Genomic DNA, 72089 nt, shown 5'->3' with positions numbered 1-72089 from the left:
CATAAATAGTGAATTGTCCTGACACAGTATTGTGTTTTCGCTTCTGTTATTACCATGGTACATTGACAAAAACATACTTTTATTCACAGGATAAAAACAGTTTTTGTTGTATCACTAATTGCCCAGTACGATTACAGCATACAATATTATTGTCAACTGCTACATTTCTGTGATGCGAACCAGAAATTATTTCCACTACTAATTAATTACCATTGAGCTCAAAGGTCCTATTAATAAACTGTTAACGAATGTGTATTTATGACGACGATTTGTGAGACTGTAAACTTATGATACGTACGATGGTCTTTTGTCCTACACGGTGCATTTCAAGGTCCTGTACCCATCCGTCGGTAAACTGTACCTGGGCTTGTTGCAGTGACCTGAAGTTACTAAACTTCATCAGTGTATGCACTCACTCCGAAGAACCGTATAATTAGCATGGTGAAAGTTGGGCAGCACGCTAACATATTTTGTCCCTCTGTGGTGCTTGTAAGGGTCTGACCCTTCACTCCTTTGTTTTTTTTCCACGTAGCATTTCTTTGACTTTTCATCAGTCTGTCTTTGTACGGACCGGCATTGTTCTCTTTCGTTTTGTACATACCTTTTTGGGAAACAAAGAAAAAGCAAGAAGGTAGTGGAAACGGAGAAATGAACGTTTTGCGGTGCTGCAAATGCTTGCGTTTGATGCGGTACTTGGATTGTGTTTGCCACGAGTTGCCGGCATGCAATGCGCGAGAAGTCGCATGGTCTGTCAATCTCTATCCGATTGTTCAGTCTGACATCACTAGCCGTGTCTGGGCCTAAACTCCCAGCTGCAGGTCCATATATCAAACGATCACTATGGCATTACTGAGAGTTGAAAAACTGTCAAAGTCTTCATCTTTAATAAAATGATCAGCGTTCTGCTCTACCAGGTGTAACAATTGAGTTTAACATCCAGGCATCCATGAAACGGAATTTATGACATTTAACGGAGTTAGAAGTTAGCAGGGAGTTAGCTCGCTAGCTTCTATCTAAATACAATATAGCATGTCCTGACTGCTGGGTTTTGGAAACAAATTAAAACGTACAGCTCTGTTATCACTTCCAGCATAAATGAAGACAGAAAACTAAACAGCAGTGACGTTTGTAGGGTTACTGAAGTTTGGCTAGCTGGTATATATGATGTGCTATGTGACTGCTAGCAACACAGCTATGTTAGCATAATATAAACAAGCTAACTTTTTTTTCCACTCGATAAAAGTTAACGTGAGTGTTTCTCGGTGGTCAGGAACAAATGTAATCGCATGGCAGGATGCTGTAAAAGGACCAAACTTCAGCCAGGAGAACAACTGAGATATCCATCCACAATATGGAGGTTAGTCATTCATATACTGCTGCATGGGCTGGGCTGTAGTTACACTCCTAAGGTTTTAAAAACTGAGCTTAAATAAATGATTAGCGGTAATAAAAGCCGAGGGAGGTCAACAGTGATCACTGACTGTTTTAGGAGCTTTTTGAGATCAAATAGAAGAAAATACACAACATTAACATGTTAACAACACAAAAGCCATATTAAACGCAGACTACTTTAGGCCCGGAAGTAGGATTCGTCGCGTCATCACTGAACAACCGGATTAAATGCTGCTCCAGCCAGCCAGAGGCTGTATCCCAATTCAGGGTCTGCAGCCTTAAAGTACGCATTTCAAGGCTGTCCCAATTCAAAAGGCTGCTCGAAAATGCGGCCCTGAAATGCGTCCTTCATTTCCCTGAAGTTTAAGGCTGTGGCAGTGTACAACTTCATGGCCCAACATATCCCAGAAATGCATAGCGCGGCGATGGGTGTGGATAAATTTGCAGAAAAAAAAAACGGCAAATGAGGGGCGGCCGAAGAGTGCATTTTAAGTACTGAATATTATGTCACTTATTTATGTGCAAATGTTTAATAAACGAAGAACATTAAATAGAGCTGGGCGATATAAGATTTTTTCATATCACGATATGTTTTTTGTCATTTCAGGCGATAACGATATCTATCACGATATAAGCCAATAACTATATTTGTAAGATTTAAATGTGCCGTTGCTCACAAGTAAAATGTGAAATAATCAGCAGCTTGTTTTATTTAAATATTTATTTCCCATAATAAGTTCACAGGGTAGATGTACTTAAGGAACATGAGACTTTTTCAGATAAATAAAGGCAAATATTGCAAACTACACAAAAGGCAGCCGCTAAAGCGTTTAAGTTTCAAAATAGAACAACAAACAGACTACTAAATTGTCAATTCCACTTAGAACAAATATTATTCTAAAAAATAAATCTTAGTTTGGTTTTACAGAAGAACAGACAAAACTGACTAACTTTTGTCATATCAAAATAAACTGAGAACTAAAAGGAATTCTCAATCTCTCCTTGTTGTATAGCTTAGCTTTTCAAACAGTTTTAAACAGTTACTTTAGTCTGACAAAAGCCGAATGACGAATTAGCGCTTCCAGTCAGAGACTGAGGCTACGTCCACACGTACACGGGTATTTTTGAAAACGGAGATTTTCTGTTTCCGTTTTAAAAAATTATCCCGTCCACACATAAAGGCAGAAATGAAGGAAAACGCTGCTATGAACATGCCAAAGCAGCAGGTGGAGCTAGATTCCTAACCGTGCAAGAAATGTTGGCCAATCAGAAGTCTAGAAGCCTCGGTGGGAAAAAGTAAACAAAGCTGGGGCATAGAAGCAGAACCGAGTCGTATGTGTGGAGGGACCGTAACTGTGTGTATATGTAAGCATTTAAAACACTGCAGAGAGTAGAATTAACAGTAACAGTATTGTAGAAATTCATTTCACCGAAACAATAACGTGGCGCAGTGTGACGCATGCACCAGTTTATTGTATTTCCAGACTTGCTTTCGGCACAATCTACAGTGCACGCTACTCTGTTTTTTTGTCAGACTTGAAATAGCCGAAATACCTTCACACTACGGAACTTCTATGGCTCTTCCGTTCGACAATCTCTCCGGCATTGGAACCGTCATCTGTTTTCTCTTCGGTAACCTTCGGTCAACGCTCGGTTGATTTTTCTAGTCGGCACACTCATTTCCCTCCATTACCCGCTGGCTCCATTACCCGCTGGCTGCTTCCCAAAACAAAACACACGTGCGGCTTGGCACTTTGTGCTGTACGTAACAAGTCACGCCGACGTGACGCTGCGGCCTGTGATTGGTTGGCCCTGCGCTACTTAATTTGGATTGGCTGACCTTTTTTTTTTTTTTTTTTTTTTTAAAGAGGACAAGAGCGGCGAGGTCTATCGCGATAGTTTTAATTTCTCTATCGAGTAAAAGTTATATCGCGATAAATATCGTTATCGTTCTATCGCCCAGCTCTAACGTTAAACATTACTGTTGGCCACATGTCGGCAAAGTTATGTGACATTAGTGACGTTTGTACTAACTTGGGTTTTAAAGCCTTTACTTTAAAATATACACCGTTCAAAGCTGAGCTTAATCTTACAGAGAATTGATCAAAGCCTCATGTAGAAACAAGAAATGAACAGAAGATTTGTCTCCTTCATTTCTGTCAAACAAAGCTATGACACGTTTCCAGTGGTTAGTATCATGGTTGCTAGGCAACCTGGGCAGAGCAACGGAGGCTCTTTTTTTTTTTTTTACTTTATTGACAACAACAGTAACAGCGCAAAGGAGGCTAGACCGTCCATTACACAAGCCTCGCACTTCCGGCCTTAGCGTGCTTGAGTAGCGGCCCTTGAGGATCGTTGAGGCTGCGTACTTTAAGGCTGCAGACCCTGAATTGGGATACAGCCAGAGACTCCCCCGCCCTCTCTCCCTGTGCCGCAAGCAGCAGGCCGCACCTCGCAAACGGAGGGCGCCCTTACTCCCAGCAGATGGGGTGATAGAAACCGATCGGAGCCTACGACATTCCACAGTGCGCTGGGCATGATTCGGGGCAGAATGAGGAGCATCTTTTTTTTTTTTTTCCCCGATGCTGTTGATGCCGTCCAAGGGAAACCCGCCCGTGTCGCCCAGTTTTCAAAACAACCGATACTGTGTGTCACAAGTTAATCTAGTAGTAGGCTATAGTACTTGGCCAGAGGTGGCGCTGGTTGACTTCGACTCCATTTGAGTAGTAAAACTGCACTTGTTGTGAAAGCAAAAACCGCTGAAATCGGAAGGTACATAACACGTACGAGGGGAAACGATGACAAAGACAAGATTCTCCCGCTCGTTTACTCATTGCTTCCTGTGAACAACAATCTGCATGAGGAATATTTTTAAACATTTTGTTGTTCTAGAGGAACAAGACTGACGGAGTGTGTTTGAGGTAACCTCACACATGTCACAAGATGACATATTTGGTGTTTATTTGTAGTTTTGTCGGTAGCGGCTCCTGAAAAGCAAGCCTGCCACACATCTGTTCAACCAACTCCAGTTCACAGAGAGAGAGAGAGAGAGAGAGAGAGAGGGAGAGAGCGAGAGAGAGAGAGAGAGAGAGAGAGAGGGGGGAGAGAGAGAGAGAGGGAGAGAGAGAGCCCTTTTGAATGTTGGCAAGTATGTGTATGTAGTGTTAAATACGCCTATACTACTGTGCTTTGATGTCGCTCGTAAGGGTGAAACTCATTGTGAAACCCCTGCTACAGAACAATGGAGATTTCCGTTATATGGTAACGCCTGCAACTCACGTGACGCCCAGAATTACAATACTGATGCTCGAGAGCGCGCGTGTGATGCAAGTACGTGTAGAGTGTTGAGCGCGTGATCAGTGGTGAGAAAAACAACTCACGAAACTTGACCTTTCTATACTCGTGGCTCACTTGCACTTCTAATCTATTCGTTTGCACACTTACACACACCCAGCTGCTGTTTCCTGTTTTGCTACACTCTGGAGAGCCTCGCCTTTAACGGTCTCCTCTCACAGAGAGCAACAGAAACTTAAAAAAAACTCGAGATTGACTGAACTCAGTTCAAAGTTACCTTGACTTACCTTTAGATGTGAGAGGTAGCGATGGTCCGCTTGAAGCTGACGCTTCCGGTGCGTGTGTGAAAAAGATCAACATACTGCTTCAGAAGCACCGTGTCGAGGCTTGATTCGTTTGGCCAGAGTCACGTGATTAGTGACGTCTGAAGCTTCATTTAGAATGTACTTTTTTTTAACTGAACTTTATTGAAACTCAATAAATATACAACATACAAACAGATGAAGTTTACGAAAGAACAGAACATGAACATACAGAACCAGGGGTAAAAAAAATCATGATATGAGTACATGAAAAAAATCAACATATATATAAATATTGTTCTGAGAGCCTTTTTGTTGGTTGAGTCTGATATTGATTGTATGTACAATTCCATATCCTTATAAAAAGGCAGAAATATGGTGTTTTATTAATAAACTTACATTTATGGATAGAACATTTAGCTAAAAGTATTAACATATTTATTATAAAAAAAACATTTATCATTCTTCCTGGGGAACTTAAAGAAACAGAATAAAACATTTCCCATCATTAAGAAAACTCCCTTAAAATATGGACAATAACAAAACTGCTAAATTCTTCCAGAATCTCTGTGTAGAGGAACAGTACCAACAAAGATGTGCCACAGTTTCTGGATGATCCCCACAGAAAGTTCAATTAGTATTTATGTGTCTTTTCAATTTTACATATAGTGACTGGCTGGGTAACATTTATGAAGAATTTTATATGAGATTTCCTTCACCTTGTTTGCAATTAGATATTTATGGGATCATCCAGACTGTCTTCCAGGTGATATCTGGAACATGTTGGTTCCAGTAAGATATTATATATATGGGAGAGACACGATATCTTCTTGGAATAAACTACGTATTCTCTTATTGCTGTTACTAAGTTCCTGTGAAAAGCAGATTTTTCCCACTGCTGACTCAGCTGGATCAGGGAGAGTGACTGAGGTAGATATTGACCTGTTAGTGTTTTTATATAATATTAAAGTACCTGAGGGTATGGCACCAAGCACCATTGAGAAGGAAATTATATAGTGTAAGGAATTCATTGTAAGTAAGTAGTGCTCCCTCTTTATTAACCAGCTGAGCCACCAATAGGATCCCATTTTGGACCCAAGTTTCCAGGAAAAGTGATAATAAAAGAAATAAAATATCTCTGTTGTTCCAGATGAGGTATTTGTGTAGTGAGAAGTTGTGTTTATAAATGGTAAATGGCCTGCATTTGTATAGCGCTTTTCTAGTCCCTAAGGACCCCAAAGCGCTTCACACTACATCCAGTCATTCACCCATTCACACACACATTCACACACTGGCGATGGCAAGCTACATTGTAGCCACAGCTGCCCTGGGGCGCACTGACAGAGGCGAGGCTGCCGGACACTGGCGCCACCGGGCCCTCTGACCACCACCAGTAGGCAAACATGGGGTTAGTAGAATTGTGCTATACAAATAAACTTGCCTTGCCTAGTATCTTGCCCAAGGATATTTGGCATGCAGCCAGGGGGCAGCCTGGGATCGAACCACCGACCTTCTGATTAGTGGCTGACCTGCTCTGCCACCTGAGCTACAGCCAAATGAGGGTCCACGCTAAGAGGACCTGCTTATGGAAGGATGAAAGCTTTACAGGGACTTTTTCAACACTGTAATTACAATTTAAAATAAAATTAAAGCCACCAAAATAGGAGAAAATATGATATGGTATAAAATTCTAGATAGAGGTAGGGTTTTAAGAAAATGTTTAGCCCAAATCATTTTGAAAGTGTTATTTAAAGTAGAAAAGTCTAAAATGTTAAGCCCACCTGATTTGTAGTTATTCATCACAACAGATTTTCTAATATAATGTGTACGGTTTTTCCATGTAAAATTAAAGAGCATGAGGTCAATGTCTTTACTAATTTTCTTATCCAGATGTAAGGAGAGAGCAGCATATGCCAGTCGTGATATCCCTTAGGCTTTAGTAATTAACACTCTACCTGTCAGAGATAAATGCCTTTGCAGCCACTGGTTGAACTTTTTTCACATTTTTTTGTATAATCGGAGTGAAGTTTGACGAGCATCTTGACTTTTGGTCTTGGGATATTAACAGTCCTGTGTATGTGACTTTTTGTTTAATAGAAATGTTACAGATAGCATTTGCAGTGCAGCCTTTAATAGCTAGTGTTATTCTCTATACTTTCTATGAAAACCTGCAGTAAGAACGGAGCCAGGAGATTAGAAAATGATTTATAAAACTCTGCAGTTAAACCATCTGTGCCAGGAGATTTGTTGGCCTTAAGTGCAGAAATAGAATTACAAACTTCCTCCACAGTCAGAAGCAGGGCTGGACTGGGACAAAAAATCGGCCCGGGCATTTTGACTAGAGACCAGCCCACCAGGTATTAGCCTTTGAATGAAAACAAACGCTTTTGTGACAGTGATGTACACTGTCTTGTGGTACATATGTATCAGTCTAATAAACTTAAACCTACACCATCCTCCCTATTCTGGTATTCTAAACAGTACCCGAGTTAACCTCCTAAACTATCTACAACACATGGTGAGAACCTGAAATTAAGACAGAGAAGACTAGAGGTGAGACATGATCATTACTTATTACTGATGACAGATTTAGATATATTTTCATAAACCATTCATTTGCCACATCAATAAACAGCATGGCAGGGCAAAATATTTTTTCTAACATAGCAAACTTTAAAAGGTGAAAGGAGATAGAAATAATAAAACTTGATTGACTTTTTGATGGCATTTTACACACAGTACTGGTGCAGTATCTAGAAAATGTGGAAAAATACTGGCATCATATACAGTACTTAGCTACTTCTGAAGAAAATTATAATGGGACCCTAAAAACATTACTATGTACAATAATGGATTTCTATACATTTTACATCAGATGAAAACGTTTGTTGTAAGATTCAGATAATTATTTGTTAAAAGCGAGACATTTTAAATGAGAATAAGAAAGAAAAGTATATCTTTGTGCCCCCCCCCCATCAAGCTTAAACGTGCTGCTGTTGTTTAGCGCGACATCCGCTGGTTTCCTCTTTCTGGCGCAAAGTGGGCGATAAACAAACAAGAGAGAAAAGCCGATCAGCTGATCATTGATCAGTTTCATGATTGAAGTAGAAACAGGAGAGGGAGGGTGAGAGAAGAAGAGGCAGCTGTGCAGCAAAGACACAGAATAACTCCAGCTTTGTCTTTTTCATTCTAGCTGAAGTACAGGACAAACTGTGTTCCTTTTCACCTCAATACGAAACGCGTAATATTTTCTCTGAATACAAGACGATTCCGTTTTTTACGGGACGGTTGGCAACTCTAATAACTAACCTTAACTAACCTTATAAATAAAATAAGATAAAACAAGTTCAACATCAATCATATCATAGCACCCGCCCAGCCGTTTATAAACTCCGTCATACTAGCTAGTACGCAGAACGAGTTATTGCAACTGACTGTAAAAAGTCAGCATAACGAAAATAAACTCCACCTAAACTTGGTTTATATCTGACCCAGACAGACTGCAGGTCATAACTTCTTACCTGAAGTTCAGTTCACCGCCTCGGGTCTCTGCTCCTCCTGCCTTTCCGTCATCCACCAGAGGGCTGTCACAGTGACTTCTATCTTCTACAACAATAGTTTTTAGGTTTTTAATATTATTGAGAAACAATGTTGAGACATCCTATTTATATTTTGAGTTGTATAGTTTAGTATAGAATTTGACTCAGAAATTTGAAATTTCTCTATTATTGTCAGAGACAGTGCCATTAATATTTAGTTGATTTTGGATCTGTATTTTTCAAGCCTGAAAAAGCAGAATTTTGTTCTCCCTCATCCAGCCACCTCTTCCTGGATCTTACAAAAGCACCCTCAGCCTTGCATCGATATAAACCGTCCAATTTATTTTGAAGGTCTAGTAAAGTTAATTTATCTTCCTCTGAGATTTCTTCTGGGGAATTCTGGTAATAACAGGCAATTTTGCTGATCACTTCTTCCTCTTCAGCTTTCCTTGATTTAATAATTTGACTCCCACATCTTCTCAAGAATTTGCATGCTTCAAATTTAAAAAGTTCCCAATTGGTACAAAAGGACTTCTCTGTGTTAGCTTTATTCCAATAATGAGCCATTAATTGATTAATCTGCGTTCTAACCATTTTATCTTTTAGTAAGGAGTTATTTAACTTCCAATAAGAGAATTTATAAGGTATATTATCAGACTCAACCAACAAAAAGTCTCTCAAAACAATATATATATGTTGATTTTTGCGCGTACTGATGAGATAATTTTTTACCCCTGATTTTGTATGTTCATGTTCTGTTCTTTTGTAAACTTCATCTGTTTGTATGTTGTATACTCACTGTGTTTCAATAAAGTTCAATTTAAAAAAAGGTACATTCAAATGAAGCTTCAGACGTCACTAATCACGTGACTCTGGCCAAACGAATCAAGCCTCGACACAGTGCTTCTGAAGCAGCGTGTTGAGTTTTCTGACACACGCACCGGAGCGTCAGCTTCAAGCGGACCATCGCTACCTCTCACATCTAAAGGTAAGTGCCAAGGTAACTTTGAACTGAGTTCAGTCAATCTCGAGTTTTTTTTAAGTTTTCTGAATGAAGTTTTCTGTTGCTCTCTGTGAGAGGAGACCGTTAAAGGCGAGGCTCTCCAGAGTGTAGCAAAACAGGAAACCGCAGCTGGGTGTGTGTAAGTGTGCAAACGAATAGATTAGAAGTGCAAGTGAGCCACGAGTAAAGAAAGATCAAGTTTCGTGAGTTGTTTTTCTCAACACTGATCACGCGCTCAACACTCTACACATACTTGCATCACACGCGCGCTCTCAAGCATCGGTATTGTACAATTCTGGGCGTCACGTGAGTTGAGGGCGTTACCATATAACGGAAATCTCCATTGTTCTGTAGCAGTGGTTCTCAAACGTTCCACAATGAGTTTCACCCTTACGGCGACATCAAGCGATGTAGTATAGGCGTATTTAACACTACATACACATACTTGCCAACATTCAAAAGGTCTCTCTCTCTCTCTCTCTCTCTCTCTCTCTCTCTCTCTCTCTCTCTCTCTCTCTCTCTCTCTGTGTGTGTGTGTATACATGTGGACTGGTGTTCCAGATTAACTGGAGTTGGTTGAACAGATGTGCACCAAATGTGTCATTTGTGAGGTTACCTAAAACACACTCCGTTAGTCTTGTTCCTCTTGAACAACAAAATGTTCAAAAACGTCCAGTATATAGAGAGACGAGATGACGAGGCTCCAGTTACGCAGTGCAAGTAAACAAACCATAAATATAAGAAGAGTAAGAAAATAAATATTCATTTTAGGACCAGGGGTAAAGGGATCAATAGCAATTAAAAATTAATAATTTACAGTTTGATGATTTAAAGTCTCACACACAACCCCTGGAAAGGGGAGGGGGACATGCTGCTTCCAAATAGAGCACATTTCATTCATAATGTTGTAAATCCAAGCCCATTATGTATTCACGATCTGAATACTGGGTTGTGTGAAATCCCAGAAATAAACCTTAGACAAAGTGAATCTGTGAACTAAGCTGTAGGTCTATTAGGTTATTTGTGGTGATCATCGAGTTGGGGGATTTGTGTTCCTACTGGAGTGCAAAATTAAAACCAATGGAAGACATAAGAAAAAGTTCAAAGCCATCAGGTGCTAAGTTTAGAAAAAATAGAAATGAAGAGGAGTAACGAGCAAAAGATGCAGGTAAGCAGATGTGCCATTGGATAATTAAAGCTTTGTAAGATCACAAAAGACGCAGGAATAAGTAGCAGGATTTAAGAGTGTAATAACGGACTGAAACAGAAGACGGCAGCACTGCATGTACAAGGATGCCAGCTGCCGTTAAATCCCGAAGAAGAAGAAGAAGCTGTGTCCCAGAATTCATAGCGCAGCCCAGCTCAGTTTCCAACAATGGCGGCAGCTAGTTAGTTTTAATATTACTCTTATTATTCTTTCTGGGTCACAAAATAAACGTTTAACATATTTTCAGGCGAGAATGTAGCTGTGCCAACCTCAAATATCTGCTCAGTTTATCAAGACACCACATATTTTCAAAATCGCTCCGACGTTTTCGGAGACGTCTGTTACCCACTAGCTTGATAGTTAGCCGGGGGCTAGGCTCACTAGAGCGCGTGAGAACACCGGACTCCCGGCAAATTGCTTTCAAACCCACCCCCGTCTTTCGCTACTCAGGTTAAACATGATATATAAGTCACTTAGATAACTTAAAAATGTTATTGTTTGGCTTTTTTTTTTTCAGTATTTTATTTGTTCCTGAGTAAATCGGTTTGGCTGAGATTAAAGTTATAGTTTTTTACACAGCTGAATAAACATCAAGCAGACAGCTGATTATCAGAAGTGTGAGATGCTCGAGAATTTACTCCGGTGTCCTGTTATATTTTAGATAGAAGGAGTTTATTAAACTTCACCGAAACAATCTGCAAATTTCATTAAAATTTAATAAAATATCATCTTGTCTTTATTTTTAGTTAGCACATACCTTAAACACTTAAAGCTGTAAGCTAATGATAGTTATATAAGAGCAGATGCTGCTGGTGCAATAAGCTGTTCGTTTTACGTCCAGTGGATGATGATCTGATTAGTCGACTAATCGCAAAAATAATCGGTGACTAGTCGACTATCAAAATAATCGTTTGTGGCAGCCCTAGTGTGTGTGTGTAAAGTTTCACAATACATGTGGAATTTTCTATTTTGTCTGTTTTTGTGTCTTGCAAATAAACCTTTAAAATAAATTACATTTTATTATGTATTTACTTTTGGCCTACATCAGTGAGAAATGCCAAATTATATACACAAAGTTATAGAAATCATCACTCCCGTTATTCATGATGATTTCAATAACATCACATAATAACATGTAACATCACATCCTGTAAGCATAGTCTGCCTCTGTCTTTTCTCTAGAAATGAACATTTTCAGCCAATATAGGTAATATATCAACATGGCTGCCATGGCTAAGTTAGGAATATTTATAATGTAATGTAATTTACTTGTGACACACATGTGCAGCTGGCTTTATCACCTATTTTGAATTTGTTTCAAGCACAATACACTTGTAACTTTCAGTGTTTTCCGGTCTTCCAAAAGAAGAAGAAGAAAAAAAAAAAAAAAAACCTTCAACTACATGACATGCAATTGTGTATTTGTTTTCACCTTATCATACACTTGAAGTTTTACAAATCACCACTCCTTTTGTTAATATCATTTCAGTCTCAGACAATCTAGTTTTTCTTACAGAGATTGAATGCACCTTCTGCGGATGGCGGTACCACACAGTGTGCGTGGACTTCCCCTGTACAGAAGGCAACTACAAATGTTGTGAATGCTAAATAAACAGGAACAAATGATCCCTGTTGTCTTTGCTTAATGATTGGTTTTAGTCTTGACAATCCTCATTGCTGGCATTGCATCTTTCAATGCCAGCAATGCCAGGTATCGGTGCTCAAACCTTTTGTGTTTGTTTCCAATAAGCTGCCCACATCGGGAAACAAATGTGTTCTTTTACTTGTCAGATGAACATATGAGACACTTTGACTCTTCAGTGCAGTGTGGAGCCTAACAAAGATCTGTTTTGTGTCCCAGCTGATCAGCAGGAGGAGAAGAGTCTGACGGAGCAGCAGAGGAACATTTTCAGCTACTTGGACTCAGCTCAGCCACTACAGAGGAAACAATGAGCTCAACACAGAAGGTGACAGACAGAGCAGGGCGATATGACCAAAAATATTTATCACGATATACATTTGAAAATGTGCGATAACAATATAACTGACGCTATAATTGACACTAGACAAAATACTTTACAACTCCACAACTTTATTAAAAAAAGCCCATCAATGTATTTTCACTTAAACAAGCAGCTGTTTTTTATGTGCATTAAAGTTATATAAAAATTTAACAGTGCAAATGCAAATTCCTTGCTGACAGTTTAACCAAAAGGCATTTCCAGTGGAAATTGGCCGACATATCCTGAGCATAACTATGTATAATATCCACAAGACTTAAAAAGAGGTTATACAGTCGTGGCCAAAAGTTTTGAGAATTGCATAAATAATGGAACCTGGAAAAGTTGCTGCTTAAGTTTTTATAATATCAATTTGCATACACTCCAGAATGTTATGAAGAGTGATCAGATGAATTGCATCGTCCTTCTTTGCCATGAAAATGAACTTAATCCCCAAAAACCCTTACCACTGCATTTCATTGCTGTCATCAAAGGACCTGCTGAGACCATTTCAGGGGGAATTTTTGTGAAGCGCGTATCGAGGCTTGCTTTGATTACGTATGCAGTGACGTTCGAGGCCTCGCGGGCAGTTCGTACCATGTGGCTGATTCAGGAACTGTCGCGCCAGATTCGAAATAAAAAGGGCAGCAAAACACAGCTGATTTCCCCATCACACTGTGTTGTGGAATTGAATTAAGCGAACAATTGATGAACATAATAGGTTATGGAGGCGTAGCAGGGAAAGGTTTTTTTGTTTTCTATCTTTTACAGGAGATTCCAGAACCGGAGACTAAAAGCTCGTTAGACACAGGTTAAATGTGAGCATAAAAGTAATGAAGAGTAATGAGAAGGACTTTAGTTATAGTTTTTGCAGGATTTCTATGTTATGTAAATTGCCCAAGAATAGTGTTAAGGCCAGATATATGTTACCCGTAGAGGGGGTGAAAAACCAGGAGTAAATTTTAACTCTATAGAGGCTGTTTCCAAAGAGTGATAAAAAGCAATGTAGGACCTGTTATTAGGAAAAGCTAATTATATCTGTTTGGATTTTACGGTGAGCAGTGAGGGAAGTCAGAAGTGGGTTTAAACTGGGATTCTACTTAAAAAGGGGGTAATAATTAATGGAGGACAGTTCACAGCCCAGCGCAAACGTGAGGTGCTGTCTGGAGCTAGATGTTTGTTATATTTTAGCTATTACTGTCACATAAAAGTAAAACTTAATGGGATAAATTGGGGTTTATGTCGTCTTTTAAAAAAGACGAAAAGGGGGTCTGTTGGGATTTAAATATATATTCTTAGCGCTTATTTGCTGATTATATTGTGAGGCCCAACTCTGAGTACAGTCTGTGCCAAAAGTACTGACAGGAAACTACATGCTTTTGCAGAAAATAGGAGCTGCAGCAAGAAAGTGAAACTAAGCAGAGTCTTTGATTGAAACTTAAAGTGTGTGTGACGTCTAGAGGAAGTATATAAATAACTAGGCTTCCTGTTTGTGCTTCAGACCTGAGCTTATGTGTTCGTGTGTTCAGGTCTCCATTCCTGGGAATGAAAAATGGAGATCATCTTTTGAGCTTTGACCACTTTGAGCCGTGTCTTTCTTTGCCGTAGGGAAAACAAAGAACTGGGATTTAATACTTGTAGTTATAAAGAAAGCAATTCTGTTAAACACACCACATTTATTTCTGCTCAGCTGCAGTATCCAGATGAAATACATAATCATATTACACAGTATACAACAAACTGCAATTTAGTAAATCCTCGAGTTAAAAGTAACTTTTTGTAAAACTGTTACATTTAGAGCAACTTTTAAGTGGAATAAATTACCTTATAGAATTAGAGAATTAGCAACTATTCAAAACTTCAATGAACACTTAAAAGCCGATTTACAGAGCTTTTAGTTGTTGTAATATTGTAAGAGATGATTTGTTTTTGAAATTTGTGTAATGTGCCTCAATGTTCTTGGTATTATTATTATTATTATTATTATTGTTGTTATTGTTGATTGCTTATAGTTTAATTGTGAAACCCCACTGTGGATGTAAAATTATGTGGATATCTTGAATCTATTTTATTGTGTAATATTTTATGTGATTGTATTTGAAGGAAGACGAGCAACATCTGTTGTGGAAGCTAATGGGGTTCTTTTTGAATAAACAAATAAACAAACATAGGATTTATTATCAGTAAATAATTATGTATAAATCTATACAAAATATAGAAATATGTAATAGGAAACAACAATATGATATAAATTCTAAAATAATATGAAAGTGTGTGTGTACAATCAGCAGGGATGGGCATGATTTTAAACACTGTTTAAACAGTCATGAATTATTTTTAACACCAGGTTGGATGTAATGTGTTAGAACTACCAGCAGGTGGGGATAAGAGACCTTTAAGGTGTTTGGTGCCACACTCCACCTTCAGGTTTAAAACTAGTGTTAATGGAGGGAGTTTGAAGGTTGAGTTTGTTCCACGACTGCATTTCACTCACTGCCTCTGTTTGTATCTCTGTCACTGCAGGACCAACATGGAGCGAGAAGTCAGCGCTCTCAGGAGGCCGACAAACCTCAACCAAGAAAGGGAGAGAAAACATACAGCTGTGACGAGTGTGGGAAGGATTTTACTGGGAAGGCTAAACTAAAACGTCATCAGGTCATCCACACTGGAGAGAGACCGTTCAGCTGTGACTTGTGTGGAAAGTCTTTTTCCTGTGATCGTTCCCTAAAACACCACCAACTCATCCACAGTGGAGTTAAAGCGTACAGCTGTGATCAGTGTGGCAGAGCTTTTACTCACAGTAGCAACTTACAGAATCATCTAGTTACCCACTCTGGAATTAAGGCATACAGCTGTGACATCTGTGGAAAAACTTTCAGCCAGAGAGGGAACCGAAATATACACCTACGCATTCACACCAGACATGATGTGTACTGCTGTGAACAGTGTGGCAAATACTTTGCTACAGACGCACAGTTACAACAACACATGTTTATCCACACCGAGGAGAGACCTTATAAATGTGACCTGTGTGAGAAGACTTTTAAATCTCCACATCACCTGAGAAAACACCAACAGATCCACACCAGAAAGAGACTCAACAAGTGCAGTTACTGTGAGGTATGTATTTATATTGTTATCTTGTCATTTTAGCCTGACTGTTTGGAACAACTCTGCTCATTAAACTGTGTTAGCATGTTAGCAATTCTACTGCATGGAAAAGCAGCTCTGAGTGATTATTCAGATTTTCATGTCAGTTATGATTTTAGTATTACTGTAGTATTATGGTGGTAGTATTGTAGTTATTGCAGCCCAGTCAACTGAGTGTGTTTACTGAAACAGTAAAATGTAATTGGACGTCTGCAGAGATGCTCTTTATTTCAGGCGACGTTCAGGATAAAAGTGTTGAAGGACTGACTTACACTGTCTTTGTGTCTTTGTTTAGAAGCAGAGCGACACAGATGGATCCAGTTCTCAACCCTGTCATCACCGTGGTGGTGGGAAAGACTTTCGTTGTGACCTCTGTGGAAAAACTTTCAGTCAGCAAAACACCCTAAAAAGACATCAACGTAGACACACTGGAGACAAACTGAAATACTGCAAAGAATGTGGGAGAAGCTTCACCACACAAAGTGAATTAAAACGACATGAACTGATTCACAGTGGGGTTAAAAAGCACCTCTGTAATCAGTGTGAGTCATCCTTCACCACTGCAAGTAAGCTTAAATCACACAAACGAGTCCACACAGGAGAGAAACCATACAAGTGCAGACACTGTGACAAAAGCTTCTCAGATTCATGTAATCGTAACTATCATGAACGTACACACATGGAAGGAAACTACAGCTGTGACCAGTGTGACAAGAGCTTCAGGAATCTCAGTTCATACTCCACACACAAACGATCCCACGTTACTAATAAACTGTTTCACTGTTACCAATGTGCCCAAACATTCACCTCATTGTCTGCTCTGTGCAAACATCAGCGTGATCACTCAGGGCTGAAATCACTCCCATCACTGGATCACAGTGAATCTGAAGAGACAGAAAGATCCTCTGGTTTCAGTGTCAGACTCAAAAAGCTTGAGATCAGGCTCCACAGAGTTCAGATAGAATCATTTAAACTTGTGTTGAACTGAACTGGTTGCTGGGCTGAACTTCTGCATTACCAATGCAAACTGAATAATACAGAAGATGAAAGAAGAGACTTTGATCACTTAATAAAGCTCATGATCTCGATTCATTGTGGCTGCTACACAGATACTTCTGGGTCACTTCTCTCAGTTAGGAACCTTCCTCACCAAAACTGACTGTTGGACCACACCCCTGGTTTCATGAGAAATTGTTTCAGCCATGATTTCTCTTCCTGTATTTCCGAGTAAAGACTGAAGTGACAAATGGAAACATGTTTAAAAAACACAATGTGAGAGAGACGTTGAGGTCCTTGGAAGTTACCCTGGGTTTTTCTGTCACCCTGCTAGATGTTACACACCTTGTCATTGGACTGATTTCTACTGCTGGACTACTCCTGGGGAGAGTAACAATACTCTTACTAATTAGCTCCCTTTCACACCTTTGGGGATATTTATTTTTGTGCTTGCAGCGCTGTGAGCCAGAACAGCGAGAGAAAAATCTGCAACAGCGACGAACCGAATGCTTAAGTGAATCCCAGCAGCTGCACATGTGCAACGCTGATTTAGAGGATATCTTTGCTCTTCATAATTCATAACTTCATAATTACACAGGGTCTAATTATGAAGTTATTGAGCTGCACATACTTTACGACCTGCTTAAGTTCGAGGTCACAGCGTCTGTAGAGCAGCTGAACATAATGAAGTCTACAAGGTTAAAGTTTTATCTTCACTTGTTGTTCTCTCTGCTGCTTGGTTTGATGGATCTGAGAGCTTTTGTTTTTATTACTGTTATTATAATTATCATTAATATTTTACTCTTTAAAAGTTTTAAAATAGTGTTTGTGTTTTGAAAAGTTGATTTAAGAATTGAACAGAAACATCTGTCATAAAAATCGCCCAAAGGCACAGAGACAAACTCAAAGGATGCAACCTGTAACTTTCTCTTCCTTCATGTCAGCACCATCATCGATTATTTATAGTAAATGCATATAGCAACAGTAACACTTTAATTTGGATTTCATGATTTCTGTAACTGGAAAATATTTTGTTTAAAGACAGAAGTGACTGCATAGTTGCAACATTAAAGTGAAATATTTAATAGTCTAACAACAGCTTAAATGCTGTGTTGAAGCTGTCATTTCAGGAGGAGAGAAGCTGCAGAGAGGCGTGTAAGACTGCAACTCTGCTTCCTGGTCCCAGCTCTGGATAGTCATATTTTAGGGGGTTTAATAAATGTGTCCATATTTCTAGAAATGAGAGCTGCTCCATCCAAAGTGGGATGGATGCCGACTCTCCTAACAAGACCAGGTTTCCTCCAGAAGATTTTTATGCTCCATATATCTGGAACAAACTCCCAGAAACCTCAGATCAGCTGAAACACTCAGTTTATTTAAATCCAGGTTGAAGACTCACCTGTTCTCAGCTGCATTTGAATAAAGCACCAAATCCACACTTTTAAGCTTAAATTCTTTTTAATCAATTTTAAATCGTGCTTTTTATGAGTTGTTTTTTAATGCCTCTGTAAAGCACTTTGAATGACCTTATTGTTGAATTGTGCTATATAAATAAACTTGCCTTACTGAATATTATGTCACTTATTTATGTGCAAATGTTTAATAATGAAGAACATTAAAACATTACTGTTGGCCACATGTCGGCAAAGTTATGTGACATTAGTGATGTTTGTACTAACTTGGTTTTAAAGCCTTTACTTTAAAATATACGCTGTTCAATAGTCGACCTTAATCTTACAGAGAATGTGATGATTTTATGGATAATTAAAGTCAGTCATATATCCACAAACACAACAAGCTGAAAGTCAGTGATGCTGCTCGGTTTGCAGTCCTGAATATCACGGCACAAGCAGGATTCCCTGCACTGTTAATGTTAGCTATGTTATACTGCTGTCTCTGTTCGGTGGTGTCGAGCCAAACGGACTTTAACGTGTGTTTGAACGAGCTGACGGTTCACTCGTTAAGCTGAAAGAAAGATGCCTCCGTGCAAGCTTGAACATGTTGCGTATGCCGTCGGAACTGGATTTCAGTCTAAACTGGTGTCCGTGTTGGTCCTGCAGAGAATCAGAGTTGGAAAAGTTGTTAATGTAGCAAAAAACAAAATGTAATGCATTTTGTTCATAATCTCTTTAAAGCCATGATCTTTTTTTATCGATGTCACTGGAGTGGGTAAATGAGTCTGAAAAGTTAAAAAAAACAGATTTACATTTATTGTTTATTACTTTTATCGAACATCATCCCATCCCATTTATACTATTTAAGAAATAACGTGGAAAATATCCTTTTGTTTGACTTTGGAGACTCGGCGTTTGAACCATCCCAAATATCTGCACCAGGGAACCAACTCCTCAAGCCGGTAAAAAGGTCAAGGACACAATTAGACGATCGCTAAACTAACCTGTTTTTGAATAAAACAAAACCATATAAGCATGATCCCTGGTGTTTTGGTAGATCCCTGGTTTATGATAGCAGCAACATTAACGAGACTGAGACAGCTCTGTCTTAACGTGGCGACTTTGTTTATTGCCAAGCTGCAACAACAAACACACATGACACAAGGGTGCTGCATGAACCATTGAATTAGTCCTTACCATAACATCCCCCCTTCTGAGTACATTATAAACTATGTTTTCTGTAATAATCCACTTTTATGTCAATACTGAAATTACTGCAACTTAACTTATAGCTGGATACTCCAAGGCTGTTACATTAACTCAAATCTATAACAAACTTTTATTGCTTTTATTTATAACTATTATTTATTTAACTGTGTGAACTTATTCTAACTATGAAGGTGGGGTGGACAACCCAGTCCTTCAACTGAGTGAGGGGATTATTCTGCCCCGGGCTGGTCACTCAGGTGCTCGTGAGTACCTTCTACCTAAATCAAAGTCCTTAAGGTACCTCGGTGGGTTTCTGTCTCTTGTAGGATATCTTCTTTCAGTAGTCTGGTTACTTGGTGGTATAAGAGACTGCTGAACCTGGTTCGAAACAGGGCTGCTACTGTTCTCTGGTTGTTCAGTTGGTTCAGTCTTGGTCCCTTTTAGTGTGATGAGATGGCTCCTGTTTCGACGTAGAAGCCCCCTCGGGGTCTCCACAAGGTAAGACCGTGGTGTATCTGCTCTGCTTGATATAGTCCCATTTGTTTTCATGTCCGTGATCCAAACTTGATCTCCTGGGTGTAGTCCAGTGAGGTCTTGTTTTCTGTGTCTGTTGTTGAACCATTTCCACTGTTTTTCTCTCTCCTTTTCTTCTCTCTCTCTCAGTTTAGTGATGTTTGTGCAGCCTGGGTTGAGGCAGGATGGAACTACGGGAACTGTGGTACGAAGTTTCCTCCCCATGAGAAGCTCTGCAGGGCTATGTCCATTGGCAAGTGGTGTGGCGCGATATGCCATGAGAGCGAGATATGGGTCTCCTTCTTTCTGTAGAAGGCTCTTTACTGTTCTCACTGCTCTTTCAGCCTCACCATTGCTCTGAGGGAATCTCGGACTGGAAGTGGTGTGGGCAAAGCCCCACTCTGAAGCAAACTTTTGGAAGTGTTCTGAGGAGAATTGTGGGCCATTATCTGACCTTAACTCTGTTGGTATGCCGTGGCGTGTGAATATGGACTTTAAGTGGTCAATCACTGCTGCTGATGTGGTAGAGGACAGCTTAGCTATTTCTATGTATCGTGAGAAATAGTCCACTGCAACCAAATACTGGCTGTTACTCCACTCAAAATGATCAGCACCAACTAACTCCCACGGCCATGTAGGAAACTCAGTTGGCATGAGTGTTTCCCTGGGTTGCGGTCTCACCTTTGCACATGTCTCACATTCTGCTACCAGCTGTTGTAGTTGAGAGTTCAGTCCTGGCCACCATACCGACTACTTGCCTCGTTCCCTGGACTTTACAATGCCCTGGTGACCTGTATGCAGTCATGTCAAAACATATTTTTCTAATATCTTTGGAATAACTATATGCATACCTTTTAGGAGAAGTTCATTTTCAGCAGTCAGGTCTCCTGCATGCTGGTGGTATGGGAAACATGGACCTGGTATCTTGAGTTTGCCCGGCCAGCCGTTCTTGCAGTAGAGTTTGATTTGTTTTAGTGTTTCGTCTTTGTCTTGCTGCTCTCTTATTTGTTGTAGTCTCTCCTCTGTTGCAGGAAGACCTGAAATCACCTGATGTGCATACAGGTCTACTTCGTCTCTTAATGTCTCGTCACAAACCATCCTTTCTGGTGCTCTGGACAGCACGTCTGCAGTTGCTATGTGTTTGCCCGGGACATGTGAGATGGTGAAAGAGTACCTCATTAATCTCATTCTCAGTCTTTGTATTCGTGGTGGCAGTTCGTCTAAGTTCTTGGAGCCCAAAAGTGGTACTAACGGCTTGTGATCTGTCTCAACATGGAACTCAATGCCTATAAGAAAATCAGAGACTCGCTCGCATGCCCAGGTTATGGCTAGTGCTTCCTTCTCTATTTGAGCATACCTTTGTTCTGTGGGGGTTAATGCTCTTGAAGCGAAGGCCACTGGCTTGGTTGTGTCATCCTCTTGTTCCTAAAGTAGCACCGCTCCTAGTCCATAGGAGGATGCATCAGCTGATACTGTTGTTTGTGCTTTGGGGTTGTAGAGTGCCAAGTTCGGTGGTTTACTCAGTTCTGACTTAATGTTGTCAAACGCAGTTTGTTGAGCCTCACTCCAAAACCACATGTTTTTGGTACTGAGTAGTTCTCTCAATGGCTGTGTTTTCTCTGCTAAGTGGGGAAGGTACTTTTCTAGATGGTTAACCATTCCCAGGAATCGTCTCACTCCACCCACATCGGTGGGTGCGTCCATGTTGCTGACCACTTTCACTTTTTCTGGGTCTGCTTTGACTCCTGTAGTGTCAATGATCTGTCCGAGGAACTTGATTGAGGTCTTTGCAAACTCACATTTCTCACTTTTCAATGTCACCCCAGCTTTTGTGAGCCGTTCAAGGACTGCGACCAGTCTCTTGTCGTGCTGGGCCTGTGTCAGCATAAACCAGAATGTCATCCATTTGGCAGACAACTCCGTCCAGCCCCTCCAAAAGCTGAGACATTTGTTTTTGAAAATGCTCAGGTGCTGAGGATATGCCGAAACAGAGTCTAATGAAACAGTACCTTCCGAATGGTGTGATGAAGGTTGTGAGGAGAGCTGAATGCTTGGACAAAGGTATTTGCCAAAATCCTGAGTTAGCATCGAGTTTTGAGAACAACTTTGCGCCCTCTAGCTGTCCTAGGGTGTACTCAACTGATGGCAACATGTGTCTTTCTCTTTTCACAGAATATTTCAGTTTGGTCAAGTCCACGCACACACGCACTTCATCTTTGTTTGGTTTAGGTACTGGAACTATTCCTGCACACCAGTCAGTAGGCTGCTCTGCTCTGGAGATTACCCCTAAGTCTTCCATACGAGGAAGCTCTCTTTTGACTTTGGGCAACAGGGGAAGCAGGACCCTTCTTGGGGTTGACAGGGCAAATGGCTAAGCATATGCTTTAAGCTCAGTTTTGTATTCCCCCTCCATTCGGCCTAACCCGCTGAATAGTTTTGGAAACTGCTGCTTTACTGCCTCTACCGAAGTGAGTGACACTGCTTCTACTCTGGCCACTAACGCAAGTGCTACACTTGCTTGGAGGCTAAGTAACCCTTGCGTCAGGTCTGCTACTTCATACACAGGCTGTACTGTAGTTTTTCTTGGAGTGCTCAGGTTAACAGTAAATTTCCCTCTAACTGCTAGTGGAGACATTCCCGCCCCATACAGTTTCAGATCTGTGGGTTGCAGCTGTGGTTTTTGTGCTTTTCAGGCAAGACGGTTACGTCCGCTCCTGTGTCAATTTTGAGCCAGCAGTCCACATTGTTAACTTTTATTTTAGTCAACCACGCATCCTCATTTCTCTCTGAAGCTACTGTTCCCAAAAATGCTACCTCCCTTTCTTCACTGTCACCACCTGCTGCACGTATTTCTCCCACTGCCCCAGACCTGCACACTCTTGCATAGTGACCTTTCTTTTTACACTGATTGCAGAGTACCTCTTTGGCTGGGCACAGGTTCTTGCTGTGAAAGGGTGTCTTTCCACATCGGCTGTATTGGCTTTTCACATTCCTCTCTGTGTTTTGTGGCACAGTCTTTCTTGGTTTGTAGTGTTTTACTTTTTCTTTAATGACGTCCACATTACAAGGATTTTCCTGCTTGAAGTTGTTTTTAAGAAGATCCTGCTGCTTCTTAACAAGCTCACTTTGGCGAATCCGTATCACTGCTTTTTCTAACGTGAGCTCCGCGTCCATTTGCAGTTGCTTCGAGAGCCTCTTGTCTCTTATTCCAACAACGAGTCTGTCTGTTATCATTTCACTGTGCAGCGCCCCGTAGCCACAATGCTCAGCCAAGGCATATAGCGATGTAATAAACCCGTCTGCAGTCTCTCCTGCTTCTTGCTGTCTTTGGTTGAACTTTGCACATTCAAAAATAACATTTCTTCTGACTACAAAGTGTGCCTCAAGTTTGTCTTTGAGAGTGTGGTACTCGCCTCCTCTTCGGTCAGGTTCAACGAAGTGATCACGTCTTCAGCTTCATCGCCCATTGTATATATCAGAGTGATAACCTGGTTTTCGTCCGATTGTAGCTCGAGTCCAGATGCTATCCTGAACCTCTCAAAGCGTCGGATCCATTTCGGCCACTCTTCTGGTTTGAAAAGTCGAACTTCGGTGGCGGTGATACTTGGAAGGCTGCCGGCGCAGCTGCCATGCTGCTAGTCGCGAGATGCTATTTAGCGTTTGCTAATTTGTTAGCTTAGCTCTTACTGTGGCTGTTAATGCAAACTTGCAGGGCAGGTTCTCTCCGGTGAGAAAGCTTTCGTTATCGTGACGTTCTTCTTCTCTCCTGATTACTTCTGACACCATCTTTTGGTAGATTACCGGGTGATGATAGCAGCAACATTAACGAGACTGAGACAGCTCTGTCTTAACATGGCGACTTCGTTTATTGCCAAGCTGCAACAACAAACACACACGACACAACCACCAGAGGGTGCTGCATGAACCATTGAATTAGTCCGTACCATAACACCTGGAATCTCGGTTTAAAAAAAGAAGCACTACAAATTACTTTTCTTATGTTTAGTATACAGGAGTTGCTGCTCACACTCTGAGTTGCACTAATGTGTCTGTCAGACGTCCCAAATGGACAGACCACACGTGCAGTCACACCAGACATCTCCTGACCTTATTTCCACGAGCCCTCGACTCAGCTGCAATGTACTTACGGGGTCAGTTTCATCAAAATTATCTGCTGTCATTCACACATAAGTTGAGCAATGGTTTAACCAATTTTCCACCAAACCATAAAGGAATGCCGGAATTAAACAGAACATTGGATGTAATTTACGGAAATATAAGTTTGACTATGGAGCACATCTCCTTCAGCGTTCACAATAATGGATTGCATGTCTCTCAGTCAACTAACTGTTTAGGGGGGGAAAGCGGCTAATAGTTAGTGGGCTCTGTGTTTGTTGTTTTTTTAATCACACTAGGAGTGAACAAAAGCAGAAAAAAAACCCTGTAAAGATGCAGACTGTGAAAGTCTGGTATATATCATAAATTTTACCAGCTGTAACTGAGTTTTTTGTGTTTTAAGTTATAAGCACGTGTCAAGACTTCTGTCTCCCAGCAACATTGCCGATGTGATCCTTCTTTTTTGTTCCCTATTAATGATCTACGGTAAATTGTGATATTGCCCCCATAAAATAATAAGTCTTTAACGAAATCATTGTGATACAGAGATTTGGATTCTTGTGCGTGCAATGTGAATGAAGTTAGATAAACAAGAAATTTAGTCAAGATTGGATGTACTTCTGTGTTTACTGGTGCAGACTGGTTATGTGGATTTGCTATATGAATATGCTCAAGAGTCTGTTTGAGCTAAGAAACTTGAAATATATACATATAATTTTAAATCAGTAACATAGATAAAATGTTTTTGGATAACAAACAAGTCACATTTTAAACACTGTTTGAATAATCAAAGAGACAATTATAAAGCGCAGGCTACAACAGACATGCTTAACGGGAGCAGAGAAACACGCTGTATTGTCTCTTCTCCTTAAGTTGCTGGCTGTCTGAGTGGTGTCCAAGAAACGATGTGGGCTTCATAGATGATTGGCAAACCTTCTGGAGGAAACCTGGTCTTGTTAGGAGAGATGGCATCCATCCCACTTTGGATGGAGCAGATCTCATTTCTAGAAATATGGACACATTTATTAAACCCCCTAAAATATAACTATCCAGAGCTGGGACCAGGAAGCAGAGTTACAGTCTTACACGCCTCTCTGCAGCTTCTCTCCTCCTGAAATGACAGCTTCAACACAGCATTTAAGCTGTTGTTAGACTATTAAATATTTCACTTCAATGTTGCAACTATGCAGTCACTTCTGTCTTTAAACAAAATAGTTTCCAGTTACAGAAATCATGAAATCCAAATTAAAGTGTTACTGTTGCTATATGCATTTAATATAAATAATCGATAATGGTACTGACATGAAGGAAGAGAAAGTTACAGGTTGCATCCTTTGAGTTTGTCTCTGTGCCTTTGGGTGATTTTCAGAAGGACAGAGGTTTCTGTTCAATTCTTACAGACGCTGTGACCTCGAACTTAAGCAGGTTGTAAAGTATGTGCAGCTCAATAACTTCATAATTACACCCTGTGGTATTTAGGCAGCAGAACAACTAAAAACTAGAAAGCGAAAATTTCAGAAGAAATTTTAAGTGTGCCTATGCCGCTGCTAATCAGTGTAGTTTGCCATTCATACGGCTACAGAGAGCAAAACTCAGCAGAGCAGCCATTCTCCACCATGAACTATGGTAAAAACAAACACCGCTCGCGCCTCACAGATAACAGCTTACAGTTTTGTGTAAAGATGAGGTGACTTCGTACAGCCCTGATTTGCAGACGCTGTGCGCAGAGGTTCATGAGCAGAAGTCCCATTGTACCACAGCAGACCCGACAATGTTTGCATGAACACGCTTTGAAGCATTACGTTATGGACCACTTTTCACACATGGTTGGTGTACCCACACAGCCGGCTGTAGCTTTTCAACTAACAGCCCAACACACACCCAAAAAACAGCCGAGAGAGCACAGACTTTACGCCCGTAGGTCCACCTCCCCTGCAGCAGCACTGCAGACCACGCCCCGCCACACACATCAAACATGTAAAATAAATATTTATGCACTTTTGCATTCACTTTTTATTTTTACACAGTGTTCTGAATGATTAACAATGGTCTACAGCCAATCTTGTGTATTATTATAAAAACTTTGGTTGTAAGATTCAGATAACCATTTAATAAAAGCTAAATATTTTATATGAGAGTAAGAAAGAAAAGTATATCTTTGTGCCCCCATTTCCCTGTTAATGCCCCACCTGGCCCCCTGGCAAAAGCTTTGCTAGATCCGCCCCTGCACAGTTACCAGCTGTCAGCTACACAGAAAAGGATATTGGTGTTATTCGTCTCTCAGAAACAGTTCATAACTTCCCTTCAACTCCTTCATGTCACCTAAAAGGTAAACCTGTTTCTCCATCACCAGTTCAGCTCTGATGATTCAGTAAGGACATCTCCTGGTTTGGACCAGCCGTTTTTAAAGCTGTGGATCCAGCAAAAATCAGCTGATACTAGAAATTAAAATCAAATGAATTCTAACAACAGCTGATCTAGCTAAAACGTGCTGCTGTTGTTTAGCGCGATAAATAAACAAGAGAGAAAAGCCGATCATCCACAAATAATGAATAAATTAGGAGCTGAAGCTAAAAGGACAGTTTATTTGTACCATCTTCATGTCAACACATCCAAGAACATCACAGATGAAAGAAACATTAAAAACTTCCACACTACACAAAGCAAGAAAAATAGTTTTTCTTTCAGGTGGTTTCAGAAAAAACAGAAACATCAAACACCTCCAAGACTCTCTTTGAAAGAACTAAAAACCTTTATTCTCATGGTCCAATCATGAGTGAACTCCCCGATGAAGGCTTGTGTGCTAAAACATGTCAGAGTTTTAAAGGTTAAACATGAGTTTCCAAAACATTTTGCTGGAGAACAATGAACTATTTGACTGAGTTTCAAATATTTACAGACGAGCAAAACCAGGACAGAGAAAAAAGGACAAAACTGACTCAGTAAAACGACAGAAAATAAGATCCCATGTAAATCTGTATTATGTAGAAGTTCAGCCCAGCAACCAGTTCAGTTCAACACAAGTTTAAATGATTCTATCTGAACTTTGTGGAGCCTGATCTCAAGCTTTTTGAGTCTGACACTGAAACCAGAGGATCTTTCTGTCTCTTCAGATTCACTGTGATCCAGTGATGGGAGTGATTTCAGTCCTGAGTGATCACGCTGATGTTTGCACAGAGTAGATAATTTAGTGAATGTTTGGGCACATTGGTAACAGTGAAACAGTTTATTAGTAACGTGGGATCGTTTGTGTTCGGAGTATGAACTGAGATTCCTGAAGCTCTTGTCACACTGGTCACAGCTGTAGTTTCCTTCCATGTGTGTACGTTCATGCTTGTTACGACTATTTGAATGTGAGAAGCTTTTGTCACAGTGTCTGCACTTGTATGGTTTCTCTCCTGTGTGGACTCGTTTGTGTGATTTAAGCTCACATGCAGTGGTGAAGGATGACCCACACTGATCACAGACATACTTTTTAACCCCACTGTGAATCAGTTCATGTTGTTTTAAGTGATGCGATGTGGTGAAGCCTCTCCCACATTCTTTGCAGTATTTCAGTTTGTCTCCAGTGTGTCTACGTTGATGTCTTTTTAGGGTCTTTTGCTGACTGAAAGTTTTTCCACAGACGTCACAACGAAAGTCTTTCCCACCACCACGGTGATGACAGGGTTGAGAACTGGATCCATCTGTGTCGCTCTGCTTCTAAACAAAGACACAAAGACAGTGTAAGTCAGTCCTTCAACACTTTTATCCTGAACGTCGCCTGAAATAAAGAGCATCTCTGCAGACGTCCAATTACATTTGACTGTTTCAGTAAACACACTCAGTTTACTGGGCTGCAATAACTACAATACTACCACCATAATACTACAGTAATACTAAAATCATAACTGACATGAAAATCTGAATAATCACTCAGAGCTGCTTTTCCATGCAGTAGAATTGCTAACATGCTAACACAGTTTAATGAGCAGAGTTGTTCCAAACAGTCAGGCTAAAATGACAAGATAACAATATAAATACATACCTCACAGTAACTGCGCTTGTAGAGTCTCTTTCTGGTGTGGATCTGTTGGTGTTCTCTCAGGTGACGTGGAGCTTTAAAAGTCTTCTCACACAGGTCACATTTATAAGGTCTCTCCTCGGTGTGGGTAAACATGTGTTGTTTTAACTGTGTGTCTGTTATAAATTCTTTGCCACACTGTTCACAGCAGTACACAACATGTCTCGTGTGAATGCGTAGGTGTATATTTCGGTGCCCTCTCTGGCTGAAAGTTTTTCCACAGATGTCACAGCTGTATGCCTTAATTCCAGAGTGGGTAACTAGATGCCTCTGTAAGTTGCTACTGTGAGTAAAAGCTCTGCCACACTGATCACAGATGTACGCTTTAACTCCACTGTGGATGAGTTGGTGTTGTTTTAGGGAATCCTTCCAGGAAAAAGACTTTCCACACAAGTCACAGCTGAACGGTCTCTCTCCAGTGTGGATGACCTGATGATGTTTTAGGTCATCCTTCCCAGTAAAATCCTTCCCACACTCGTCACAGCTGTATGCCTTAATTCCAGAGTGGGTAAGTAGATGCCTCTGTAAGCTGCTACTGCGAGTAAAAGCTCTGCCACACTGATCACAGCTGTATGCTTTAACTCCACTGTGGATGACCTGATGACGTTTTAGTTCATTCTTCCTAGCAAAATCCTTCCCACACTCGTCACAGGTGTATGTTTTCTCTCTCTTTCTTGGTTGAGGTTTGTCGGCCTCCTGAGAGCGCTGACTTCTCGCTCCATGTTGGTCCTGCAGTGACAGAGATACAATACAAATACAATCACATAAAATATTATACAATTAAGTGGATTCAAAATATCCACATAATTGCAGGTTTTTAAACATATTACACACAAAGTCAACTACAACCCCTGAAATTGCCTTATTACTCGATGCTGAGAAGGCATTTGACCGGGTGGAGTGGGATTATCTGTTTTGTACTCTACATAAATTTGGATTTAGCCCTAATTTCATTTCATGGATTCAGTTACTTTACTCCTCACCTATGGCACGTGTTAGAACAAATTCGTTATTCTCTTCTTATTTCCCACTTCTCCGTGGTACAAGACAAGGTTGTCCCTTATCCCCTCTTCTTTTTGCATTATCAATTGAACCACTGGCGATTAAACTGCGAGCTGACAGTTGCATTAAGGGCATCTTCAGAGGTGACCAGGAGCACAAAATATCCTTATATGTTGACGACCTACTGCTGTATATGTCAGAGCCTTTATGCTCTCTTCCCCGTGCTCTTGCCATTTTTGAATGTTTTGGTAATATTTCAGGTTACAAGTTGAACCTGCATAAAAGTGAACTTCTCTGTGTCAACTCTATAGCCAGGAAGATTTCGTTTTCAGATTTTCAATTTAACGTTAAATCAAGGTATGTGACCTATCTGGGGGTTAAGGTTACCCACTCATACAAAGGTCTATATGAAAGAAACTTTGTCCCGCTGCTTAAGAATACTGAGACAGATCTTCAGAGATGGAGCAATTTACCACTGTCATTAATTGGTCGCATCAATTCTATCAAAATGAACATACTACCCAAGTTCCTTTATTTATTTCAATGTATCCCATGCTACTTACCCAATAAGTATTTTATAACACTGAATAAGCATATCTCTGCATTTATTTGGAATGGCAAAAGTCCACGAATTCGTAAAGATTTCATGCAGAGGACTAGGCCAATGGGTGGATTAGCCTTGCCAAACTTTCAGTCTTATAATTGGGCAGCAAATATTCGTAATATGCTGTACTGGATGAGTAATGTTACTACAGAGACTCCAGCTTGGCTCCAAATTGAGTCATCCAGTCGTGGCAAAATTTGCCTATCAGCTTTGTTGAGTTCAGCTCTCCCATTAGAACTCTACACCTATAAACGTAACCCTTTGTTGTATGACTCGCTCAGAATCTGGGTGCAATGTAGGAAAAGGTTGGGGTTACACTTAATGTCAATTAAAGCACCTATCTGCTCTAATCATATGTTCCCACCCTCCATGATGGATTCTGCCTTTAAAATATGGGAAAGTAATGGCCTTAGAAATATCAAAGACCTTTTTGTAGATGGGATTTTTGCCTCATTCACGCAGCTCCTGAAGCAGTTTAATGTTCCTCAGCAACATTTTTTCCGTTATCTACAAATTCGTCACTTTGTAAAGAGTCGATTTCCTTCATTTCCGGAACTACCTGAGGAAACTTCTTTGGATAAAATTATCAATATAAACGTTCATAAGAGAGGGGCGATTAAAGAAATCTATGCTATATATCAGATCTTCAATCTCCTTCTCGCTTCATCCTTAAAGCACAGTGGGAGAAAGACCTTGGGATGACTATAACAGATGAACTCTGGCAATCTTTTCTCCGGAGGGTACACTCTTCTTCGATATGTGCCAGGCATGGGCTCCTGCAATTCAAGGTCCTACACCGATTACATATCTCCAAGGAAAAGTTAGCAAAGTTCTATCCAAAAGCTGACCCTCTGTGTAACAGATGTAAAGCAGAAACAGGTTCGCTCCTTCATACCTTTTGGACATGCCCCAATCTTCATAACTATTGGGTGTCTATATTTAACACTCTGTCAGAGATGTATAACGTTAAATATGATCCTTCTGCTCTAACAGCTATCTTTGGGGTGATACCTCAAGACATCACTTTGCCAAAACACTATTCGAATTCTATTGCCTTTGCTTCACTTATCGCAAGGCGCCTTATACTTTTAAAATGGAAGCAGGAAGCTCCTCCCACACATGAACAGTGGCTTGCAGAGCTCATGAGGTTTTTACATTTAGAAAAGATGAGATATACACTGGCAGGTTCAACCACCAAATTTCTTAAGGCATGGCAGCCATTCCTGATGTACATGGAAACATTTAAAATGACCACCTTATCATGACCGGATGCCATATCTCTATACCACTATCATAGTTAACTGTACACTGAATGTCCCTTATACATTTTATTTTTATATTTGTTTGTTGTTGTTTGTTTGTTTTTTGTTGTTTTGTAGGGGTTTCTTTGGTTTGTTTGTTTGTTTTCCTTCTCTATTTCTGTTATCTTTTGGGGTATTGTAAATACTGAACAGCAAACTACTGTATGTTCAATGTTTTGTTGTTAATATTCTGCTGTGACTGAAAATAAAATTTATTAAAAAAAATAAAAAATATCCACATAATTTGGCTCTTACATCCACAGTGAGGTTTCACAATTGATAAAATATAAGCAATCAATAATAATAATATCAATAACATTGAGACACATTGCACAAATTCCAAAAACAAATAATCTCTTACAATATTTACAACAACTAAAAGTTCTATAAATCGGCTTTTAAATGTTCATTGAAGTTTTGAATAGTTTGAATAATTCTCTAATTTTTAAGGCAATTTATTCCACTTAAAAGTTGCTCTAAATATAACAGTTTTACAAAAAGTTACTTTTAACTCGAGCATTTACTAAATTTGCAGTTTGTTGAAAACTGTGTAATATGATTATGTATTTCATCTGGATACTGCAGCTGAGCAGAAATAAATGTGGTGTGTTTAACAGAATTGCTTTCTTTATAAATACAAGTAAGCCATAGAATATTTTAGCCTGTACAGGAAGCCAAGAAAGTTGATTATGCATTTTATCGATATTAGTATAGTATGAACATCTTAACACTAATCTGGACGCCTTATTCTGGACTAACTGAAGTCTGTTAAGATCTGTCTTATTAGCTGCTGACCAAATGATTGAACAATACTCCAGATGAGACATTACTAGTGCATTAATGACATCTTTCATAACTGAAGAAGTGATACACAAAGAGCATTTCATAGCCATAGCTATGCCTTGTCCCATTTTCTTAATAACAGCGTCGATGTGCTGAGACCATGAAAGGTGGTGATTTATGGTAACTACTTATGAGCGCCTGCAATCGTTCTGGTGCTGTGACATGAAAACAAACGCTGACCCGAGACTCTGGCACACAGTTTTGCCTCTTTTGATCATTTTAATGTGTGATTAGTGTACGATCAGGGTGCCTTTCATGTAGGGCTGGGCTATATCATACCGTTCACAGCAATACCGGTATAATGTTGGGCAACGATGAGAAAATGAAATATTACAATAGAATATGGGTAAAACGCGCATGCGCAGTGCCTTTGTTTTCACACACACATGGAGGAAAAAGCATGGCGGCGACGGAGAATGAGAAGGGTGAAAGCGGATCGTTGAATGAAACAGATGAACCAGAATTGGTTTGTAAAAATGCTGCAACTTCAGTGGTGTGGAACTGGTTTAGCTTTCGTCCGTCAGATACACAACAAAGCACTATTTGTGGTAGAGCATGCTAGCAGGCCGTCGTTATTACCGTGTTTTTTGGAAAATACGGCACACTTAAAATCAATCCTTTCATTTTTCTGAAAATCGATGGTGCCCCTTATATTCCTGTGTGTCTTATGTAGGAATTGTTGTTTACCAAACTGTTGTTGGAAGAAGTTGCTGTTGGAGGCTGTTTTGGTACCAGTCTTTATTCATGGCTGTGTTTTTGGGCAAAGTTGTGAGTGAGCCCACTCCCTTGGATGAGAAGCAACCCCACACATGAATGGTCTCAGGATGCTTTGCTGTTGGCATGACACATGACTGATGGTAGCGCTCACCTTTTCTTCTCCAGACAAGACTTTTTCCAGATGCCCTAAACAATCGAAAAGAGGCTTCAGTGGAGAATATGACTTTGCCCCAGTCCTCAGCAGTCCATTCACCATACTTTCTGTGGAAGATCAATCTGCCCCTGATGTTTTTTTGGGGAGAGAGAAGGGGCTTCTTGCTGCCCCTCTTGACACCAGGCCGTCTTCCAAAAGTCTTCGCCTCACTGTGCGTGCAGATGCGCTCACACCTGCCTGCTGCCATTCCTGAGCACGCTCTGCACTCCGATCCTGCAGCTGAGCCCTCTTTAGGAGACGATCCTGGTGCTTGCTGGACTTTCTTGGGTGTGCTGAAGCCTTCTTATCAAGAATTGAACCTCTTTCCTTGAAGTTCTTGATGATCCAATAAATTGTTGATTTAGATGCAATCTTAGTAGCCACAATATTCTTGCCTGTGAAGCCATTTTTATGCAATGCAATGATGGCTGCACGCGTTTCTTTACAGGTCACCATGGTTAACAATGGAAGAACAATGATTTCAAGCACCACCCTCCTTTTAACATGTCAGGTCTGCCATTCTAACCCAATCAGCCTGACATAGGCTGTATCCCAAATCAGGGTCTGCAGCCTTAAAGGCCGCATTATAAGGCCGATTACGTCACGGTAACAGCGAGGCTGTCCCAATTCAAAGGCTGCTCAAAATGATTTTTTCATATCACGATATGTTTTTGTCATTTCAGGCGATAACGATATCTATCACGATATAAGCCAAATAACTATATTTGTAAGATTTAAATGTGCCGTTGCTCACAAGTAAAATGTGAAATAATCAGCAGCTTGTTTTTATTTAAATATTTATTTCCCATAATAAGTTCAACAGGGTAGATGTACTTAAGGAACATGAGACTTTTTCAGATAAATAAAGGCAAATATTGCAAACTACACAAAAGGCAGCCGCTAAAGAGTTTAAGTTTCAAAATAGAACAAACGAAACAGACTACTAAATTGTCAATTCCACTTAGAAACAAAATATTAATTCTAAAAAATAAATCTTAGTTTGTTTTACAGAAGAACAGACAAAATTGACTAACTTTTGTCAATATCAAATAAACTGAGAACTAAAAGGAAATTCTCAATCTCTCCTTGTTGTATAGCTTAGCTTTTCAAACAGTTTTAACAGTTACTTTAGTCTGACAAAAGCCGAATGACGAATTAGCGCTTCCAGTCAGAGACTGAGCATGCACTGGTTTATTGTATTTCCAGACTTGCTTTCAGTACAATTTACAGTGAACGCTACTCTGTTTTTGTCAGACTTGAAATAGCCGAAATACCTTCACACTACGGAACTTCTATGGCTCTTCCGTTCGACAATCTCTCCGGCATTGGAACCATCATCTGTTTTCTCTTCGGTAATCTTCGGTCACGCTCTCGGTTGTTTTTTCTCTAGTCGGCAAACTCATTTCCTCCATTACCCGGGCGGTACGGTGGCTGGCTGCTTCCCAAACAAATACACATGTGCGGCTTGGCACTTGTGCTGTACGTAACAAGTCACGTGACGTGACGCTGCGGCTGTGATTGGTTCGGCTCTGCGCTACTTAATTTGGATTGGCTGTTCTTTTTTTTCTTCTTTTTTTCCTTTTTTTAAGAGGACAAGAGCAGCGAGGTCTATCGCGATAGTTTAATTTTTCTATCGAGAAAAAGTTATATCGCGATACATATCGTTATCGTTCTATCACCCAGCTCTAGTTTAAAATAACTAATTGTCTGTTCTGAATCAGTCTTATTAGGTAATGTTCAAATAATTGTATCATTCCAGTGTTTTCAGTGTGGGAGAAAGTACTCAGGGCCTTCAAGTTACACACTATGAAAGGCAGAAACAAGTTTAATATTCAGAAACCTAAAGTATGTATCAGCAGCAGAATGGAGCTAAAAATAAATGTTTGTTTCAGTTCTATGAAGCTTTGAGTATTTTGGATTAGTAGCACTGCTGTGTTTGTTGCATCATATTGCTGTAATTGTTTATATGCTTTATATATTCTGAGGTAAGTTGATCTATAGTGTTGCATCATATTCTATAAGGATGTTATGTGTTTGTATACTTTCTGCCCAGTTTGATCCATTTAGCAGAAGTCAGCCTGTTTAAGGCTCTGATATCTATTCTGTGTGACTTAAAGCAGTTATGACATGGTCTGATTTTCTCACCCAATAAAGGAATATTTCATATATCAGTCTACTCTTCATTTTATCAGCAACAGTTATCACAGCTCGTACATTTGCTTTTTACACATATATGTAAGCATTGAGCCAAATTTAGTAATGCCAACAAATTAAAGGAACAATATTTGTCTCTTATATATGTTACATCTATATATACACTGTCAAAGATACTTGTCTTTGGGTGAAGTGATTAACATAATAACTATAATATTGGCCATATTATAGTTACGTTACCAAAGTGAGATGACTTTAGTCTCATGAACAACATCAGCTAATTGTTATTTACCAGCTAAACTTAAAATGACTGTTCAGTACAGAAATGAAGCCCAACAATCATGTCCAAGAATACCACTTTCCCATCATCTAGATGTTTATACCATATGTCATCTGTCATATGAATTAGAGCTGAGCTGGTAAAATGACCAGCTTGGTTCAGTGAAGAAAAATGTCTGATTGTAACCTGAGGGTTTTTTTTACATTAAGGAAAAGGCACCAAACATCAAACACATTTAAGCCTAAACAGTAACACATGAAAGTAGAGCAGGGCGATATGGCCAAAAATATTTATCACGATATACATTTGAAAATTTGTGATAACAATATAACTGACGATATAATTGAGGCGAGACAAAATACTTTACAACTCCACAACTTTATTAAAAATCCCATCAATGTAATTTCACTTAAACAAGCAGCTGTTTTTATGTGTATTAAAGATATATAAATTTTTAACAGTGCAAATGGAAATTGCTTGCTGACAGTTTAACCAAAAGGATTTTCCAGAGGAAATTGGCCGACATTTGCTCCAAGGCATTTGCACTGTTAAATTTTTATATAACTTTAGTGCACATAAAAAACAGCTGCTTGTTTAAGTGAAAATACATTGATGGGTTTTTTTTGCACTAATAAAGTTGTGGAGTTGGCCACGACTCTATAACCTCTTTTTAAGTCTTGTGGATATTATACATAGTTATGCTCAGGATATGTCGGCCAATTTCCACTGGAAATGCCTTTTGGTTAAACTGTCAGCAAGCAATTTTCATTTGCACTGTTAAAAATTTATATATCTTTAATACACATAAAAAACAGCTGCTTGTTTAAGTGAAAATACATTGTTATGGGGTTTAATAGTTATGCTCAGGATATGTCGGCCAATTTCCACTGGAAATGCCTTTTGGTTAAACTGTCAGCAAGCAATTTTCATTTGCACTGTTAAAAATTTATATATCTTTAATACACATAAAAAACAGCTGCTTGTTTAAGTGAAAATACATTGATGGGGTTTTTAATAAAGTTGTGGAGTTGTAAAGTATTTTGTCTTGCCTCAATTATATCGTCAGTTATATCATTATCGCAAATTTTCAAATGTATATCGTGATAAATATTTTTGGTCATATTGCCCTGCTCTGTCTGTCACCTTCTGTGTTGAGCTCATTGTTTTCTCTGTAGTGGCTGAGCTGAGTCCAAGGAGCTGAAAATGTTCCTCTGCTGCTCCGTCAGACTCTTCTCCTCCTGCTGATCAGCTGGGACACAAAACAGATCTTTGTTAGGCTCCACAATGCACTGAAGAGTCAAAGTGTCTCATATGTTCATCTGACAACAAAAAACAACGAAGTTTTGCTTCCCGAGGTGGGCAAACAGACACAAAAGGTTTGAGCACGGATACCAAATTTAGCAGTATGGCAGACCAGTAGCAGGAGAGACTGAGGCCTGTTATTAGAATCAAATGCCCAGTAGGCCAACACAACAATAGAGATTGAAAATGTGACGTCATTCAGGGGTGAAACCGCAAAGGATTGTGGGAACTCGTGGCAAGAGGTACTAATGCACGCAGGCTTTCAATTGAAATCAATCACACAGCGATAAAAAGAAACACAAAAAATGGCAAGAAGCTGTTGTATTATTAACTGCAATAGCCGGTCACATGACAGCCACGGGAAGCCGACGGGTAAAGAGATCGGTTGTTATCGGATTACGTTGTTGAAGAGAAATTGTTCGAGCCATGTTTCCGAAGTAACAAACAGGCGACGGATGGCCTGGATTGCAGCCATTCAAAGACCAAATACAGTATAACATCCCAGAACACTCCAGCTCACATGTTAGTCTGCTCCAAGCATTTCCACAAAGGTCAGTGTTTTGTAGTAGTTAATATGTAATTTTTCATAACATAATTGGTGATATGAGTTACAAGCAAGTCTGGCGCTGAACAGAAATTGTTGTGCTCCTGTGTTTATTGTGCATAAATAGTGAATTGTCCTGACACAACATTGCGTTTCGCTTCTGTTATTACCATGGTACATTGACAGAAAAATATACTTTTATTCACAGGATAAAACAGTTTTTTTTGTATCACTAATTGCCAGTGTTGGGACTAACGCGTTATTAAGTAACGCGTTACAGTAACTACGTTATTATTGTGGTAACGAGCACGGTAACTAGTTATTATGCCAAAATCAGGAACGCGTTAGTCGTTACTGGGATTTAGATAGGGTCGTTACTCGTTACTTCGTGTGGTGGCTATCGCGGAGGTTCCACAGATTCAGTAACATTAGCAAGTGGTGGAGGCCAGCAGGTGGATGATGGAAAGCAACACGTTCTCGGGCTGGAGAAAGGGGACGCAGAAGGAAAAGAGACCCGAGGCGGCCGCCGGTCCAAGTGTGAACTGAACTTCAGGTAAGACGTTATGACCTGCAGTCTATCTGGGTCAGATATAAACCAAGGTTAGGTGGAGTTTATTTTCGTTATTCTGACTTTTTCCGTACTGCGTGCTAGCTAGCATGACGGAGTTTCTATACAGCTGGGTGGGTGCTATGAAGTTAATGATGTTGAACTTTATTTTGTTCATAAGTTATTAGAGTTGCCAACCGTCCCGTCTGGTATTCAGAGAAAATATTACGCGTTTCTTATTGAGGTGAAAAGGAACAGTTTGTCCCGTAATTCAGCTACAATGAAAAAGACACAAAGCTGGAGTTATTCTGTGTCTTTGCTGCACAGCTGCCTCTTCTTCTCTCATTCTCTGCACCTCCCTCTACCGTTTCTACTTCAATCATGAAAACTGATCAATGATCAGCTGATTGGCTCTCTTGTTTGTTTATCGCCCACTTTGCGCCGAAAGAGGAAACCAGCGGATGTCGCGCTAAACAACAGCAGCACGTTGTTAGAATTTATGTAATATTACTTTCTAGTATCAGCTGATGTTTGCTGGAGCCACAGCTGCAAAAAAGCTGCTGGTCATGATGTCGGTTTGTATATCTGGTGAGAGGGAAACATGAGGATGAAACCAGGAGATGTCCTTACTGAATCATCAGAGCTGAACAGGTGATGGAGAAACAGGTTTACCCTTTAGGTGACATGAATGAGTTGAAGGGAAGTTATGAACTGTTTCTGAGAGACGAATAACACCAGGATCCTTTTTTAGGTAGCTGACAGCTGGTAACTGTGCAGGTGCAGATCTAGCAAAGTGTTGCCAGGGGGGCCAGGTAGGGCATTAACAGGGAGAGGGGGGCACAAAGAAATACTTTTCTATCTTATTCTCATTTAAAATGTCTAGCTTTTAAAAAATAATTATCTGAATCTTACAACAAACGATTGATAGATTGATGCATATATACCATCTAAACAGTGAACATCACTGTCACAACAGCGTTTGTTTTCATTCAAAGGCTTTATGATTTTTCCTATAATGGCAGGCCGGTCTCTAGTCAAAATGCCCGGGCCAATTTTCTGTCCCAGTCCAGCCCTGTATGCAGCTCATCTGCAGTCTGGTGTTACCAACATCTTCCTATTCAGAAGGCAGAATTTCCGAGTTCTGAGTACAATCGAAAGCACCACGACTGCAGTTTTTGTGTTGGATGTAAAAGGCGCACATGACGCTGTGACGTAGGCTAGAATCATGGCAGCAGTCAATGACGGTCCAGGCGTGGGATTTCTCTCGTGGAAATATGCACATTATCTTTTCCTTTCTATTGGTAGGTGGCACAGTGCACTTGTGACAAGTAAGCAAGCTAGAAGACTGGCAAAGTTATGGAAGCAACACATTAACAAGAGAATTCTGAGTAAAACCAAAGTTACTTTGCCTAGTAACTCGTTACTTTGAAAGTAACGAGTAACTTGAAGTAACTGAGTTACTTTTGAGAGAAGTAACTAGTAATGTAACTAAGTTACTATTTTAAAGTAACTTACACAACACTGCTAATTGCCCAGTACGATTACTGCATAGAATATTATTGTCACTGCTACATTTCTGTGATGCGTACCAGAAATTATTTCCACTACTAATTAATTACTGTTGAGCTTAAATCCTGTTAATAAACTGTTAACAAATGTGTATTTATGAAGACGATTTGTGAGACTGGTAAACTTGTGATATGTATGATGGTCTTTCATTCTACACGGTGCATTTCAAGGTCCTGTACCCATCTGTCAGTAAACTGTACCTGGGCTTGTTGCAGTGACCTGAAGTTACTAAACTTCATGAGTGTATGCACTCACTCCAAGAACCGTATAATTATAAATATGAGTGTGGTGAAAGTTGGGCAGCACGCTAACATATTTTGTCCACTCTGTGTGCTCGTAAGGGTCTGACCCTTTCACTCCTTTGCTTTTTTCCTCGTATCTTTTCTTTGACTTTTCATCAAGTCTGTCTTTGTACGGACCGGCATTGTTCTCCTTCGTTTTGTACATAACTTTGTTGGGGGACAAATAACAAGCAAGAAGGTATTGGAACCGGAGAATGAACGTTTTGCGGTGCTGCAAATGCTTGCAGTTGATGCGATACTTGAATATTTTGCCACGAGTTCCCGGCATGCAATGCACGAAAATCACGTGGTCTGTCAATCTCTATTTGCACCGATAAGACAAAGACAGCTGAGTTTTATCCTGGAATACATTTTTTTTTTTTTTACATTTCCTTAAAATGTTTTTCCATTGTAGCACTTTTACTGCCAACTAGGGGTGAAACGATACACAAAATTCACGGTTCGGTTTGTTTTTTAAAAACACACACTCCCTTCACCTCTTCTACATTCCTATGTTTCTCCCAGAGCAGATACTTTTAACCTCACCCTTAAGGGGTGGTCCCCAGGAGTTTCACAGCATGGTTTAGAATAGTGGTACACATACCACTAGTAGTACTTAGTCTCTCTCTGGTGGTAAACGGAAAATCTAAAAAAAAAATTTAAAGACTAAACAATATGTAATTGTGGAGGTATGCAAAGATGACACAAGCGTTCCCGGGGCTCTTGTGGGAGAGAGGGTGGACTAGAAAACGTCTCCCTGAGCATGAGTCCTCTATAAAGAGCAGCATTTCCTTATTGCCGGTGGTTGCGGCCGCTCCTGCAAGTGAGTAGTAACCCTTTGCAGCCAGCAACAGTGAATTGGTGAAGCCAGCTGTCGGAGGAAGACTTGAGTGAAGAGGAATCCGCCTTCATCTGTCTCTAGCAAGGACAGTGTGCTCTACATGAGCTCAAGAGCAATACCGTCACCCAGGCCCGAGAGAGAGGAGTTTCTCGGTCCGAGGGAGTAGCGCCGTAGACGTGGACAAAATTGTTGGTACCCTTCAGTCAATGAAAGAAGAACTGACCAGGGTGTCACCGCAGTTTGTCACACTGCGCACGCGCAAACACAAATGTCAGTGAAAAAGACGGCGTAGCACATGTGTGTGATCTGGACACAAGCCATGGGAGCACAACTTGTAGAACTTTGGAAAGCTCATTCGAGCCTTTTCGGTGTGGCCTCACAAAATTATCACGACCACAACAACCGTGAAAATAGTTGGATCTACACTGCTGCTCAATCACAGCTGCCTGATCAATGTTTTTCATTAGCAATTTAGCAAACTTGATGGTGGTGGTGTGTCTGTGTGAGTGAAAGACAGAGAGGGAGAGCGAGCGACAGAATTTCTGTTATAACCTTCATTTTATGGACGCACAGTGTGAGCACTCAGGTCGCATCAGAGCATCGGGCCGTATAGTGTGAGACTCTGCACCGTGACCTATGAACTTCTAACCCCTGCGAGTCAACGTACAGTTTGAGTAGGAGCTGAATCGCGCGACTGAAAAAAATCGCAGTGTCTGCCCAGCATTACCCCACGTATACTACGCGATGCACGACGCACGATGAAGGCCAAAATCGGGCCGATCGCCAAAACGGTCGCACGACTCAAAAATCGGCTCAAAATGGGCCAAAAATCGCACAGTGTAAGCCCAGCATTACACACACCCAGCTGTGGTTTCCTGTTTTGCTACACTCTGGAGAGCCTCGCCTTTAACGGTCTTCTCTCACAGAGAGCAACAGAAAGCGTCATTCAGAAAACTTCGATAAACTCAAGATTGACTGAACTCAGTTCAAAGTTACCTTGACACTTACCTTTAGATGTGAGAGGTAGTGATGTGTCGAAGCTTCGAAGCGTGTCGAGTAATCTCGGGGGAATTTTTGTGAAGCGCGTATCGAGGCTCGCTTTGAATATGTATGCAGTGACGTTCGAGGCCTCGTGGGCAGTCCGTACCACGTGACTGATTCAGGAACTGGCTCGCCGGTTCGCGCCAGATTCGAAATAAAATGGGCAGCAAAACACAGCTGATTCCCTCATCACGCTGTGTTGTGGAATTGGATTACCTACGTGCTACACAGTCACTTGAGCATTTCTTCTTCGATGGAACCAGCAAGGAAGAGATTTTTTTTCTCTTCTAATAAAGTATGCACACAGTAATAAATATCACAACTGATAAGTACCATAATATAAATAAACAACACTACAGATCCTATAATGTCTTTTAGTTTATTAAAAAGTGGAGCGCCACACAGTTTGTGTCATTATCCAGATATACATAAGCATGATTACACAGTTACTAGGGGTGGGTTTTGATTATCGATTAAAATCGATTCGATTCAATTCTAGTGATATTGATTCATTAAAATCCTGAATCGATTTTTAATATAAATTTCTTTTGCCCCAAACGCCAGAATCTCAGGTTAAACCTCACTAAATTTCAACAACCACCAAACAGCTAAAACAGTAAATGACAGCAGATACACGTAGGCTATTATGCACAAAGACGTAAACACAAAGCGCGGACCCGCCGACACATCAGAATCAGTGAGATGTGGCCTTTCTCACCCGACGGCACGGACACGGTTAGGGCCGAAATCCGACAGCTCGCTGGTTAGAATAGAATAGAATAGCCTTTATTGTCATTGTACAGAGTACAACGAAATTGGAGTGCCACTCCCTTGGTGCAAGTTTCAATAATAAATATAAATGTAAAATATAAAAAGTACAAAAAAAACAATCATAAGTACTCAAACAATAGTATGTACAATATATACAGGATAGCAGCATTAATATAATGACAGTATGAATAGCAGCATAATATAATGACAGTGACGGTATGGAATAGGTTCAATTGTTTTTGTGCTTATTTACTACGGTGATAGCTCTGGGAAAGAAGCTATCCCTGAATCTGTTTGTCCTTGTTTTATGTGACCTGTACCGTCGGCCTGACGGTAATAGTTCAAACAGTTGGTTGCTGGGGTGAGAGTGGTCCTTGATGATATTGCCAGCTCTGCTGAGGTACCGAGAGTTTGCAGTGACCTCCAGGCTGCAGAGAGCAGCCAGTGATCTTCTGGGCTGTGTTGATGACCCTCTGCAGTACTTTCCTGTCTGCAGCTGAGCACCCTGCATACCATGTTGTTATGCCGTACGTTAGGATGCTCTCTATGGTGGCTCTGTAAAATGTCACCAGCAGCCTCTCCTCCAGGTTGTTCCTCCTGAGCACTCTCAGAAAGTGGAGACGCTGCTGGGCCTTTTTAACCACCGCTGTAGTATTTGCAGTCCAGGAGAGGTCATCAGATATCTGCACGCCCAGAAACCTCATGGAGTGTACCCTCTCCACACAGCTCCCGTGAATGTAAAGTGGGGCCGGGTCTGCTCTGCCCTTCCTGAAGTCCAAGATAAGTTCTTTAGTTTTCGTGGTGTTCAGTTGGAGGTTGTTAACTGAACACCACTCAGTCAGTCTGTTGACCTCATCTCTGTAGTCCGACTCATCCCCCCTTGAGATGAGTCCAACCACTGTGGTGTCATCCGGTGATCTGTCGGCGGGCCTTGTGTTTTACGCCCTTTTTGTGCTGATTCTGAAGCTGTAGGTTTTACCTCTCCAAACAATATTGACTGAACCAGCAGCAAAAGAAGATCCAAACTACGCTTCACATAAACATAGCCATGAATTCCCTCTGATTTTTGCTATTTTGCTTCCACCACGATAAAATCACACTTCATGCACAGCTCGTGGTCTCTCTCTGTACTCCAAGAACAGTTTCCCGTCTAAAAATCAGTTTTCTGCATTATTCGCTTGCTTGTTATGCACAAGTCTACCGTTGTTTACAGCGCTGTCGGTCGCTGTTTTTTTCCCTTTTACTTACTTCCGAAAAGAAAACCTGATTTCTGCTGTTCAGTAGGCTACTGAACAAATGTAAACTTTTTAAAATTATGCAAAATGCAAAACGCTTAGCCGTGTCTCTAAACCTCTGTAACTTTTCTCTGCTTCACTTCAGCAGCATCAGGTAATGTTCATATGTTGATTAATGGTTTTCTTTCGTTTTTGATCTACTGCAGAATATTTTTATAAAATCGTTTTTCTGTTTTAGCCTCAGCTACTTTGATACAAAGGCATCTGCTGTGATGCTTACACCTTTGATAAAGTCTCGCAAATCTCATCTTTCTTTTTATAGCTATAAAATTATGGAAATGTACTGATCCGTGATCTGAATTATAACATTTCTGACTGTCTGAGGAAAAATTTACCCAGATCGGATCGAATCGATTCTAGAAATCAGTGACGATACCCAGCTCTAACAGTTACACAATCATACCAAAACTCTGTCCTGATAGGTTCCACTTTCTCTTTTGTATCAGACATACTGAGACAATATTCGGGATAAATAATCATGAAAACAATTTATTTATTCAGTTTAGCGGTTTACATGTCACATCATTATAATCACAGAGCTTGTTTCACTTGAATCGTCCACTTGATGGCGAAGTAGAGCAAATGAATCATCACAATGCTTCGAACCATGAGTCGACCAGCTGGATGGAAAGCTTCAGTTCATCACGAGGCTTTATATCACCATCACTAGTATTTTGGTCCTAAACCATTCAGAGCTTTATAGACCAGCATCAGAACTTCAAAGTCTATCCTCTGACGGACAGGCAGCCAGTGTAAAGACCTCAGAGCTGGACTGATGTGGTCCACTTTTTTGGTCTTAGTGAGGACTCGAGCAGCAGAGTTCTGAATGAGCTGCAGTTGTCCGACTGATTTTTTAGGTAGACCTGTAAAGATGCTGTTACAGTAATCAAGCCTACTAAAGATGAATGCATGGACTAGTTTTTCCAGGTCCTGTTGAGACATCATAACAGTACTTACTTTTAAACGTTTACTCTTTGGCTGCTCAGCTTCCACCGTTTTTTTCGGCAAAATTATCCACATCCACCGCTGCGCTATGCAATCTGGGATGTGTTGGGCCACGAAGTCTACACCGACACATCTTTAAAATTCAGGGAACTGAAGGACACATTTGAGGGCCGCATTTCGAGCAGCCTTTGAATTGGAACAGCCTTCGTCGCGTTGCTGTGACGTAATCGGCCTTAAAATGCGGCCTTTAAGGCTGCAGACCCTGAATTGGGATACAGACCAGGGGCCCATTCTTCGTACGTCGCTTACTACATCCAAGATCAAATGACACATCCAAGACCAAACCATCGCGCTAACCGTGAGCTCGCTAATCCGGTTCCCCGAACACACCTGCTGTTGACGATTAGTACAGCTGGACGCAGTAATGTGACATCACTGGGTGTCGTAAAAGGGGCTACGCATCGATAGTGGAAACATTGATCGGCAACCCTCTGATTGGTCGGCGAAAATGTCGACGGAGCACGCTCGGCTCGGTATTTTTCGGCAGCAGAGCAAGAACTCTTGATTGAGGGATTTCAGGAGTTTCAGAGTTTAATCAGAACGCAAGAGAACACTGCAAAGGCTGCAAAAGCAAGGAGAGAGGGCTGGCAGAAAGTTGCTGACAAATTAAACTCGTAAGTAATTTAATAATAACAATAATAATGGAGTGGATTGATATAGCGCTTTTCAAGGGACCCAAAGCGCTTTACAATGCCACTATTCAGTCACTCTCACATTCACACACTGGTGGAGGCAGCTACAGGTGTAGCCACAGCTGCCCTGGGGCAGACTGACAGAAGCCAGGCTGCCATATCGCGCCATCGGCCCCTCTGGCCAACACCAGTAGGCGGTAGGGTAGATTTATTATATTACACTATATTATCCAATATTATATTACATTATATTATATTATATCCTCTTTCACATTAGAGCCACAACAGGACCCACTAGAACATGGGAACAGGTAAAAGTGAAATATAAGAATATTCTACAGAATGGTAATATTTATCACTTATATTGCTTTTCGTTTCTTGGAAAGAGACCCTGAAATAATCTGTTTGTTTATAACAGCAACCAAGAAAAGGGCAGAGCAAAAAAAAGACAGGTGGTGGTCCTGCACCCCCTCGTCAACAAGTTGGTTAAGTAAATAATACCCTCACGGGAAAATCGATATCTCTCTAGGAGCACACTGTCGCGCTGAGCTAAAGGATCCTGTCTATCCCGCAACATACGCTGAATTCTGAAAACTCTCCTTATCAATCTTGCACCTTCCGCAATGGGTTGCTCGCGTATACGGACAGGACATGGCTGCGACAGGCTTCCCAAATCCACCTTCGCTTTTATAGCCGTGGTCTCTCATCTTGATTACACGAAGTAATTTGCAATTGCTACTCTGAAATATGAATTACATTTGTAATAATCACATACATGTAATAGTATGTTAATAGTACATTTCCCTTATTTAGGAAATGACCTGTATGTATCTGTGTGAAATCAATAAATGGATCAGGTGCTGCATTGTCTTTAGTTACATTGATAATATTTATTTATGGTGAAACAGTGGTGGAATATCGCTGTTGCTTTCGTATAAATGAAGCGGACATACCTGCGTGGCCGCGATCTAATCCTGTTTACATAAAGTAAACCTGCTCCCGAGCAGGTTTACGCTTACGGCTCTGTTGCTATGACAGCAAGTCCCGGATGAGCTTTGGGGAACCGAACGATCCAAGATCACGCGAAATCGTCAACAATCAAATCCAGCTAGCCTACTTAGCGAGGTACGAAGAACGGGCCCCAGGAGTGACATGCTTAGCCACATGTTCTCCTTAAGTTGCTGGCTGGCTGAGTGGTGTCCAAGAAACGATGTGGGCTTCATAGATAATTGGCAAACCTTCTGGAGGAAACCTGGTCTTGTTAGGAGAGACGGCATCCATCCCACTTTGGATGGAGCAGCTCTCATTTCTAGAAATATGGACACATTTATTAAACCCCCTAAAATATGACTATCCAGAGCTGGGACCAGGAAGCAGAGTTGCAGTCTTACACGCCTCTCTGCAGCTTCTCTCCTCCTGAAACGACAGCTTCAACACATAATCTGTTATTAGACTATTAAATATTTCACTTTAATGTTGCAACTACGCAGTCACTTATGTCTTTAAACAAAATATTTTCCAGTTACAGAAATCATGAAATCCAAGCTAAAGTGTTACTGTTGCTATATGCATTTACTATAAATAATCGATGATGGTGCTGACATGAAGGAAGAGAAAGTTACAGGTTGCATCCTTTGAGTTTGTCTCCGTGCCTTTGGGCGATTTTTATGACAGATGTTTCTGTTCAATTCTTAAATCAACTTTTCAAACACAAACACTATTTTAAAGCTTTTAAAGAGTAAAATATTAATGATAATTATAATAACAGTAATAAAAACAAAAGCTCTCAGATCCATCAAACCAAGCAGCAGAAAGAACAACAAGTGAAGATAAAACTTTAACCTTGTAGACTTCATTATGTTCCAGCTGCTCTACAGACGCTGTGACCTCGAACTTAAGCAGGTCGTAAAGTATGTGCAGCTCAATAACTTCATAATTACACCCTGTGTAATTATGAAGTTATGAATTATGAAGAGCAAAGATATCCTCTAAATCAGCGTAGCACACGTGCAGCTGCTGGGATTCACTTAAGCATTCGGCTCGTCGCTGTTGCAGATTTTTCTCTCGCTGTTCTGGCTCACAGCGCTGCAAGCACAAAAATAAATATCCCCAAAGGTGTGAAAGGGAGCTAATTAGTAAGAGTATTGTTACTCTCCCCAGGAGTAGTCCAGCAGTAGAAATCAGTCCAATGACAAGGTGTGTAACATCGAGCAGGGTGACAGAAAAACCCAGGGTAACTTCTAAGGACCTCAACGTCTCTCTCACATTGCGTTTTTTAAACATGTTTCCATTTGTCACTTCAGTCTTTACTCTGAAATACAGGAAGAGAAATCATGGCTGAAACAATTTCTCATGAAACCAGGGGTGTGGTCCAACAGTCAGTTTTGGTGAGGAAGGTTCCTAACTGAGAGAAGTGACCCAGAAGTATCTGTGTAGCAGCCACAATGAATCAAGATCATGAGCTTTATTAACTGATCAAAGTCTATTCTTTCATCTTCTGTATTATTCAGTTTGCATTGGTAATGCCCATTATTGTAATGCTTTTTTAAGATGAGCAAAACTTTCTTTTACTTTGGGTTAGCTGGGATAAGTGATGGATGGAGGCAATTTTACTTCAGCCACAGAAATCCTAAACAGGAAGGAGGAGCAGAGTTACAGTGGATCACTATCCAGCAGGGAAACAAGATTTATTTCAATTTCTTGGCCATGAGTGAGATTTACGCAGTGGGCAAATTAGAGAGATGACACCATGAGATCCCGAGCCCTCCATTTGTTAATCAAGACACTGCTGCTGTGCTACATCCATAAATAATGAATAAATTAGGAGCTAAAGCTAAAAGGACAGTTTATTTGTACCATCTTCATGCGAACACATTCAAGAACATCACAGATGAAAGAAATATTAAAAACTTCCACACTACACAAAGCAAGAAAAATAGTTTCTTCCTATATGTAGAACAAAACCCAGAAACATCAAACACCTCCAAGACTCTCTTTGAAAGAACTAAAAACCTTTATTCTCATGGTCCAATCATGAGTGAACTCCCCGATGAAGCCTTGTGTGCTAAAACATGTCAGAGTTTTAAAGGTTAAACATGAGTTTCCAAAACGTTTTGCTGGAGAACAATGAACTATTTGACTGAGTTTCAATTATTTACAGACGAGCAAAACCAGGACAGAGAAAAAAGGACAAAACTGACTCAGTAAAACAACAGAAAATAAGATCCCATGTAAATCTGTATTATGTAGAAGTTCAGCCCAGCAACCAGTTCAGTTCAACACAAGTTTAAATGATTCTATCTGAACTCTGTGGAGCCTGATCTCAAGCTTTTTGAGTCTGACACTGAAACCAGAGGATCTTTCTGTCTCTTCAGATTCACTGTGATCCAGTGATGGGAGTGATTTCAGTCCTGAGTGATCACGCTGATGTTTGCACAGAGCAGACAATGAGGTGAATGTTTGGGCACATTGGTAACAGTGAAACAGTTTATTAGTAACGTGGGATCGTTTGTGTTCGGAGTCACAGCTGTAGTTTCCTTCCATGTGTGTACGTTCATGATTGTTACGATTACCTGAATCTGAGAAGCTTTTGTCACAGTGTCTGCACTTGTATGGTTTCTCTCCTGTGTGGACTTGTTTGTGTGTTTTAAGCTTACTTGCAGTGGTGAAGGATGACCCACACTGATCACAGAGGTGCTTTTTAACCCCACTGTGAATCAGTTCATGTTTTTTTAACTCACTTGGTGTGGTGAAGCTTCTCCCACATTCTTTGCAGTATTTCAGTTTGTCTCCAGTGTGTCTATGTTGATGTGTTTCTAAGCTCCTTTCATGGCTGAAAGTTTTTCCACAGAGGTCACAACGAAAGTCTTTCCCACCACCACAGTGATGACAGGGTTGAGAACTGGATCCATCTGTGTCGCTCTGCTTCTAAACAAAGACACAAAGACAGTGTAAGTCAGTCCTTCAACATTTTTATCCTGAACGTCGCCTGAAATAAAGAGCATCTCTGCAGACGTCCAATTACATTTGACTGTTTCAGTTAACACACTCAGTTTACTGGGCTGCAATAACTACAATACTACCACCATAATACTACAGTAATACTAAAATCATAACTAACATGAGAATCTGAATAATCACTCAGAGCTGCTTTTCCATGTAGTAGAATTGCTAACATGCTAACACAGTTTAATGAGCAGAGTTGTTCCAAACAGTCAGGCTAAAATGACAAGATAACAATATAAATACATACCTCACAGTAACTGCACTTGTTGAGTCTCTTTCTGGTGTGGACCTGTTGGTGTTTTCTCAGGTGACGTGGAGCTTTAAAAGACTTCTCACACAGGTCACATTTATAAGGTCTCTCCTCAGTGTGGGTAAACATGTGTTGTTTTAACAGTGTGTGAGTGATAAACTCTTTGCCACACTCTTCACAGCAGTACACATCATGTCTGGTGTGAATGCGTAGGTGTGTATTTCGGTACCCTCTCTGGCTGAAAGTTTTTCCACAGATGTCACAGCTGTATGCCTTAATTCCAGAGTGGGTAACTAGATGACTCTGTAAGCTACCACTGTGAGTAAAAGCTCTGCCACACTGATCACAGTTGTACGCTTTAACTCCACTGTGAATGAGTTGGTGTTGTTTTAGGGAACCCTTCCAGGAAAAAGACTTTCCACACAAGTCACAGCTGAACGGTCTCTCTCCAGTGTGGATGACCTGATGCTGTTTTAGTGAACCCTTCACAGTAAACTCCATCCCACACTCGTCACAGCTGTATGCCTTAATTCCAGAGTGGGTAACTAGATGCTTCTGTAAGCTGCTACTTTGAGTAAAAGCTCTGCCACACTGATCACAGCTGTAGTTTCCTTCCATGTGTGTACGTTCATGAGAGTTACGACCATTTGACTGTGAGAAGCTTTTGTCACAGTATCTGCACTTGTATGGTTTCTCTCCTGTGTGGACTTGTTTGTGTGATTTAAGCTCCCATGCAGTGGTGAAGGATGACCCACACTGATCACAGAGGTGCTTTTTAACCCCACTGTGAATCAGTTCATGTCGTTTTAAGTCACGTGATGTGGTGAAGCTTCTCCCACATTCTTTGCAGTATTGCAGTTTGTCTCCAGTGTGTCTACGTTGATGTGTTTTTAGGGTGGCTTGCCGACTGAAAGTTTTTCCACAGAGGTCACAATGAAAGTCTTTCCCACCACCACGGTGATGACAGGGTTGAGAACTGGATCCATCTGTGTCGCTCTGCTTCTAAACAAAGACACAAAGACAGTGTAAGTCAGTCCTTCAACATTTTTATCCTGAACGTCGCCTGAAATAAAGAGCATCTCTGCAGACGTCCAATTACATTTGACTGTTTCAGTTAACACACTCAGTTTACTGGGCTGCAATAACTACAATACGACCACCATAATACTACAGTAATACTAAAATCATAACTGACATGAAAATCTGAATAATCACTCAGAGCTGCTTTTCCATGCAGTAGAATTGCTAACATGCTAACACAGTTTAATGAGCAGAGTTGTTCCAAACAGTCAGGCTAAAATGACAAGATAACAATATAAATACATACCTCACAGTAACTGCACTTGTAGAGTCTCTTTCTGGTGTGGATCTGTTGGTGTCGTCTCAGGTAACGTGGAGCTTTAAAAGTCTTCTCACACAGGTCACATTTATAAGGTCTCTCCTCAGTGTGGGTAAACATGTGTCGTTGTAACTGTGCATCTGTTGTAAACTCTTTGCCACACTGTTCACAGCAGTACACAACATGTCTGGTGTGAATGCGTAGGTGTATATTTCTCTGCTCTTGCCGGCTGAAAGTTTTTCCACAGATGTCACAGCTGTATGCCTTAATTCCAGAATGGGTAACTAGATGCCTCTGTAAGCTCCTACTGCAATTAAAAGCTCTGCCACACTGATCACAGCTGTACGCTTTAACTCCACTGTGGATAAGTTGGTGTTGTTTTAGGGAATCCTCCCTGGAAAAAGACTTTCCACACAAGTCGCAGCTGAACGGTCTCTCTCCAGTGTGGATGACCTGATGACGTTTTAGTTCAGCCTTCTCAGTAAACTCCTTCCCACACTCGTCACAGCTGTATGCCTTAATTGCAGAGTGGGTAACTAGATGCCTCTGTAAGCTGCTACTGTGAGTAAAAGCTCTGCCACACTGATCACAGCTGTATGCCTTAATTCCAGAGTGGGTAACTAGATGCCTCTGTAAGCTGCTACTGTGAGTAAAAGCTCTGCCACACTGATCACAGCTGTACGCTTTAACTCCACTGTGGATGAGTTGGTGTTGTTTTAGGTAACCCTTCCAGGAAAAAGACTTTCCACACAAGTCGCAGCTGAACGGTCTCTCTCCAGTGTGGATGACCTGATGCTGTTTTAGATGACACTTGGAAATAAAACCCATCCCACACTCGTCACAGGTGTGTTTTTTCTCTCCCTTTCTTCTGTGAGGTTTGTCGGCCTCCTGAGAGTGCTGACTTCTCGCTCCATGTTGGTCCTGCAGTGACAGAGATACAAACAGAGGCAGTGAGTGAAATGCAGTCGTGGAACAAACTCAACCTTCAAACTTCCTCCATTAACACTAGTTTTAAACCTGAAGGTGGAGTGTGGCACCAAACACCTTAAAGGTCTCTTATCCCCACCTGCTGGTAGTTCTAACACATTACATCCAACCTGCTGTTAAAAATAATTCATGACTGTTCAAACACTAAAATCATGTCCATCCCTCCTGATTGTGCACACACACACACACACACACACACACACACACACACACACACACACACACACACACACATTTTCTAGATTTATACATAACCATTCAGTGATAATAAATCCTATGTTTGTCTTATTAGCTGCTGACAAAATGATTGAACAATACTCCAGATGAGACATTACTAGTGCATTAATGACGTCTTTCACAATTGAAGAAGTGATACAGAAAGAGCATTTCATAGCCATAGCTATGCCTTGTCCCGTTTTCTTAAAAACAATCGATGTGCTGAGACCATGAAAGGTGGTGATTTATGGTAACGCCGAGTAGTTTAATCTGGGTGACGTGTTCTAACACTGGCTATGGAAAGACTCAGTTGTGGGCTGTTGACTAATCTGCTTCTAATTAACATAGATTTGGATTTAGATACATTTAAAATCATGTTGTTTTTACTTATCCAGTCAAACACATTCAGCAAATTTTGTTGTGGCATACCCAAGATTAAGCCAAGACATATTGCAGATCGTCAGTGAAAACTGAATAGAGAAGTGGAGCGAGGCAGCTGCCTTGGGGTAAACCGCAGTTCATAACTGAGAAATAACCATTACAATAAACCTTCTGCTAACTTTTCATCCAGCACAAAGCAGCTGGTGAAAATCCATAACATTTTAGTTTATCAATCAAAAGATCATCATTTATCAAATCAAATGCAAGAAAAATGTCTGATTGTAACCTGATGGTTTTTTTACATTAAGGAAAAGGCACCAAACATCAAACCAATTTAAGCCTAAACAGTAACACATGAAAGTAGAGCAGGGCGATATGACCAAAAATATTTATCACGATATACATTTGAAAATTTGTGATAACAATATAACTGACGATATAATTGACGCGAGACAAAATACTTTACAACTCCACAACTTTATTAGTGCAAAACACCCATCAATATATTTTCACTTAAACAAGCAGCTGTTTTTTTATGTGCATTAAAGTTATATAAAAATTTAACAGTGCAAATGCAAATTGCTTGCTGACAGTTTAACCAAAAGGATTTTCCAGAGGAAATTGGCCAACATTTGCTCCAAGGCATTTGTATTTTCACTGTTAAATTTTTATATAAACTTTAATGCACATAAAAAACAGCTGCTTGTTTAAGTGAAAATACATTGATGGGTTTTTTTGCACTGATAAAGTCGTGGAGTTGTAAAGTATTTTGTCTAGTGTCAATTTTATCGTCAGCTATATTGTTATCGCAAATTTTCAAATGTATATCGTGATAAATATTTTTGGTCATATTGCCCTGCTCTGTCTGTCACCTTCTGTGTTGAGCTCATTGTTTTCTCTGTAGTGGCTGAGCTGAGTCCAAGTAGCTGAAAATGTTCCTCTGCTGCTCCGTCAGACTCTTCTCCTCCTGCTGATCAGCTGGGACACAAAACAGATCTTTGTTAGGCTCCACAATGCACTGAAGAGTCAAAGTGTCTCATATATTCACCTGACAACAAAAACAACAAATTTTTGCTTCCCGAGGTGGGCAAACAGACACAAAAGGTTTGAGCACCGATACCAAATTTAGCAGTATGCAGACCAGTAGCAGGAGAGACTGAGGCCTGTTATTAGAATCAAATGCCCAGTGGGCCGACACAGAGATTTGCAGCGTTAAGACAAAGACAGCTATGTTTTATCCTGGAATACATTTATTTTACATTTTCTTGGAATGTTTTTCATTATAGCACTTTTACCTCCAACTAGGGGTGCAACGATACACAAAATTCACAGTTCAGTTCTGTTCGATACTTTGGTGTCACGGTTCGATATTTTTTCGATACAAAAAAAAAAAAAAAAAAAAGTTCACGCCTTTTTAATTAGTCATTTATTAACATTATAAATATATATTTTAACTCAAAAGTACAGTTTTTAAATTTAATGTTGCTGAAACAACAAAGTAATAAAAAACTAAATATATCTGATTGAGGAATCACTCATCTTTGGAAAAGAGAGTTTATTACAGAGAAATGTCTCTTTCCAAAATAAAAGCTATTCTATCCGCTTCTTCTGGGCTATATTCTCAGCAGCATATTAAACATATCAGGTCCCCATAAGGAGAATCATGTGCTAACGGCTGCCTAAATGACTCTGGTAAAGTTTGTGGCATGCGTGCTTGTTGTTTTTGTCTGCTTCCACTTGTCTTTGCACTAGGATGATGTCGGCATAAATGTGGAGTCATATTCGTTGTGTTCCCACTAGCGCTGTCAGCGTTAAACTCGTTAAAATGACGTTAACGCCATAACGCTGCAAATCTCCCTTAACGAGTTACCATGGATCGCCCCGTGCGTGGGGCTGGACGGCATCAACACGTTAACGAGCTAACTGCGATAACGCACTAGTTCCCACCAATTGAGCATTGCGTGGCACATCGGACATACTGTTTTACTTTTGTCCATGACGCGCTTACCATCAGGGTCATGCTTCACATGAACATCACGATAGTTTCAAACGCCAGATCTGGATGAAGGTGGGGGAGGTTCAATTTCGGGTAGCGTTGAGGCAGTTGCCATATTGCAACGAGCTTGGCTTCTGTCTTGCTAGCTTGCGCTGCGCTCAGTGGATCTGCACTCGATAGTGCAGCCTAGGCGGGGTAGTCGAACACAGATCTACTGAGCGCTCAACACAGACAGCATCGTTGGAAGAAAAGTTGATAAAACAAATAAAAGATTTTGTATTGTTTGATACATATGCATACCGAACTGAAAGCACTTTATCGAACGTATTTGTTTGTTTTGTTTTTTTAAAAAACACACTCCCTTCACCTCTTCTACATTCTTATGTTTCTCCCAGAGCAGATCTGAGGGGCAGCCCCTCAGTCATACACATATGCTCTCTGTTTTGCTGAATCTTTTATTATTCTTATGATTTACAGGGGGTTGTAAATGAGCTGTTTGATTTGACAGATTTGCTTTTTAGGAGATTGCAAATACAACTAGAACTATTAATTGAGACTAATTAAAACTAACCTGAAACTGAGGAGGTTTATATAAGGAGGAATTAAAACAGATATAAAGTGCATCCGCTCTTCGATTGCAGGTGTGACCATGAAGATTTTTGGGTACATATTGCAGGTGGTTGCTCATTATAGAATTGTGCTCAGCTTCATTAGGTAAAAGCTATATAAGGGGTCGATGATTTCGTTTGTGTCCTAATGATTTAGGTATGCCAAAATTCAAGGTTTTTAGACAATTTAGAGAACCAGTGAGGAGCATAACTAGATGATGACAAACTTGAGTACTACATTTAAATGGAAGTTGGAATTAAGAATGCCCAATTTGTTTGAGGTTTGTTTACTTTTATACACACACTGCAAATGTGCTTATAACGAGCTGGCACTTAGTCTATGAAGGTCAGTAGAGAACAACATTAGCTTATTAGGGGTAGGAAGAGAGGTGTGTTGGCTTTCTGTCTCTTGCAGAGGAGGGAACAGACACCAGACGAGGTCACAGATAGGTGAGGATCCTTCGCAGCGGAGATAGACACAGTGACGGCCGAGACACCACCTGGGTCCTAGGGTCATGGCGTTTGGGCTCCGGGTAGTCACCTCAAAAGGATGGGTCCCATTAACCCAGCAATAACCATGAAGGGGTGGCGGAAATCCAGGAACACCAGACCAACGAGGTTCGAGAGGCTCTGGGGCAAAAAGGGGGACACGTTCCGGTTTCTTTTTCTGGAGGATACACAGATCGTTGTTCGAAATCGGGGCAGAATAATCCCCTGATCTGTGCCACGACTGAAGGGTTGTCTAACCCCTGAGGTTGAAGAATGAAGAGGAGCGTCGCGCCAAGCAGCATTTGATTAATTCATTCCAGGCTCCTAATAGGCTAGGGCTCTAGTCTGAAGTAATTGATAGTTTAAAGGAATCGTAATCGTTTTGTACGTTAGTTGCATATTTTATACTCATAACTTGATACTCTTATCACGAAGTTTAGAGTAAAAGTAAAAGAGCCGGGGAACAGGGATCATGAAACTGTGGGGAAAATTGGAGACTAACGAGGATGTTGGGGTTGATAAGTGCTGTAACGTATTGGTTGAAGTTGTGCTGGCAAAGCCAGCACAAAAGGGGGGGGTTATTGAGGAAAACATCCCATTTTACTGTCACTATATATCATTCATAAGGTACTGTTATTATTTCATTATTACTTCATTAGTCCGCATCAGCTTATCATCAATATTATCATGTATCACTTATCATTTAGTAAATCTGCTACAATGGCATTCTAGATACAATACTCTATCAGTTAGTAAAGCACCAGTTTAGCTGGGGGTCCAGTCAGGCCGCAGTAAAAGTCATATGAGGACACTCAACTTTGGTTGGCCTGAACTCACAATATCACAAAACTACACACTCCCCACACCCATTCCATTGGAATGTTGTTAGAGCTGAGGCCGACTAAAGACAACCCCATATTTGGTTCTGGACAACGATTGAATACACTTACACAGAGTACACACATTTAAGTCCACACTACACGCACCTACATAGTCATGTAGGACACGCACACACTCATGGAGAACTGTGAGGTCGGTTCAGGACATGCTCTCTGTTTGACACACACACACAATAGACACGAATAGAGATACACACCACACACACACGGTTTTCTCCGAGTGCTGGACTGAGTGGAAACATCTGGAGGCCATATAAGGGGAAACTTCCTGAGTTCTGGGAACTGACTGATACTTATCATGTGACTTGACGCCATCATTGCAATAAAACCCTTGTGAAGAGACGGTTCGAGAGAAGATCGGCTCTTAAAGGCTTGTGATGCTCATCTTCCCCATATGTACATATGTATAATAAAAATCACTATTCTGACATCTACTTAGACCATGCAGTCGTTTGTCTTCTCCTCAAAAACTCGAATCATGACAAATCTCACCCTTAAGGGGTGGTCCCCAGGAGTTTCACAGCATGGTTTAGAACAGTGGTTCTCAAACTGTGGTACACATACCACTAGTAGTACTTAGTCTCTCTCTGGTGGTACACGGAAAATCTCAATTTCTTTTTTTAAAGACTAAACAATATGTAATTGTGGAGGTATGCAAAGATGACACAAGCGTTCCCGGGGCTCTTCTGGGAGAGAGGGTGGACCAGAAAACGTCTCCCTGAGCATGAGTCCTCTATAAAGAGCAGCTTATTGCCGGTGGTTGCGGCCGCTCCTGCAAGTGAGTAGTAACCCTTTGCAGCCAGCAACAGTGAATTGGTGAAGCCAGCTGTCGGAGGAAGACTTGAGTGAAGAGGAATCCGCCTTCATCTGTCTCTAGCAAGGACAGTGTGCTCTACATGAGCTCAAGAGCAATACCGTCACCCAGGCCCGAAAGAGAGGAGTTTCTCGGTCCGAGGGAGTAGCGCCGTAGACGTGGACAAAATTGTTGGTACCCTTCAGTCAATGAAAGAAGAACTGACCAGGGTGTCACCGCAGTTTGTCACACTGCGCACGCGCAAACACAAATGTCAGCGAAAAAGACGGAACAGCACATGTGTGTGATCTGGACACAAGCGATGGGAGCACAACTTGTAGAACTTTGGAAAGCTCATTCGAGCCTTTTCGATGTGGCCTCACAAAATTATCACGACCACAACAACCGTGAAAATAGTTGGATCTACACTGCTGCTCAATCACAGCTGCCTGATCAATGTTTTTCATTAGCAATTTAGCAAAGTTGATGGTGGCGGTGTGTCTGTGTGAGTGAAAGACAGAGAGGGAGAGCGAGCGACAGAACTTCTGTTATAACCTTCATTTTATGGACGCACAGTGTGAGCACTCAGGTCGCATCAGAGCATCGGGCCGTATAGTGTGAGACTCTGCACCGTGACCTATGAACTTCTAACCCCTGCGAGTCAACGTACAGTTTGAGTAGGAGCTGAATCGCGCGACTGAAAAAAATCGCAGTGTCTGCCCAGCATTACCCCACGTATACTACGCGATGCACGATGAAGGCCAAAATCGGGCCGATCGCCAAAACGGTCGCACGACTCAAAAATCGGCTCAAAATGGGCCAAAAATCGCACAGTGTAAGCCCAGCATTACACACAACCAGCTGTGGTTTCCTGTTTTGCTACACTCTGGAGAGCCTCGCCTTTAACGGTCTTCTCTCACAGAGAGCAACAGAAAGCGTCCTTCAGAAAACTTTGATAAACTCAAGATTGACTGAACTCAGTTCAAAGTTACCTTGACACTTACCTTTAGATGTGAGAGGTAGTGATGTGTCGAAGCTTCGAAGCGTGTCGAGTAATCTCGGGGGAATTTTTGTGAAGCGCGTATCGAGGCTCGCTTTGATTACGTATGCAGTGACGTTCGAGGCCTCGTGGGCAGTCCGTACCACGTGACTGATTCAGGAACTGGCTCGCCGGTTCGCGCCAGATTCGAAATAAAATGGGCAGCAAAACACAGCTGATTCCCTCATCACGCTGTGTTGTGGAATTGGATTACCTACGTGCTACACAGTCACTTGAGCATTTCTTCTTCGATGGAACCAGCAAGGAAGAGATTTTTTTTCTCTTCTAGTAAAGTATGCACACAGTAATAAATATCACAACTGATAAGTACCATAATATAAATAAACAACACTACAGATCCTATAATGTCTTTTAGTTTATTACAAAAGTGGAGCGCCACACAGTTTGTGTCATTATCCAGATGTACATAAGCATGATTACACAGTTACTAGGGGTGGGTTTTGATTATCGATTAAAATCGATTCTAGCTTGGATAACGTGATATTGATTCATTAAAATCCTGAATCGATTTTTAATATAAATTTATTTTGCCCCAAACGCCAGAATCTCAGGTTAAACTTCACTAAATTTCAACAACCACCAAACAGCTAAAACAGTAAATGACAGCAGATACACGTAGGCTATTATGCACAAAGACGTAAACACAAAGCGCGGACCCGCCGACACATCAGAATCAGTGAGATGTGGCCTTTCTCACCCGACGGCACGGACACGGTTAGGGCCGAAATCCGACAGCTCGCTGGTTCTGATCTGTCGGCGGGCCTTGTGTTTTACGCCCTTTTTGCGCTGATTCTGAAGCTGTAGGTTTTACCTCTCCAAACAATATTGACTGAACCAGCAGCAAAAGAAGATCCAAACTACGCTTCACATAAACATAGCCATGAATTCCCTCTGACTTTTGCTATTTTGCTTCCACCACGATAAAATCACACTTCATGCACAGCTCGTGGTCTCTCTCTGTACTCCAAGAACAGTTTCCCGTCTAAAAATCTGTTTTCTGCATTATTCGCTTGCTTGTTATGCACAAGTCTACCGTTGTTTACAGCGCTGTCGGTCGCTGTTTTTTTCCCTTTTACTTACTTCTGAAAAGAAAACCTGATTTCTGCTGTTCAGTAGGCTACTGAACAAATTTAAACTTTTTTAAATTATGCAAAATGCAAAACGCTTAGCCGTGTCTCTAAACCTCTGTAACTTTTCTCTGCTTCACTTCAGCAGCATCAGGTAATGTTCATATGTTGATTAATGGTTTTCTTTCGTTTTTGATCTACTGCAGAATATTTTTATAAAATCGTTTTTCTGTTTTAGCCTCAGCTACTTTGATACAAAGGCATCTGCTGTGATGCTTACACCTTCGATAAAGTCTTGCAAATCTCATCTTTCTTTTTATAGCTATAAAATTATGGAAATGTACTGATCCGTGATCTGAATTATAACATTTCTGACTGTCTGAGGCAAAATTTACCCAGATCGGATCGAATCGATTCTAGAAATCAGTGACGATACCCAGCTCTAACAGTTACACAATCATACCAAAACTCTGTCCTGATAGGTTCCACTTTCTCTTTTGTATCAGACATACTGAGACAATATTCGGGATAAATAATCATGAAAACAATTTATTTATTCAGTTTAGCGGTTTACACGTCACATCATTATAATCACAGAGCTTGTTTCACTTGAATCGTCCACTTGATGGCGAAGTAGAGCAAATGAATCATCACAATGCTTCGAACCATGAGTCGACCAGTTGGATGGAAAGCTTCAGTTCATCACGAGGCTTTATCTCACCATCACTAGTATTTTGGTCCTAAACCATTCAGAGCTTTATAGACCAGCATCAGAACTTCAAAGTCTATCCTCTGACGGACAGGCAGCCAGTGTAAAGACCTCAGAGCTGGACTGGTGTGGTCCACTTTTTTGGTTTTAGTGAGGACTCGAGCAGCAGAGTTCTGAATGAGCTGCAGTTGTCTGACTGATTTTTTAGGTAGACCTGTAAAGATGCTGTTACAGTAATCAAGCCTACTAAAAATGAATGCATGGACTAGTTTTTCCAGGTCCTGTTGAGACATCATAACAGTACTTACTTTTAAACGTTTACTCTTTGGCCGCTCCGCTTCCACCGTTTTTTTCGGCAAAATTATCCACACCCACCGCCGCGCTATGCAATCTGGGATATGTTGGGACACGAAGTCTACACCAACACATCTTTAAAATTCAGGGAAATGAAGGACACATTTGAGGGCCGCATTTCGAGCAGCCTTTGAATTGGAACAGCCGTCGTCGCGTTGCTGTGACGTAATCGGCCTTTAAGGCTGCAGACCCTGAATTGGGATACAGCCCAGGAGTGACATGTTTAGCCACATGTTCTCCTTAAGTTGCTGGCTGTCTGAGTGGTGTCCAAGAAACGATGTGGGCTTCATAGATGATTGGCAAATCTTCTGGAGGAAACCTGGTCTTGTTAGGAGAGACGGCATCCATCCCACTTTGGATGGAGCAGCTCTCATTTCTAGAAATATGGACACATTTATTAAACCCCCTAAAATATGACTATCCAGAGCTGGGACCAGGAAGCAGAGTTGCAGTCTTACACGCCTCTCTGCAACTTCTCTCCTCCTGAAATGACAGCTTCAACACATAATCTGTTAATAGACTATTAAATATTTCACTTTAATGTTGCAACTACGCAGTCACTTCTGTCTTTAAACAAAATATTTTCCAGTTACAGAAATTATGAAATCCAAACTAAAGTGTTACTGTTGCTATATGCATTTACTATAAATAATCGATGATGGTGCTGACATGAAGGAAGAGAAAGTTACAGGTTGCATCCTTTGAGTTTGTCTCTGTGCCTTTGGGCGATTTTTATGACAGATGTTTCTGTTCAATTCTTACATCAACTTTTCAAAACACAAACACTATTTTAAAGCTTTTAAAGAGTAAAATATTAATGATAATTATAATAACAGTAATAAAAACAAAAGCTCTCAGATCCATCAAACCAAGCAGCAGAGAGAACAACAAGTGAAGATAAAACTTTAACCTTGTAGACTTCATTATGTTCCAGCTGCTCTACAGACGCTGTGACCTCGAACTTAAGCAGGTCGTAAAGTATGTGCAGCTCAATAACTTCATAATTACACAGGGTCTAATTATGAAGTTATGAATTATGAAGAGCAAAGATATCCTCTAAATCAGCGTAGCACATGTGCAGCTGCTGGGATTCACTTAAGCATTCGGCTCGTCGCTGTTGCAGATTTTTCTCTCGCTGTTCTGGCTCACAGCGCTGCAAGCACAAAAATAAATATCCCCAAAGGTGTGAAAGGGAGCTAATTAGTAAGAGTATTGTTACTCTCCCCAGGAGTAGTCCAGCAGTAGAAATCAGTCCAATAACAAGGTGTGTAACATCTAGCAGGGTGACAGAAAAACCCAGGGTAACTTCTAAGGACCTCAACGTCTCTCTCACATTGCGTTTTTTAAACATGTTTCCATTTGTCACTTCAGTCTTTACTCTGAAATACAGGAAGAGAAATCATGGCTGAAACAGCTTCTCATGAAACCAGGGGTGTGGTCCAACAGTCAGTTTTGGTGAGGAAGGTTCCTAACTGAGAGAAGTGACCCAGAAGTATCTGTGTAGCAGCCACAATGAATCAAGATCATGAGCTTTATTAACTGATCAAAGTCTCTTCTTTCATCTTCTGTATTATTCAGTTTGCATTGGTAATGCCCATTATTGTAATGCTTTTTTAAGATGAGCAAAACTTTCTTTTACTTTGGGTTAGCTGGGATAAGTGATGGATGGAGGCAATTTTACTTCAGCCACAGAAATCCTAAACAGGAAGGAGGAGCAGAGTTACAGTGGATCACTATCCAGCAGGGAAACAAGATTTATTTCAATTTCTTGGCAAAGAGTGAGATTTACTAAGTGGGCAAATTAGGGTGATGACACTGTTCCAGAGTGATCTATTAATAGTGCACCAATTTACATTCAGAGATGCACGCAGCCAGTTCATTTCAGTATTAAACGGCTTTCTACCAACAGCAGCACAAAAACAGCAGATTTGATCATGGAGACACTGAATCTGCTAAACTAATTAAAACATTGTAAGTTCAGGTCTTCAGTTTACGTTTCTTTGTGAAAACAGCACAGCAAAGGAGACTCTGAAGTTTTGGTATAAGGGATAAATCTTCTGACCAAACCTGCTGGGACTGTGTGAGGTCCTGAGGCTAAGAGTAAGGATTTATCCACAGGAGAGCTGCGTTCTTACAAACCATCCCACTGTGTAAACCTGACATCTGTGGAACAGCTGAGCTGTATGATGTGTACAAGGACATTATTTACCATCAGATCCCGAGCCCTCCATGTGTTAATCAAGAAACTGCTGCTGTGCTACATCCATAAATAATGAATAAATTAGGAGCTGAAGCTAAAAGGACAGTTTATTTGTACCATCTTCATGTCAACACATTCAAGAACATCACAGATGAAAGAAACATTAAAAACTTCCACACTACACAAAGCAAGAAAAATAGTTTCTTCCTATATGTAGAAAAAAAAAACAAAAAACAAAAACATCAAACACCTCCAAGACTCTCTTTGAAAGAACTAAAAACCTTTATTCTCATGGTCCAATCATGAGTGAACTCCCCGATGAAGGCTTGTGTGCTAAAACATGTCAGAGTTTTAAAGGTTAAACATGAGTTTCCAAAACGTTTTGCTGGAGAACAATGAACTATTTGACTGAGTTTCAATTATTTACAGACGAGCAAAACCAGGACAGAGAAAAAAGGACAAAACTGACTCAGTAAAACGACAGAAAATAAGATCCCATGTAAATCTGTATTATGTAGAAGTTCAGCCCAGCAACCAGTTCAGTTCAACACAAGTTTAAATGATTCTATCTGAACTCTGTGGAGCCTGATCTCAAGCTTTTTGAGTCTGACACTGAAACCAGAAGATCTTTCTGTCTCTTCAGATTCACTGTGATCCAGTGATGGGAGTGATTTCAGCCCTGAGTGATCACGCTGATGTTTGCACAGAGCAGACAATGAGGTGAATGTTTGGGCACATTGGTAACAGTGAAACAGTTTATTAGTAACGTGGGATCGTTTGTGTTTGGAGTATGATCTGAGATTCCTGAAGCTCTTGTCACACTGGTCACAGCTGTAGTTTCCTTCCATGTGTGCACGTTCATGATTGTTACGATTACTTGAATTTGAGAAGCTTTTGTCACAGTGTCTGCACTTGTATGGTTTCTCTCCTGTGTGGACTCGTTTGTGTGTTTTAAGCTCACCTGCAGTGGTGAAGGATGACCCACACTGATCACAGACATACTTTTTAACCCCACTGTGAATCAGTTCATGTCGTTTTAAGTGATGCGATGTGGTGAAGCCTCTCCCACATTCTTTGCAGTATTTCAGTTTGTCTCCAGTGTGTCTACGTTGATGTCTTTTTAGGGTCTTTTGCCGACTGAAGGTTTTTCCACAGACGTCACAACGAAAGTATTTCCCACCACCACGGTGATGACAGGGTTGAGAACTGGATCCATCTGTGTCGCTCTGCTTCTAAACAAAGACACAAAGACAGTGTAAGTCAGTCCTTCAACACTTTTATCCTGAACGTCGCCTGAAATAAAGAGCATCTCTGCAGACGTCCAATTACATTTGACTGTTTCAGTTAACACACTCAGTTGACTGGGCTGCAATAACTACAATACTACCACCATAATACTACAGTAATACTAAAATCATAACTGACATGAAAATCTGAATAATCACTCAGAGCTGCTTTTCCATGCAGTAGAATTGCTAACATGCTAACACAGTTTAATGAGCAGAGTTGTTCCAAACAGTCAGGCTAAAATGACAAGATAACAATATAAATACATACCTCACAGTAACTGCACTTGTTGAGTCTCTTTCTGGTGTGGATCTGTTGGTGTTCTCTCAGGTAATGTGGAGATTTAAAAGTCTTCTCACACAGGTCACATTTATAAGGTCGTCCCTCAGTGTGGGTAAACATGTGATGTTTTAACTGTGTGTCTGTTATAAACTCTTTGCCACACTGTTCACAGCAGTACACATCATGTCTGGTGTGAATGCGTAGGTGTGTATTTCGGTTTCCTCTCTGGCTGAAAGTTTTTCCACAGATGTCACAGCTGTACGCCTTAATTCCAGAGTGGGTAACTAGATGCTTCTGTAAGCTGCTACTGTGAGTAAAAGCTCTGCCACACTGATCACAGCTGTACGCTTTAACTCCACTGTGGATGAGTTGGTGTTTTTTTAGGTGAGCCTTCAAGGAAAAAGACTTTCCACACAAGTCACAGCTGAACGGTCTCTCTCCAGTGTGGATGACCTGATGCTGTTTTAGTGAATCCTTCCTAGTAAACTCCTTCCCACACTCGTCACAGCTGTATGCCTTAATTCCAGAGTGGGTAACTAGATGCTTCTGTAAGCTGCTACTGTGAGTAAAAGCTCTGCCACACTGATCACAGCTGTACGCTTTAACTCCACTGTGGATGAGTTGGTGTTTTTTTAGGTGACCCTTCAAGGAAAAAGACTTTCCACACAAGTCACAGCTGAACGGTCTCTCTCCAGTGTGGATGACCTGATGCCGTTTTAGATGACCCTTCAAAGTAAAATCCTTCCCACACTCGTCACAGGTGTGTTTTTTCTCTCTCTTTCTTGGTTGAGGTTTGTCGGCCTCCTGAGAGCGCTGACTTCTCGCTCCATGTTGGTCCTGCAGTGACAGAGATACAAACAGAGGCAGTGAGTGAAATGCAGTCGTGGAACAAACTCAACCTTCAAACTCCCTCCATTAACACTAGTTTTAAACCTGAAGGTGGAGTGTGGCACCAAACACCTTAAAGGTCTCTTATCCCCACCTGCTGGTAGTTCTAACATATTACATCCAACCTGCTGTTAAAAATAATTCATGACTGTTCAAACACTAAAAGTTTGTATAGATTTATACATAATTATTCAGTGATAATAAATCCTATGTTTGTTTATTTGTTTATTCAAAAAGAACCCCATTAGCTTCCATGTTGCTCGTCTCACGTCAAATACTCACATAAAATATTATACAATAAAGTGGATTCAAGATATCCACATAATTTGGCTCTTACATCCACAGTGAGGTTTCACAATTGTTAAAACATAAGCAATCAATAATAATAATAATAATAATAATAATAATAATAATATCAACAACATTGAGACACATTGCACAAATTTCAAAAACAAACCATCTCTTACAATATTTACAACTAAAAGTTCTGTAAATCAGCTTTTAAATGTTCATTGAAGTTTTGAATAGTTGCTAATTCTCTAATTTTATAAGACAATTTATTCCACTTCAAAATTGCTCTAAATATAACAGTTTTACAAAAGTTACTTTTAACTCGAGCATTTACTAAATTGCAGTTTGTTGAAAACTGTGTAATATGATTATGTATTTCATCTGGATACTGCAGCTGAGCAGAAATAAATGTGGTGTGTTTAACAGAATTGCTTTCTTTATAACTACAAGTAAGCCATAGAATATTTTAGCCTGTACAGGAAGCCAAGAAAGTTGATTATACATTTTATCAATATTAGTGTAGTATGAACATCTTTTTTTTTTTTTTGCCTGTCCTGTTTGGCTCTTTTGCCATCAGAATTATTGTCTAAAGGCAAAGAAAGATGCCCAACGGATTTACTTTACCAAATTGACCATCCCAGCCTTGCCATAATGGTCCATTTGATTCACCTTTTATTGTTTATTTTATTTTCACTTGTTGAATACGGGACAGACTTGACTGGGGGAAAGAAAGAGAAAGAGCTGAGAAGAGGAACGGGGGAGAAGGGCAAAAAACAAAAACCAACAGAATGGGCAGAAAAAGAAGAAAAAATGCATATATCAATCACCTGGATCACCTGCTGAGAAAGAAAAAAGAAAACAAGCAGAAGAGAACAAGAGTAATAGAAAAAACAACATCACAATGATATATGGGAATATGACAGTAAATACTAAATGTTAAACATTATTGTGCAGCACATAAGATCAACAGAACACAGTGTGCTTTGAGGTAGGAGCCAAAAAGGGTGTAGTTTGTGTGTGTGAGCACCCGTGTGTACACCTGTGAGCATGGACGCGCTTGTTTTTTTTAAAAGGTTCCTTCATGTAATGATCTGCTAGACACAGCCCCGTCCTCCAGGGCATGAAGCAGGTGTGGAGGAGATCAAAACTCCAGACATCCAGAGGCCCCCAGAACACAAGAGACCAAGGAAGACCAACAGAGGGGCAGCCGCGCCACTGTCCCAGAAAGAGCTGAGGAGAGTCCCAGATGAGGGCTCACTCAGCAGCCGCGGAGCAGAAGCCAGGGGGGGTTGCAGTGACGCGCCCGTGAGCTCCGCCGGCAGCTAGCTGTGCCTGAGTGACCGAGCACCAGGCCGAGAGGCCGGGGGCACCCCACCTCCGAAGTGGCCCGAGCGAGCCCCAGGCTCCAGGCCCCGATAAGCGGCCGCCAAGGAGTGAGCTGGTGTGTACCTGGAAGCCCATCCCCAGACACAAAGAACCACCAACGCACCGACACCTGAGGGAGTCCGCCACTGGCAGGGGAAGTGGTGGTGAGTGGAGATAGGCCTCCAAACCTTGGAGGGCCTGAGATGTCCCCAGAGAGGTGGCGTCTGATACCCAACCTGACATATAGACACAGACATACAGGCACACACAGACACAAACATCCATTCCCACCCTCATGCTCTCATATGCACTTACTCCACACTCAACCAACGTGGAGACAGACATAAAGAGACGCTGTACACACGATCACACTCCCCAAGCGTACTCTACGAACCGGGTCTAGGTACCCTTGCCCCTGGAGGGGGGAACTGCACCCAGACCCAGGTGGTGTTACCCTTTTGCCTGCGGTGGGGAGAGGCAGACCGCCCCGACTCCGCAGCAGCAGGGAGGCCCCACACTCCAGACCGCAGTCGGACGGCCAACTCCTCCTTCTAGCCCCCCCGCTCCAGCAGGCCGCAGAGAACGGGGGTGAGAGAAGACTCCAAAACCTCCCTCCACCCGCTCATTGTAGTGTTGATGCATGTGTGTTCTAAGGTGCATTTAAAACCCGGGAGGGCATGGAGCTACCTGCCAGAGAGCAGCAGGTAAGCGCATGGTCCCTCCTGCTAGCCCTCAATGTCTACGTGTATTTAAAATTGAGAGGTGGGCAACGACGCCAGGGGTGAGGTGTACACCCTGATGGTAATTTGGAATCCGTGTATCGTGCCCACCCCCAAGATCCTATATGTATGTGTAATGAGAGTGTGAGTAATGTGAATGTCTAAGTTGTGGGATAAAATTGAGGCAGAGGCAGCCAGAAGGGGACAGAGGGGGGGGTAGCCTCCTCTGCACCCTGGTGACACACCCCTACTCCAAGGCCCTGCATGTGTGGGTGGTTGTGGTGGAGCGGGAAGAGGGAGGCAGCTGGAGATGGGGAGGGAAGGAAGGGAGGGGCAGGTAACCCCGCTGACCCCAGTAGGCACCCCCATACGGTAATACCGGTATAATGATGGGCAACAATAAGAAATTCAAATATTACGATAGAATATGGGTAAAACACGCATGCGCAGTGCTTTTGTTTTCATACTCACATGGAGGAAAAAGCATGGCGGCGACGGAGAATGAGAAGGGTGAAAGCGGATCGTTGAATGAAACAGATGAACCAGAATTGGTTTGTAAAAATGCTTCAACTTCAGTGGTGTGGAACTGGTTTAGCTTTCGTCCATCAGATACACAACAAAGCACTATTTGTGGTAGAGCATGCTAGCAGGCCGTCGTTATTACCGTGTTTTTTGGAAAATACGGCACACTTAAAATCAATCCTTTCATTTTTCTGAAAATCAACGGTGCCCCTTATAATCCTGTGTGTCTTATGTAGGAATTGTTGTTTACCAAACTGTTGTTGGAAGAAGTTGCTGTTGGAGGCTGTTTTGGTACCAGTCTTTATTCATGGCTGTGTTTTGGGGCAAAATTGTGAGTGAGCCCACTCCCTTGGATGAGAAGCAACCCCACACATGAATGGTCTCAGGATGCTTTGCTGTTGGCCTGACACAGGACTGATGGTAGCGCTCACCTTTTCTTCTCCAGACAAGACTTTTTCCAGATGCCCCAAACAATCGGAAACAGGCTTCATCCGAGAATATGACTTTGCCCCAGTCCTCAGCAGTCCATTCACCATACTTTCTGTGGAAGATCAATCTGCCCCTGATGTTTTTTTGGGGAGAGAAGGGGCTTCTTGCTGCCCCTCTTGACACCAGGCCGTCTTCCAAAAGTCTTCGCCTCACTGTGCGTGCAGATGCGCTCACACCTGCCTGCTGCCATTCCTGAGCACGCTCCACACTGGTGACACTCTGATCCCGCAGCTGAATCGTGTTTAGGAGACGATCCTGGTGCTTGCTGGACTTTCTTGGATGTGCTGAAGCCTTCTTAACAAGTATTGAACCTCTTTCCTTGAAGTTCTTGATGATCCTATAAATTGTTGATTTAGATGCAATCTTAGTAGCCACAATATTCTTGCCTGTGAAGCCATTTTTACGCAACACAATGATGGCTGCATGCGTTTCTTTGCAGGTCACCATGGTTTACAATGGAAGAACAATAATTTCAAGCACCACCCTCCTTTTAACATGTCAGGTCTGCCATTCTAACCCAATCAGCCTGACATAGGCTGTATCCCAATTCAGGGTCTGCAGCCTTAAAGGCCGCATTATAAGGCAGATTACGTCACAGCGACAGTGAGGCTGTCCCAATTCAAAGGCTGCTCGAAATGCAGCCTCAAATGAGTCCTTGATTTCCCTGAATTTTAAGGATGGGTCGGTGTAAACTTCATGCCCCAACATATACCAGACTTCATAGCGCGGCGGTGGATGTGGATAAGTTTGCCGAAAAAACTGCGAGTAAACTTTTAAAAGTGAGTACTGAATATTATTTCACTTATTTATGTGCAAATGTTGAATAATGAAGAACATTAAAACATTACTGTTGGCCACATGTCGGCAAAGTTATGTGACATTAGTGATGTTTGTACTAACTTGGTTTTAAAGCCTTTACTTTAAAATATTCACTGTTCAATAGTCGACCTTAATCTTACAGAGCATGTGATGATTTTATGGATAATTAAAGTCAGTCATATATACACAAACTCAACAAGCTGAAAGTCAGTGATGCTGCTCGGTTTGCAGTCCTGAATATCACGGCACAAGCAGGATTCACTGCACTGTTAATGTTAGCTATGTTAGATTGCTGCCTCTGTTTGCTGGTGTCGAGCCAAACGGACTTTAACGTGTGTTTGAACGAGCTGACGGTTCACTCGTTAAGCTGAAAGAAAGATGCTTTAATCACAGGAGTCACACATGTGTCCACTGCACCATCTGGGAACTCTTCTTGTGTAGCACTCGTAATAACACAAACACTAAATCCTCCTTCTCTTGTGCTGTTTTGTAGCAGTGTGTACACCTGAGACTGTCACCTGTCTGTCTGTCCTGCACTCTCTCTCTCTTTCTTTCTCTCTGATTGTGTAATAAAAGTATGAACATGTGTTTATAAGTTACACTTGTGTTTGAATCCTGCAGCTTATCACACATTTGATTTCTATGTGTGACAACTGCAAGTGTCCAGAGTGAGGACAGACTGAGGGACCCACTGCTGCACATCATCTGTGAGGCTTTGCACCCCTGATGATCCACCAGGACAAACTCAGCAGTATGTGAGGAAGAGGAGGAGGAAGAGCCAGCAGCAGCTGACAGATGGAGAGAATAGACAGACTGTTCCCTGTTTGTGAAGGACTGCTAGGAAAGTTTAACATAACTGTCTGTCCTGAATCAGTCTTATTAGGTAATGTTCAAATAATTGTATCATTCCAGTGTTTTCAGTGTGGGACAAAGTACTCAGGGCCTTCAAGTTACACACTATGAAAGGCAGCAACAAGTTTAATGTTCAGAAACCTAAAGTATGTATCAGCAGCAGAATGGAGCTAAAAATAAATGTTTGTTTCAGTTCTATGAAGCTTTGAGTATTTTGCATTAGTAGCACTGCTGTGTTTGTTGCATCATATTGCTGTAATTGTTTATATGCTTTATATATTCTGAGGTAAGTTGATCTATAGTGTTGCATCATATTCTATAAGGATGTTATGTGTTTGTATACTTTCTGCCCAGTTTGACCCACTTAGCAGAAGCCAGCCTGTTTAAGGCTCTGATATCTATTCTGTATGACTTAAAGCAGTTATGACATGGTCTGATTTTCTCACCCAATAAAGGAATATTTAATATATCAGTCTACTCTTCATTTTATCAGAAACAGTTATCACAGCTCGTACATTTGCTTTTTACACATATATGTAAGCATTGAGCCAAATTTAGTAATGCCAACAAATTAAAGGAACAATATTTGTCTCTTATATATGATACATCTATATATACACTGTCAAAGATACTTGTCTTTGAGTGAAGTGATTAACATAATAACTATATTATTGGCCATATTATAGTTACGTTACCAAAGTGAGATGACTTTAGTCTCATGAACAACATTAGCTAATTGTTATTTACCAGCTAAACTTAAAATGACTGTTCAGTACAGAAATGAAGCCCAACAATCATGTCCAAGAATACCACTTTCCCATCATCTAGATGTTTATACCATATGTCATCTGTAACATGATTTAGAGCTGAGCTGGTAAAATGACCAGTTGGTTCAGTGAAGAAAAATGTCTGATTGTAACCTGAGGGTTTTTTTACATTAAGGAAAAGGCACCAAACATCAAACACATTTAAGCCTAAACAGTAACAACATGAAAGTAGAGCAGGGCGATATGACCAAAAATATTTATCACGATATACATTTGAAAATTTGTGATAACAATATAACTGACGATGTAATTGAGGCGAGACAAAATACTTTACAACTCCACAACTTCATTAAAAATCCCATCAATGTAATTTCACTTAAACAAGCAGCTGTTTTTATGTGTATTAAAGATATATAAATTTTTAACAGTGCAAATGCAAATTGCTTGCTGACAGTTTAACCAAAAGGATTTTCCAGAGGAAATTGGCCGACATTTGCTCCAAGGCATTTGCATTTGCACTGTTAAATTTTTATATAACTTTAATGAACATAAAAAACAGCTGCTTGTTTAAGTGAAAATACATTGATGGGTTTTTAATAAAGTTGTGGAGTTGTAAAGTATTTTTTTCTCGCGTCAATTATAGCGTCAGTTATATTGTTATCGCAAATTTTCAAATGTATATCGTGATAAATATTTTTGGTCATATCACCCTGCTCTGTCTGTCACCTTCTGTGTTGAGCTCATTGTTTCCTCTGTAGTGACTGAGCTGAGTCCAAGTAGCTGAAAATGTTCCTCTGCTGCTCCGTCAGACTCTTCTCCTCCTGCTGATCAGCTGGGACACAAAACAGATCTTTGTTAGGCTCCACACTGCACTGAAGAGTCAAAGTGTCTCATATGTTCATCTGACAACAAAAAACAACGAAGTTTTGCTTCCCGAGGTGGGCAAACAGACACAAAAGGTTTGAGCACCGATACCAAATTTAGCAGTATGGCAGACCAGTAGCAGGAGAGACCGAGGCCTGTTATTAGAATCAAATGCCCAGTGGGCCGACACAATGATTTGCACCAATAAGACAAAGACAGCTGAGATTTATCCTGGAATACATTTTTTTTTTTACATTTCCTTAAAATGTTTTTCCATTGTAGCACTTTTACTGCCAACTAGGGGTGAAACGATACACAAAATTCACGGTTCGGTTTGTTTTTTAAAAACACACACTCCCTTCACCTCTTCTACATTCCTATGTTTCTCCCAGAGCAGATAATTTTAACCTCACCCTTAAGGGGTGGTCCCCAGGAATTTCACAGCATGGTTTAGAAGAGTGGTACACATACCACTAGTAGTACTTAGTCTC

At 40.9% G+C, this 72089-nt stretch overlaps 1 protein-coding gene and 3 long non-coding RNA genes across 4 annotated transcripts; all 4 read right to left on the bottom strand.

Moving 5' to 3' along the window:
- Positions 1–26680: 26680 nt before the first annotated feature.
- LOC120741548 (zinc finger protein 345-like) lies at positions 26681–68743 on the bottom strand. Its single transcript, XM_040044527.1, has 6 exons — positions 68473–68743; positions 64413–64609; positions 50683–51084; positions 49395–50357; positions 28143–28184; positions 26681–27817 (listed from the first exon to the last, which is right to left on the bottom strand). Exons 1-6 carry the CDS (start codon positions 68741–68743, stop codon positions 27125–27127), a joined length of 2568 nt encoding a protein of 855 aa, XP_039900461.1. The 3' UTR covers positions 26681–27124.
- On the bottom strand, positions 28648–41718 carry LOC120741285. The gene is made up of 2 exons (XR_005697586.1): positions 41365–41718; positions 28648–28907 (listed from the first exon to the last, which is right to left on the bottom strand). It is a non-coding gene; the product is annotated as an uncharacterized LOC120741285 (long non-coding RNA).
- On the bottom strand, positions 54622–57345 carry LOC120741288. The gene is made up of 2 exons (XR_005697589.1): positions 56754–57345; positions 54622–54712 (listed from the first exon to the last, which is right to left on the bottom strand). It is a non-coding gene; the product is annotated as an uncharacterized LOC120741288 (long non-coding RNA).
- LOC120741286 lies at positions 63589–64352 on the bottom strand. Its single transcript, XR_005697587.1, has 2 exons — positions 64011–64352; positions 63589–63685 (listed from the first exon to the last, which is right to left on the bottom strand). It is a non-coding gene; the product is annotated as an uncharacterized LOC120741286 (long non-coding RNA).
- Positions 68744–72089: the final 3346 nt, after the last annotated feature.

Source organism: Simochromis diagramma, unplaced genomic scaffold (assembly GCF_900408965.1).
Source record: "Simochromis diagramma unplaced genomic scaffold, fSimDia1.1 OVJJ01000602.1, whole genome shotgun sequence".
Classification (NCBI taxonomy): Eukaryota; Metazoa; Chordata; class Actinopteri; order Cichliformes; family Cichlidae; genus Simochromis; species Simochromis diagramma.
This window is presented reverse-complemented; position numbering and strand designations above follow the sequence as displayed.

Excerpts from the sequence above, each read along its gene's own strand:
- LOC120741548 (XM_040044527.1), bottom strand. The coding sequence starts at position 68,743 with ATGGTGACCTGCAAAGAAACGCATGCAGCCATCATTGTGTTGCGTAAA. Across the intron at positions 64,610-68,472 it reads TCAGGAATGGCAGCAGGCAG|ATCAGTGTGGCAGAGCTTTT; the intron begins GTGTGAGCGCAT and ends CGTACAGCTGTG. Across the intron at positions 28,185-49,394 it reads ACCTGAGAAAACACCAACAG|ATCCACACCAGAAAGAGACT; the intron begins GTCCACACCAGA and ends GAACACCAACAG.